We start from the raw sequence: 72,089 nt of genomic DNA on the forward strand, positions 1-72,089 counted from the left end.
TAGAGAAAGAGGGGACTGTTGATAACCGTTTCATTGTTTTCACCCGCTTACTGCTGTTTTGTTTTTCCAGGTTTGGTTCTGGGCACGGAGGGTATCAGCGTGACAGTACGGATTGTAGGACATTCTTTGGTGAAATGGGCTACAAGGGAAGCCAGAGAAAATCTACACATTTATAATCTGGGATTTAGTTCACATATGTTATCTCTGGTATGGCATGGGGAAGAGGGGCATGCTGTGGAGAGAGTGGTTACTTGGTTTGAACACGTTTTGTTTGTGGAAGGCTTGCCCTGGTGTTTTCTTGGTGCATCTAAGGGAAATGATCTAGTAGTCGAGAAGGGGCAGGTGCTGCTCAGAGAGATGAATAAGGATCTCAGGGTAATCAAAGCGCAGTAGTCAGGTTGTTTTGTAGTGTGGACGGAGTTTAGCCCTAGAAGGAGTTGGAGAGGTACTTGCAAGAGGGCAGGTATTGCTAAGGCCAGGAAAAGATTAACAGGGAAATGAGGGGGGTGTGCAGGGATGAAGGAATAGGCCAGGTGGTACATTCAGATTTGTGATACAACACTGTTGAGTTCTTCTGGGACAATGGTGTCCACCTGTCACACTATGGGATGAAGCTTAGTTAGTGTCCCCCCTTTTTCATGACCCACCCACTTCTATTTTATGTAACCCAGGAGGGCTATTTAAACATAGTACTTTTTTCTGGTAAGAGCAGGTAGCTTTGTCTGAGACAACGGCTTAAGGGTAAAGGAACTGTACTGTTGTCGCCTTGAGACAGGTGCAGCATGGTTGGTAGTTGGCCAAGAAGTTTGCTTGGGTTTAGATAATGTTATTGTCATCAGCAAACCAGGCTGAAAGGGAGGGTGTGAACAAGCTCACACTGTAACGATGCAGGAAGTTAAAGGTTACGCCATAGGAAGTTAAGTTTAGTAGATGTTAATAGTTACACTGATAAACAACAGGGGAAGTTTTTAAGAGCACAATTGCAGGAGGGCAGTATGTTATGAGTAAAATGCTTTCTGGTTTGTGTTATGTGGGGGCGGACATTTAGGGGTGTGAGTAGGAAGTTAGGTGACCAAAGCTGTATAGTGAGGTTACAGTGTAAGGCGGAAGGCCTAGGCCTGTTTGTGATGCACACCTTTTTTAATAAAGCAGCCTTTCTTTTCACACACATATGTATCTAGAGCGAGTTGCATATGAGCAGCATTTTTTTTGCCACCCATAGGGAGCTTAGGCAATTCTTACACAGGCCTGCCACTGTAGCCTGAGTGAAATAACATCCACGTTATTTCACAGCCATTTTTCACTGCACATAAATCACTTATAAGTCACCTATATGTCTAACCTTCACTTGGTGAAGGTTGGGTGCCAAGTTACTTAGTGTGTGGGCACCCTGGCACTAGCCAAGGTGCCCCCACATTGTTCAGGAAAATTTCCCCAGACTTTGTGAGTGCGGGGACACCATTACACGCATGCACTATACATAGGTCACTACCTATGTATAGCGTCACAATGGTAACTCCGAACATGACCATGTAACATGTCTAAGATCACAATTCCATGATCCCCCGGGTCTCTAGCACAGAACCCGGGTACTGCCAAACTGCCTTTCCGGGGTTTCTACTGCAGCTGCTGCCAACCCCTCAGACAGGATTCTGCCCTCCTGGGGTCTGGGCAGCCCCAGCCCAGGAAGGCAGAACAAAGGATTTCCTCTGAGAGAGGGTGTTACACCCTCTCCCTTTGGAAATAGGTGTGAAGGGCTGGGGAGGAGTAGCCTCCCCCAGCCTCTGGAAATGCTTTGATGGGCACAGATGGTGCCCATCTCTGCATAAGCCTGTCTACACCGGTTCAGGGATCCCCCAGCCCTGCTCTGGGGCGAAGCTGGACAAAGGAAAGGGGATTGACCACTCCCCTGACCAGTACCTCCCAGGGGAGGTTCCCAGAGCTCCTCCAGTGTGTCCCAGACTTCTGCCATCTTGGATTCAGAGGTGTTGGGGACACACTGGACTGCTCTGAGTGGCCAGTGCCAGCAGGTGACGTCAGAGACCCCCTCTGATAGGGTCTTACTTCTCTTGGTAGCCAATCCTCCTTTCTTGGTAGCCAAACCTCCTTTTCTGGCTATTTAGGGTCTCTCATCTGGGGTATTCTTCAGATAACGAATGCAAGAGCTCACCAGAGTTCCTCTGCACTTCCCTCTTCGACTTCTGCCAAGGATCGACCACTGACTGCTCCAGGACGCCTGCAAAACTGCAACAAAGTAGCAAGACGACTACCAGCAACAATGTAGCGCCTCATCCTGCCAGCTTTCTTGACTGTTTCCTGGTGGAACTGGTCACCCTGCACTGGAAGCCAAGAAGAAATCTCCAGCGGGTCGACGGAATCTTCCCCCTGCTAAAGCAGGCACCAAATGACTGCATCACCGGTCCTCTGGGTCCCCTCTCATCTCGATGAGCTTGGTCCCTGGAACACAGGAACTATATCCAAGTGACCCCCACAGCCCAGTAATCTTTCAGTCCAAGTTTGGTGGAGGTAAGTCCTTGCCTCCCCAAGCTAGACTGCAAACCTGTGTACTGCGTGATTTGCAGCTGCTCCGGCTTCTGTGCAATTCTCCAAGTATTCCTTTGTGCACAGCCTAGCCTGGGTCCCCAGCACTCCGTCCTGCAGTGCTCAACCCTCTGAGTTGGACTCTGACGTCGTGGGACCCTCCTTTGTGACTCTGAGTGGACTCCCGTTCACAAATCTTCTAAGTGCCTGCTCCAGTACTTCTGCGGGTGCTTGCTGCTTCTATGGGGGCTCTCTGAGTTGCTGAGTGCCCCCTCTGTCTCCTCCTCCAAGGGGCAACATCCTGGTCCTTCCTGGTCCCCAGCAGCATCCAAAAACCTCTACCACAACTCTTGCAGCTAGCAAGGCTTGTTTGTGGTATTTCTGTGTGGAAACACTTCTGCAACATCCAGCACGCCGTGCGTCATCTTCCATCCAAAGGAAAAGTTCCTAGCCCTTTTTGTTGTTGCAGAATCCTTGGCTTCTTCCACCCAGAGGCAGCCTTCTTGCACCTTCATCCGGGGTTTCCTGGGCTCCTGCCCCCCCTGGACACTATTGCAACTCTTGGACTTGGTCCCCTTGCCTTGCAGGTCCTCAGGTCCAGGAATCCGTCTTCAGTGCTTTGCTGGTGTTTGTGGTTCTTGCAGAATCCCCCTATCACGACTATTGTGTCCTATTGGGGTAGTAGGGGTACTTTACTCCTACTTTTCAGGGTCTTGGGGAGGGGTATCTTGGACACCCTGACTGTTTTCTTACAGTCCCAGCGACCCTCTACAAGCTCCCATAGGTCTGGGGTCCATTTGTGATTCGCATTCCACTTTTGGAGTATATGGTTTGTGTTGCCCCTAGACCTATGTTCACCTATTGCATCCTATTGTAATCCTACACTGTTTGGATTACTTTTCTTACTATTACTTACCTGTTTTGGGTTTGTGTACATATAACTTGTGTATATTACTTACCTCCTAACTGAGGGTACTCACTGAGATACTTGTGGCATATTGTCATAAAAATAAAGTACCTTTATTTTTAGTAACTCTGAGTATTGTGTTTTCTTCTGATATTGTGCTATATGATATAAGTGGTATAGTAGGAGCTTTGCATGTCTCCTAGTTCAGCCTAAGCTGCTTTGCCATAGCTACCTCTATCAGCCTAAGCTGCTAGAAACACCTCTATTCTACTAATAAAGGATAACTGGACTTGTCACAGGGTGTAAGTACCACAGGGTACCCACTATAAACCAGGCCAACCTCCTACAAGAATGGGATGCCTGGCACAATAATGGAAGGGGTCTGGACTGGCACGTCTCACCGTACCATATCAGGTTGAGGACTATTCTGAAAATGATGTGTTCTGTTTTGCTCTGCTCTTAGGACATAAAAGCCATTGCTCATCCACATTATCGAGCCCCACAAAGACAGATTGTGGAATACCCACATTGAGCCAGCTTTCTGCAGCACCTAACGTTACAGCTGCTACAAGCTGAACAGTGTTGTTCCCCTCTTCCTCTTTGCTGATAAGCTGCACACTACTACTGGTCCAGGTGCTGATGTCAGCTTTTTGTGCGGTTCTCAAGGTCTGCCAAGATTGCCCCACAACAGGACCCCTGTTAATCTAGAAAATAAAGTTAGCTGGGCACATGGACAGCAAGGGAAGGGGGAGGGTTTGTGACACATCATTTAGACCATTTGCGATCTGAACCTTATTACTGCCTAAATGCGCTTCAAAGTACAGCATGTTCCTATTACCAAGAACTTTCTGGGGACAGCATCCAAGCTCCTATTAAAAGTTCTTTAAACTAGAAGCTGGTCACACCAATTTCTGATAAATACTTGGAGGTGTTATCCCCTAACCCAGATTAAAGCGGTCTTTAAGCTAATTAATTTTCCTGTGTGCACTATAAAATGTACCACTTCACACAACATTTCTAAAAAACGAATGTAAGGGAGAATCCAAACCCATGCATAATAATAGGGCTACCAGGTGACTCTTGTCATGAATGACACAATCTATCTTGAGTGAAACTTGCAGAGAAAAATATTGAAAATGTATTGAAATAGCACGGTAGAAATGTGTATGCATGGAGAATAAAGGAATATTTATGTTTTATCATAATATGAATAATTGGAAAATTAAGAAGTGTAATAAACACCAAAGGACCTAAGGTCTCAGCTTGATTTGGAAAATAATTACCCCCACACCTCTCCCCATCAAGGAGCCTTATGTATCTCAGGCCTGCTAACTTTGCTTGCTCACTGAATCTCAGGACCATTTTAATGCCCCACCACTTTGTAATTCCACTGGCAGCCACTGATGAGATCTGAGCTCTGCTTGTGCACACAGCCCCTGTTCCTGCAGTGGTTTCACCAGGTGGTGACCCACACTTGCTGAAATGGGACCTCTGTCTCCTGGCGCAGAAATATTGTGCCCAGAGACAGTCACCCACCTGTAAAGATCGTGATATCCCACCAAACGTTAATTCTCCTGGTGGGATACCACAACCTGTAATCAGGTCCTTAGTGGCATTCAGTTCAAAGACATGTTTTACTGAATGTATGTAATAAAGCTGACCTTTATAACTTCAACTACATAAAAGTCAGGTTGAAGATGTTGAGTTAATAATGTGGTATCCTTCATTATCACCTATGGCAATCTTAAAAATGACAAATTCATTTTCCATCTCTTTTGTGCTTCTCTTGCCTAATTGGTCTCCTATAGTCTTCTTTAAAGTGGGGTGGGGGAACCCAACTTTCTGGCCCTACTGAGTAGCTTAAGGTGATTCGTTTTTCTTTCAGGAGCCAGTGGAGGGTAGTTAGTGCTGGGAAATATGTTCTTGGCCTGGGAGGTTGAGGACAAGTCTGGCAGCGGCGTTCTGGATGAGTTGCAGCTTTTTGACATTTCTCGTTATGGTGCCGGCGTAGAGAGCATTGACGTAGTCAAGCTTGCTTGTGACTAAGGTGTGGGTTACTGTCCTGCGGCAGTCTGCTGGGATCCATTTGAAAGTTTTCCGGAGATTGCAGAGGGTGTTCCAGCAGGAGGAGGTGACTGAGTTTACCTGACGGGTCATAGATATGGAGGAGTCGAGGATGAGGCCTAGGTTGCTCAGTCAGTGAAGATGGGGAGCTGAGAAATGTGGGCCACCAGGAGTCATCCCATGCTGAGGTGGCGTTTTCGAAGATGATGAGCTCTGCCTTGTCAGAGTTGAGCTTGAGGCAGCTTTCTCTCATCCAGGTGACGATGGCTTCCATTCCCAAGTGGAAATTCCTTTTGGCCTTGTCCGGGTCTTCGGTGGGGGAAAGGATGAGTTGTGTGTCATCGGCATATGACACGATGTTCATTCCATTGCTTCTGACGATGGCTGCGAGTTGGGTCATGTATATGTTGAAAAGAGTTGGACTCTGATAGAATCTTTGGAGAACTCCGCAGCTGACTCCGGTGGGTTTAGATGTGTAGGGAGGGAGCCTGACCCTCTGGATTCTTCCGGAGAGGAAGGAGTGGATCCATTTCAACAGAGTCCTACATCGTGGAGTCTGGTGCATAGTGTGCTGAGGGAGACCATGTGGAAGGCGACTGAGAGGTCGAGGAGTATGAGTGCTGCGGTGTAGCTGCTGTTTAGCAGTGATCGGATGTCGTTGCTGGCTGCAAAAAGAGCTGTCTCTGTGCTGTGTTTGCTGCGTAATCCGGACTGTGAACTATCCAGAGAGTTGTTGACCTCGATGAAATTTCGTAGTTGTGTGTTGATGGCTTTTTCCAGTACTTTGGCTGGGTAGGGTAGCAGTGAGATGGTCCGGAATCTCTTTAATTCTGATGGGTCGGCTGAGGGTTTCTTCAGGAGAGGGCGTACTTCAGCATGTTTCCAGTCCTCAGGGAAGGTGCCCATGTTGATGGAGTGGTTTATTGTGTTCTGGAGCTCGGGAGCGATGGATGTGCTGGCTCTGACGTAGATGTGGTGTGGGAAAAGGTCCATAGGGGCTCCGGAGTGGGAGCTGTTCATGATGCTTTCTGTTTCCTCTGTGGTGAGCGTGGACCAGGTGTGGATGGTCTGGGTGGGTTCTGGGGAGGGTTGGTCGTAGGTTTTGGTGTTGGGTTGGTTTTCCGGGAGGAAGCTGTTGTAGATGTCTTGGATCCTGCAGTGGAAGAAGGTGGCGAGTTTGTCGAGAGGTCTTGCGACGGGGGGATACTGGTGGCTTTGGAGGAGGGATTTGTGAACTCGTTGATGACTGAGAAAAGTTCCTTAGAGTTGTGTGTGGAGGAGTTGATGCGTTCCAGGAGTCTGCTCTTTCTTGGGTTCTTTATGTGTCAGTGGTGGATGGTGTTTGCGGCTCTGAAGGAGGTGATGTTTTTGTTGTTTTTGCTATTCCTCCATTTGTTTTCTAAGCCCCTGCCAGTGTGTTTGGATTCTTGGAGTTCGGTGGTGAACCAGCTGGCTTTCTTTGGTATGCGCTTCGCTGATGTCAGAAAGAGGGGGACTAAAGTGTCAGCACATTCGGTGATCCATGCGTTGAGATTGCGCGCTGTGGTGTTGGGGTCATCGGAGGGAGGCCGGAGGGATTTGGTGAGAGTTGCGGTGAATTGCTTGTTGGTTAGTTTGTTCCATTTCCTACAGGGGGTCCTGGGGCCACGGATGCTGCTACCTGGTGCGGTGATGGTGAAGTGTAGGCAGCGGTGGTTGATCCAGTCTGGGGTGGAGATGGTCTTGATGGTAATCTGGTTGCTTGAGGTGAAGATGGGGTTCAGTGTGTGTCCTGCGATGTGCGTAGGCGCGGTGATCAGCTGTCGGAGGCTGAGCGTGGCGAGGTTGTCGAGTAGAGTGGTGGTGTTTGGATCATTGAGGTCCTCAAGGTGGAAATTGAGGTCGCCGAGGAAGAGGTAGTCGTCGGACACAAGGACCTGGGGGGGTGGTGATGTCTACAAAGTTGGCTGGACTGGGGCCGGGTTGTCTGTGGACCAGGGAGCCGCATATGGAGGAGTTGTGATCGGTGTGGACCAGGAAGTGAAGGTGTTCCATGGTGGTGCACTGTTCTTTTGAGTTGGCCTTGGCACGTAGTGAGGACTTGTGTACGATAGCAAGTCCTCCGCCCGGTCAGGAGGGCCGGTCCCTCCATAGGATGCTGTATCCGTCCGGGATGGTGATGGTGATGTCCGGTCCCGAGGTGGGGTGGTCCAGGTCTTGGTAAGGAAGGAGATGTCCGGTCGGGTGGTGTCGATCAAATCCTAGATTTCAGTGGCGTGCTTGTGGAGGAAGTGGATGTTCAGGTGGAGGCAGTTAATGGGGCTGTGGTGGGTGTTGCTGTTTCCGGGTGTGGGGAGTATATTCTGCTTGTTGTGGCTGGAACTGAAGTTGCAGTTCCTGAACGAAAAAGGTCCGTGGGTGTCCTTGGAGGATATGGTGCAGCAGTTGCTTAGATATCCAGTGTTGAAGCAGCAGAAGGTCACGGCGTCGTAATGGATGCTGGCCAGGCGATGGCTTGACAGAGATCCAGGGTTTCTGGCACTGGGCGCGGTCCAGGCACAAACGGGCTTGCCTTTTCTCGTACCAGCTGCGTGCCCGCTGTGCGCATCCGCCACTAAGAAGGGGAGGGGATGGGGGGGTCCGGTCAGCTGGGAGGCAGGAGGGTGGGAAAGGCACTTTGCGAGGGGGTGGGAGGGTGGTGAGGCCACAGGGGCAGGAGCAGCCCGGGGGGGAGAGGGACAGAAAAGTATGGAAAAAAAGGCAGAAGTATAGAAGAAGGAGTAAAGGAGAGATAGAGAGAAATACTTACTTGTTGATGGTCACTAGACCTCCAGGGTTAAGGCGCAGACAGGAGTCTGCGGGTGGAGGAGGGCCTCGAACTCGAAGTGGGAGTCAGGTAGACTTTCAGTTCATCCCAGGCAAGTCAGAGGAAGCAGCAGCCAGAAGAGCTGGGGAGGGCAACAGACGATGCCCAGGAGCTCAGGGTAGTTGCCCTCTCACTGCGCTGCTGCTGCCATTAAGAATGGTAGGGGGGTCCGGTCAGCTGGGAGGCAGGCGGGCAGGAGCGTCGCAAGAGGGACAGAAAAGGACAGAAAAAAAACAGAAGTAGAAAACAACTGAAAGAAAAAAAGGCAAAAGTATAGAGAGTAAAGGAGAGACAGAGACAGATACTTACTTGTTGGTGGGCACTAGATCACCAGGGATGAGGCACAGGCAGGAGCCTGTGAGTGAAGAAGGGCCTCAAACTCGAACTGAAAGTCAAGCAGACGCTCAGTTTGTCTCAGGCAAGGCAGAGGCAGCAGCCAGTGTAGCTAGGAAGGGCAGCAGATGCTGACCAGGAGGTCAGTGTAGTTGAAATCCTACTCAAGCAGCAACCACAATCCTTGTCAGGGTGAAGTCACAAGCAAACCATAAATTATCTGTGCTCAACTCTTGGATAGCTTGGCACAGAGCATTCAGGCTTAAATCAGAGGCAATATGTAAAGTATTTATGCAACACTTCATACAGTAATAATGTGAAAACAATACGCAAGAAGAATCCCACACCAAATTAGAACAATAGAGTCATTTTCAATGAAGACAATAAGACTAAAATGACAATCATCTAATCAGTAGAACCATAAATATACAGACTTAAATATTTCAGTGAAAATAGCACCAAAAATCACATAGCACCATCTGTAAATATCTGGTCGAACTAGACCAGGACAAAGTCACAAGGTCAGGCCAACTGTGATGAAATATGGGCTGGCTACAGGCACGCTGAAAAGAATACCCTATATCCTTGTTGAGATCCATTGTGAGGTCCCACATCGAGGATGTGTCTCGCAGCCGAGGTGATTTGAGGTCTGCCTCGGAGATGTGTTCTGCAGCGGCTGGTTCTGAGGAGCTGTGGGGCTGCAATGTGTGGTCCTGTGTTGCTGTCAAGGAAGCCATCAATGAGGGGAGCTTGCGATGTGAAGTCCGGCATCAAGAATGATTGTGCACAGACTAGTCCCAAAAGAGCTAGGTGGCTGGCAATTCGAAGCCTTGCGCCGTCATCATGGCTGCCGTTGACAGGGGGATTGGGGACTTACGATGCAAGGGCCTGCTACAAGGTTGCGTTACGCAGCAACAGTTCTGATGAGGCTGCATGGTTGAGATGGAGTCCTTGTGCTGGAAGAATCCGCAGCAGAGACGATGGGTAAGTTCAGCTCAGGTTTGCACCACGCAGTAGAGGAGATGCTGGCAGAGCACCTTCAGGCCCATTCCATGGGTCCAGGACTGAGGTGGCACTACTTGGCAGGGTAGAACTCACAGTGGCAGAGTTACTTTGGTGGTCCTGGGTACAGGTCCAGCCCTTCTCACCAAGACAAGTGGACAGCAGGTCAGCATGACAGGCAGCAGTCCTTCAAAGAAGAGGTTCAACAGAGTGACAGTCCTTTCAGCAGCACAGCAGTCCTTCTTCCTCGCATAGTCTTTCACAGGTCCAGAAGTGTACTGAAGAGGTGGTGTCCGAGGTCCAATATTTATATCCTTCTTTAAAGTGGGAGAAACTTCTAGAGGATTCCCTTTGAAATGCCCAGGTTTTCTGGCTCACCTGCTCTGGATCCAGACTAATAGGTGGTATGCAATCCTTTGTGTGAAAGCAGGACACAGCCTATTCAGGTCTAAGTGGGGCTGTGCCTCTGCCCTCCCATCCTGCCATCCAGGCACACTTAAGCTCTCTATTGTGTGTGACTGTCTATCAGGAATGCAAAAAAATAACTTCTACAATTTCTAAAAGTGGCATTTTCAAAATTGTAATTGAAAATCTGACTTCAACATAAAAGAGGATTTTGAATTTAAATTCCAAAAGACACCGAACATGAACCGTTTACCTTCTTCCAATTGGAATATATCATTATTAAGTGTAATAATGTAACTCCAATGTTATCCTATGGGTGGAGGTACGCCTTGCAATAGTGAAAAACAAATTAAAGAGTTTTTCACTATCAGGACAAATTAAATTTAAAATGGCATGTCCTACTTTTTGAATACATTGCATTCTGCCCTGTGCAGTGTTTGGAGCCTACCCAGGGGTGACCTACCGGTATTGAAAAGGAAGGTTTGGACCTGGCTAAAGGTTTAGTTTGCAAGGTTGAACTGTCACTTTAAAACAGCACACACAGGCTGCAATGGCAGGCCTGAGACATGCTTCAAGAGCTACTTAATTGGATGGCACAAGCGGTGCTGCAGTCCCACCAGTAGCATTTAATTTACAGGCACTGGGTACAGGTAGTACCACTTTACTAGGGGACTTATAAGTAAATTAAATGTGTACAATGTTACCATGTTTTAAGGAGAGTGCATGTGCATTTTAGCACTGGTTAGCAGTGGTAAATGCACAGAGTCCTAAAAACTAGATAACAAAAATATGGAGGAGTACAGCATTAAGTTTGGGCAGACCATAAAAGGCTGACAGGTCTAGCACTTACCTAGTTTGTACTTGAATACTATGTTTCTGACTCAGGCTATACCCCCCACACAACACAAATTGATCACTGTTGTCCTTTATTGCCTCTAGATAAACTACTCTTGATATAGACCATGATTCTATATCTTACTGGATTTCACAAATAGGTGACCTATTAGTGGGTAAATTATTACTATAATGAGATCTACCACTAAGTTACCATAATGGGTATGTACCTGTTGATACCATTACATGACACTTGATCAGTGGCTTTAGTACTATGGTATCTAGCCGCTAAAACCTATTAAGTGTTAATTTTATAGCATATGCTTAGATTTATTTTTCCATACATACTATTTAAGCAGTTACATTTCCTACTTTAAATACATGATGCTCATGGTATTCTAGTTTCATTCAGACTTTGCAAAAAAGCTCTATCTTGTGCTAGATCCATGGTCAGCATAATACCTACTTGGGAGTGTACTTATTCTAGTGAAGGCAACATCTTAAAAACGTAAATGTAAACTTTGCACTTGTATAGCGGACTACTCACCTGTTAGGGTCTCAAGGCGCTGTACACATACTGCTGTGGAACCCCTCCTGGCTTCTCCCTGTGAGGCACCCACTCCTGGGCAACCCCCAGGGTGAAGCTAGGCATCCAAGCACTGTCAGGGCTGTTGTGGAGGTTAACCAAGCTATTGCCCAGAGTTGTACCCATTAATTAGATGAGGCACCAAGGTGAGAAGTATCTGGTCCAAGGGAATTGAGCCCAAGACCTGCCGAGGCAAAAATTGAACCCTGGTCCCGGGCCTGATCTCCGCATTAGGGTCTGCCGCTCTAACCATTGTGCCACACTTCTCCACTTATAGTAGCACTGCAATGCTGTTCTTTGACTCGGGGATACCTTCTGGCATTCCCGCTTAGAAAAATAATGGTTACATCTTTTTCCACAGTGTTCCTGTCTTTCAAACTATAATTGAGTGTTGTTAAGCATTTGCTTTTGAGACCACAAACTAGTTTTGAGGGGAATCCCAAAACACTTACCTGATACTCACACTCAGGGGGGACCTTAGAAGTAAAAGGTGGTCATTGTCAGGGCTGGACAACCAAACCCCTGTGATACTATTCTAGTCATGGCGTCATGCAAATGTGGGGCGGGTTGAATATTTTTTGTCAGGGTGATTATTTATATATTTGTATTTATAAAGCATAAACCTAGTTAGGAATCATCAGAGTGGTGTATGTTACATGGGTGGAGGGGATGGGACACGATCTACAAGATAGTGTGTAAAAGCCCAAAAAAATGTACATAGAAACTTGAAACATTGCCCAAGCATTTAGCAATTAAATGTTCAGTCTTGCTTCTAGAATGATTTCTGCAACATGCTCATGTTCCTAAAAAGTGACCATTTGAGATAAACGTAAGGTTTTTCATTTCTTGCTTTTTAATTATAAAAAGGTGTGGTGCAGAAGCCACTTTATCTCAGCTATATCCAATATTAGGCCTTTAACCTTTCTGGAACTGAGAGAAATAATTTGTGATTTGGCAATGGAATTCCTCACAAAACGTTTGACTACAAAATAGTGCTCTTAAGTTAGATAAAGGTGGTCGGTGCTTGAAAATGATACCTTGTACAAAGTGTAACCAGGACACTGGACTGACTGGCCTTAGAGGGCAGGGGCCGGTGTTTAAGCGGCAGGGGACAGTTTTGTTACTGGGGGCCAGTTTTGCAGCAGCGTGTCAATATCACCCCCCCCCACCACCAGGGGATGGTGTGACAGTATTGCCAGGGCTGCTTTGGGTTCCCATACCGATCGATCCTGCCGGTAAATGCCCTTTAGGGGAGGTTAGGCAGCTTACACCAGGAATGCTATCTTGCCTCAAATGAAGGCCTTGCAACCGAGATAAGGGACGAGCACAGGCCCTTGAGATGTCTTTTAGATGAATTACTCTACTGATAAACTTAACTTTCCTTTAGAGTATAACTACCGTTTCTTTGAAGTATACATCCTGCAGCAGCACGATAATGATGGATTAGCATTTGTAAAGGAAACCGCTGAGTGCTTAAATCTATAAAAGGTGCATCCCAACTCAAGAAGAATGAAACACACCCACAGTTCGTTACTGTGTGGTTTCTGCCCTGGGCTTAAGCAAAGAAAATACCCTTTGCTTCTTTTTAATCACCATGACTGCGTATTGACTTAATTTTTTTCAGATATTTGTCTTTTACAAGTGTATGTAAGAAAGTAAGTTATTAGTTGAAGGGAGTGAAAACCCACTTCAAATAATAATCACAATCCTTGTTAAGGTGAACCACTGCAGCCACTAAATAAAAACTTGTGCCTAACCCTCTGGTAGCTTGGCTTAACTTAGAGGCAACGTGTAAAGTATTTATGCAGCACTCAAAACAGTTATAATGTGAAAACATAACATAAGAAAAAGCCCAAACCAATTCAGAAACCAAACCAATTCAGAAAAATAGAATAAATTGTAATAAATACAATTACACCAAAACAAAAAAATCTAATAAGTAGAAACAGAAATATATATTTTTTTAAGTCTGAATTAAAAATAACACCAAAAAGCACAAACTGCCAACCATGGTTGTCTAGTTGCCCCAGGCTGGATCAAAGTCAAAGGTTAAGGCTGCCTGTGATGTAGCGCAAGTCAGATACAGGGACCACGTTTGTTCTAATGGAAAGTTTCTCTTCTGACTTAGAAACTTGTATAGAGGAAAACTAGTCGTTGACAAGTCATTGGCGGGGCAAGCTGCAAGGGGTATCCTTAGCGGGTCTCGATGATGACAGCTTGTTGAAAAGCAGGGTCGTGGTGCGGTTGTCGATGAAGGCAGTTAAGCTCTGAGCTGGTGAAATACAAAGTCTTTGCCCGGAAGTCCTTTACATCGATAGATTGCTCTTCATTGCCTGCCTTCTTAGTTTGGACTTTAAAACATTTCTAGGAGTCAGATCTCCTTCAGCAAGGGAAAACAGCAAGCCAAGGCTAACCTGTGATTCAAAGTCGATGACTGCGACTTCATCAGCATTCCCAGTCCCTGTCGGTTCTCCAGACAGAAAGTTGACAAATAGTTTCAAAGTCCCACTTTTTACAGGTTTGGGGTCAGAAACAGTACACTTTAACACCAGCTAACAGTCGAGGAACTGAGGGCACCACTTGGGGGTTGGGACTCATGCCAACAGAGGCAAGTCACATCTGGGATCCTGATGTCAAGGTAAGCAGGTCCAGTGTTCCTTCAGTAGTCAGATAAAATGACAGCCCTCCTCCTGATTCTTCACAGGTCAAAGAGTGTTTTGATGAGAGGATCAGGGGCTGCCACTTTTATACTCAGTGCCACCATGTGGTGTAGAGCAGTCCCTTGTCCTCCCCCCTAAACCAGTTCTGAAAGGCATCCTTTGAAGCTCTGGAACGGGCTGAGCACAGCCCCAGGACATCCTGTCACAGGAGGAGATTACTTTCCATGACAGGATGTCCTGTCTGGTAGCAGTACACATCTCACCACATGTACTGCCATTTGTTAAATTTTGTTTTGACCAATGACTTTGTGTTTCACCACTGCGCATATTAGTTGCTCAATGTTCACCAGTAGCACATGGTATGTTTTGTTCAGTTTAGCCGCCTATGGGCTTTGACATGGCATTAGCCATTACTTTCTGTATTCAGTTTAGCCGCCTATGGGCTTTGACATTGCATTAGTCATTACATTCTGTATTCTGCCTATTGGCTTTGACATGGCATTAGCCATTACTTTCTGTATTCAGTTGAGCCGCCTATGGGCTTTGACATTGCATTAGCCATTACATTCTGTATTCTGCCTATTGGCTTTGACATGCTGTATCCAGTCTAGCCGCCTATTGGCTTTGACATTGCATTCCTATTGGCTTTGACATGATGTATTCAGTTTAGCTGCCTATTGACTTTGACATGCTATTAGATATTCTGCCTATTGGCTTTGACATGATATTATATATTGCATTTTATATTCAGCTCAGCTGCCTATTGGCTTTGACATGATATTATACATTGCATTTTATATTCAGCTCATCTGCCTATGGGCTTTGACATGATATTATACATTGCATTTTGTATTCAGCTCAGCTGCTTATTGGCTTTGACATGACACTAGACATTGCATTTGATATTTAGGTTAGCTGCCCATTGCCTTTAACGTGGAGTTAGACATTGCAGTTGAGAATTCAAGCTGTATTTTTCCAAGCTGTGTTTTTGCACAAGAGAACCAAGATGTTTTTCTCACAGTAGACTAGACATGATAAGAGAGAGTACATGGGTGTTGTTCTCTCTGCTTGAGCTTGGGAACAGGAGTAGTCTTGGAGACCTGGCCAGTCTCCAAAAGGCTTGCTCAGTTTCCCAGGTCTGAGAGGAGGGGGCACACCTTTGTAACGAATGTAACAGGCTGCAGAGAGTCAGATTCGAATCTGCCGGACCTCGTGCTGGAGCTTGGCGCAGGCTGCCAGCAATCCCGTGTGGGTAGATGAATCTCTCTTTCTCGCGGCTGACAGGGGTCATCAGCTTGCAGACCTTAGAAAGATGAAGCTGTAGATAGTTCCCACACGGTGAAGTATTTGTTTTGCTTTGCATTCAATATCTTATAAATATAACCTGCTGTGTATATTGCAAACTGATATATTTTGTTTGATTAACGCGGACTTGAAAGCTACTAATTCGTCATTCATAAATATTGTGGTTGGGGAAGAATTAACAACAATAAAAGTCTTCTTTGACCTCAGAAGTGCATTTCTGTTGTGTTATGTTAGTGCTTAGAAAATAGATAAGAGGAAAGCACTACAATTGGTACCAGAAGTGGGGTCGGTCATTAAGAGGTGATTAAGAGGGTGTTGACGAGTTGGTAGATTTCTAAGTGCACACTTTAAAAGTGTAATTGTTTTTTTGTTGTTTGGAGAATTACAGAAATTGTTTTCTGTTTGGGGAATCACAGTAGCACGGCAGACCATGTCTGAGAATACATGTGTTGATAAACTGCCTGATGGTGCTAAGAAAAACTGTGAATTGTTTTCTGTTTGGGGAATTACAGAAGAAAATGCATGTGTAGCTAAAATGCCTGATAATGTTTTGAGAAATAATTACGTGTCTTTTGGAAGTAATGATGACAGAAAGGTTTGGATACCTTTATCTGCTTACAGAGAAATGCAGGAGAAATGTAGGAAGTTGGAACATGAAAATAGGAATTTACGTGAGCAAATTAGCCCGACTGAAAGTTATAAAAGGGCTGTTTTTGAAGAATCTTTCTTGTCCCATTCCAGTAATGAGGGGGTTAAGACAGCTCCGAGCTGCACTGAGTTTTCGTGTGAGCCAGGGTTTTTGGCAGACAAAATGCATTCCTTAACTGATAACACGGACGAGAGAGCTCAGAATGTGATTTACGAGTTACCGTTGCAAAATGCACAAGTAAAACGAAGGATTTTAGAGCAAGACACCCCGAGTTTCATTAGCTTGTTTGATTTTTGGAAAAAGAATAGCCCTCATTTGAGTGAAATCCTAACACTTTTGTATATGGTCACTGTGAAAAATTATATGCAGCTGTGCGCTTGTGATTTGGCAAATGAAATAATGCAGACTTTAGGTTTCTGCGCAGTGCAAGAAGGAAATACTTATGTACATGTAACTCAAGAACGAGGAAAGAAAATAGTGCCCCTAGCTAGAATCATACAATGGATCTGGTATTTGCAAGACAGGGCTAGAGTACCACAGATAAAAGAGTTACCAATGAAATTGTGTGCACCATTTGAATTCGTGTCCACTGAAGATAAAAAGCATGTTTGTTTTACTAATGATTCATTGACTGAAATGTTGTTTTCTGGCACAGGAGAAGGAATGGAGTTGTATAATGTGTGTCAGATTTTAAAGCAAGAGCTACGTGAGATGTGTCATTTTTACGCTGATTTTTGGTTCATTGCTAATGTTTTAGCACCTAACTGGTTCAATTACCTTGCAGATGTTAATGAGAAAAATTCAGAGAGAGAAGTGTTCACCCAGAATTCTGCCTTAGTGGGGATGGCTAAGTGGGTGCCCCAGAAATGTGAACAGCTGAGAGAAAAAGCCACTTACAGGTGGGCAGAGATGAGAGAGATGCACATTCCCCTAGATTTGATAAAAACTGTGCAGCACGCACAAAAGCAATCTGTCATGCAAGCAGTCACAGAGCAGTTGGGGAGAGGAAAGTTACCAGGACAGGAATGGCAAATTGACCAGGTTTTAGGGAGAGTGATTGCTGCAAATTACCAAGGAAAAATCGAAATTATGCTGATACCTAGAAAAGAATCTGATTCATTCATACAAATTGGAGACAGAATGGCCCAAATTGACAAAAATGCAGTGAATGGAGGTTTGTTAAAGAAGGAGTCTGCCCCAGCCCTTCTGACAGTGCAAGAAAAGGGAAGCTGTGGTGCAGCAGATAAAAACCTCAGTGCTGATGTGTGGGCTGAAGCCCTAAGTGACCCTCCAGAACCTGCAGTGAATATAACAAAGGGCCCCAAAAACGTCCTGCTGATTATAAAACAGGGAAAGAAAGAGGAAGGGTGCAGTTTAAATGAAAAATGTTATTTGCAAGAAAAGTCATACTTGTTTCTTTTGCAGATCCTACCACGTTTCGCCACTGTCCCTGAGTGTGCTGTGTGGTCCCCCTTCCGGTGTGTGCGTGTGGGGTCGGGGAAGGGACCGAATCCCCAACCTGAACCTGGCTGAGTAAAGTGCCAGCACCATGGATCCATTTTGCGCAAACTGCGCCTTCAGTTCAAGTTCAACTTGTTTGATTGCATTCTTCCACTGGAACTAAGCTGTGTTTTTTTTTTTCTTTCCCTCTCGTATGGAACTCTGACTTTTGCTTATCTTCCAGAAAACCTTTCAGGTGGACCGTGCACCTTTACATGAGTAGAACTCATGCCACATCAAATTGCTAACACTGTTGAATTAGAGACTCATTCAGAGTATAAAAATTGCCCAGTCTTTTCTGTATAGATGTATCTGATGTGAAAGGTTATGAAATCAATGTGTTAATTCACTTCTATTGCTTTACAGGGATTGCTTTGATCATTCAAATTTTTTTTTTTTTTGTTTGAAACAAGAGATATGTGAAACAAAAATTCATTGGTCAAAGGGCGGAATGTACTGCCATTTGTTAAATTTTGTTTTGACCAATGACTTTGTGTTTCACCACTGCGCATATTAGTTGCTCAATGTTCACCAGTAGCACATGGTATGTTTTGTTCAGTTTAGCCGCCTATGGGCTTTGACATGGCATTAGCCATTACTTTCTGTATTCAGTTTAGCCGCCTATGGGCTTTGACATTGCATTAGTCATTACATTCTGTATTCTGCCTATTGGCTTTGACATGGCATTAGCCATTACTTTCTGTATTCAGTTGAGCCGCCTATGGGCTTTGACATTGCATTAGCCATTACATTCTGTATTCTGCCTATTGGCTTTGACATGCTGTATCCAGTCTAGCCGCCTATTGGCTTTGACATTGCATTCCTATTGGCTTTGACATGATGTATTCAGTTTAGCTGCCTATTGACTTTGACATGCTATTAGATATTCTGCCTATTGGCTTTGACATGATATTATATATTGCATTTTATATTCAGCTCAGCTGCCTATTGGCTTTGACATGATATTATACATTGCATTTTATATTCAGCTCATCTGCCTATGGGCTTTGACATGATATTATACATTGCATTTTGTATTCAGCTCAGCTGCTTATTGGCTTTGACATGACACTAGACATTGCATTTGATATTTAGGTTAGCTGCCCATTGCCTTTAACGTGGAGTTAGACATTGCAGTTGAGAATTCAAGCTGTATTTTTCCAAGCTGTGTTTTTGCACAAGAGAACCAAGATGTTTTTCTCACAGTAGACTAGACATGATAAGAGAGAGTACATGGGTGTTGTTCTCTCTGCTTGAGCTTGGGAACAGGAGTAGTCTTGGAGACCTGGCCAGTCTCCAAAAGGCTTGCTCAGTTTCCCAGGTCTGAGAGGAGGGGGCACACCTTTGTAACGAATGTAACAGGCTGCAGAGAGTCAGATTCGAATCTGCCGGACCTCGTGCTGGAGCTTGGCGCAGGCTGCCAGCAATCCCGTGTGGGTAGATGAATCTCTCTTTCTCGCGGCTGACAGGGGTCATCAGCTTGCAGACCTTAGAAAGATGAAGCTGTAGATAGTTCCCACACGGTGAAGTATTTGTTTTGCTTTGCATTCAATATCTTATAAATATAACCTGCTGTGTATATTGCAAACTGATATATTTTGTTTGATTAACGCGGACTTGAAAGCTACTAATTCGTCATTCATAAATATTGTGGTTGGGGAAGAATTAACAACAATAAAAGTCTTCTTTGACCTCAGAAGTGCATTTCTGTTGTGTTATGTTAGTGCTTAGAAACTAGATAAGAGGAAAGCACTACACCACAGGAGAGGCATCAGGATCAAGTGACATGTGGACACAGGAAGGAAAGACTTCTATTTAGGCAGGAAAACTGCAACTTTCTAAAAATGTAATTTCCAAAATAGAAAATTAAAATCCAAGGCCCATTACGTTGGATTTTAAAAATGAGTCTTTAAAACATGAAAACTCAATTTAGCACTTATTAAAGCTAATAGTGTAAACCAGCATTAGCTTATAGGAGAGCCAGCTTTGCTGTAGGGAAAACTTACTTTGGAGGTTTTCATCTGCCAGGACATATAAAACCTGAAATACCCTACTTTCTAATTGACATGTCTTTTGCACATTTAGGGCCTGCCTTTGGGGTGACTTATAATAATTAAGAAGGAAGGTTTAGGCCAGGCAAAAGGTGTATAATGCCAGGTCGAAACAGTAGCTTAATCTGCCGCCTAGGCTGCAGTGGCAGGCCTGGGTATGTTTTATACTGCTGCAGCAGTGGGTGGCACAGTGAGTGCTGCAGCCCACTAGCATTTAATTTACAGACCCTGGGTACATGTAGTACCATATACTGGGGACTTACAAGTAAATTAAATTTGCCAATCAGGTGTATACTAATTTTACCATGTTTGAAAAGGACAGCACGAGCACTTCACCACTGGTTAGCTGGAATAAAGCGTGCAGTCATGCGGCCAGCAAAAACAGCTTCAGCAAAAAAAGGCAGAAATCTGGGGAAACAACACACAAAAGATGGTCTTTTCCAACAGCAATATAAGCAGAATATATTCCTGTACACAATAAAATATATTCACATTCTTCTGAGTGATCCCAGTCAAGGTGTGCTGCCCTGCCTGTTTCTGGCCAGGCCACAAATGTATGTAGAGTCTGGCTGGTGTCTAACTTAAGAAGAGCCTCAGGACGCCTAGCCAATTTTTCAAACCTCCATGGCCCTTATTAGTGAATAAACACACTGATCGTGCTGTTACCAAAATGTTATTGATTTTAATGTAAGTTTATTTGACTCCTCATAGAGAACTGGAAGAATTTCTAAAAACATATAGAACTTTCAAATTATATTCTTTGATACAATAGATCTATATCATAACAATATTTTTACTTGAGGATTAGGTGTCCTGAAAGTATTTTGGGCCTTGCAGGTTCTTCGAAATGGGGACCATCCTGTGAATAAATAAGCAAATTGTTTCCACATTTCCAACAGTGTACATCAAGTGGGGAGTACACAAATATATTTCATTTCACATTCATTTATTTTTAGGCACAGGCCGATTAAGTGATTTTCGCAGAATCCCACGATGTTTAGACAAGCACGAAGGATGGGATTTGAACCTGGGTCCCTAGGTTCAAAAGGGAGCAACTCTAGTCAAGAGGCGACATCTCTGATTCAGCCCTGCCTGCTGTTGCCACATACAGTCTCCTAGTTCACAACTGTGCCACATTACCAAATATAGAAGCTAATCAGATGCAAATGACATTACATTGTTGGACAATTGCCAGAGCCTTTGTGATTTGTAAACATCTCTTTCCTGGTGCCATAGTGTATTTAGGTTTACATTTTTGGGATTAAATATTGTCGCTGAATAATAATTTTTGAAATTAATCTAGTATGTCAATGATAAATTAGCATGATTATAGAGGAAATGATTTTAAAATAATGACTAGAGGTATGTTTATTATTGTATTTTAGTTAGGCCACATTTTGTTGAAAGCTCCATTTTATTTTTCAGGGCTGCTGTCTGCTGCTCACTGCTGTCTCTTCCCCTCCCCATCTTGTTTCATGCACATCTTCTCTCCCCGCAAGCTCTGCAGAGGAACTCACACCTAAAATATAAGTAAACAGAACAGAAGTTTAAGTTTATTGACACAGTTAATTAAAACCATCGCAATTCCGACATACATATTAATATAAATACTTTGCCTACTCATTATATTAGTAGAGACCCATAATAAAAACATATAAAGCTTATTTGAAACTAAAAACATATCATGGTAAAGAGTTGTGCGTAGCCAAAATGTTCTCCACTAATTCCAACCTTGGTCTTGAACTTAACTTTAGGACTTTCTTGCTCCCTTACGAACACTATAATTGTGGATGAGTGAAGCTCAGTGAGAATCCTAAGTTGTACCCAAGGCTGATTCCTGGCTGGAACCAAACTTTCAGAGCTTTACTAATCATAAAATGATGGCCCATGCACACTCGGGTTCAACTTTATACACTAATTCTTTCTGGGCCTGTACCATAAATTTGGTCCCTCGACAAGAAAACAGAATTGAAAGTCCGCTAAGCCAGCTAATAATGGCCAGCCTGCTTGAGCGTATGTTCAGTGTCTTAAAAATGTTTTTCAGATATAATGTCCAGTAATCTAGCAAAGCCGGGCACACACAAAAAATGTGTTCTAATGACTCTTGTCTGTACCCACAGAGTCAACAGGAAGGTATCAGATCCTGCTGTCTCCATGAAGGGACCATGGGCCAGATGTAGCAAAACTTGGTTTTGCGACTCCGAAATTGCGACTCCGAGCGACTCGCAATTTCCGAGTCGCAAAACCATATGCAGAACGGTGTCTCAGACACTGTCTGCGAGTCGCTATGGGGTCGCAAAGACCCGCCTCATTAATATTAATGAGGTGGGTCGCAAATTGCGGCCCCATAGCGACTATGGGCACTCACTAACATGGAGGCCTGCTGTAGTCAGCAGACCTCCATGTCCGTGACTGCTTGTCAATAAAGCATTTTTTTTTTTTTAAGTGTAGCCCGTTTTCCTTAAAGGAAAACGAGCTGCACTTAAAAAAAATCCGAAACCTTTTATTTCTGAATTCTTTCAGGGCAGGTAGTGGTCCTTTGGACCACTACCTGCCCTGAAAAAATATTTTGGGGTCCATTCACAAAGGGGAAGGGGTCCCATGGGGACCCCTTCCAATTTGCGAGTGGGTTACCATCCACTTCAAGTGGATGGTAACTGCGACTCCATTTGCGACCGCGTATGTGGTCGCAAATGGAATTGCATCCCACTGCGAGTCGCAAATAGGGAGGGAACACCCCTTCCTATTTGCGAGTCGGAAATGCATTTTGCGAGTTGGTTCCGACTCGCAAAATGCATTTCTGCATAGGAAACTCCGGTTTGCGACTCGCAAACGGCAATTTTTGCCTTTTGCGAGTCGCAAACTGTTTCCTACATCTGGCCCCATATCCTTTGTTTCCATCAACCCAAAGCGGAAAAGCATGAACCGATGTTTCAGCGACTGGTTGAAGGTTGCTGCTAGATATTCCTGTGCCCGTAAAGTTTTGTATGATGTTATTACAGTCCAGGCGTGCTGTCTGCTTGCCAGTTTTTGTTTGTCAGAATTTAAAGATTTAATTTTAGTGACAGCATTTGCCTTTCGAAAAAACTCCTTTTTGTCTGGGTTCCGGTCCCAGGCTTCTAGCAAACCTGGCACTTTAATGCAGTTATTTAAGTGATGACCCCATGTGCCTTTATCGTTGTGATGCTGTTGCTCCTCAATTTCCATCCAACATAGGTTGTTTAGAGTACCAATCTCAGCTGCACGCATCCTCCAGCCTAATTTAATGAAGGCACATCTACTCTGAAATTCATAGTTTTTCAGATCCAATTCTAAACGAACTTGAGCTGGAGATGCTGGTCGTGGTATCCGAAAAACAGTTTTGTAGGCCTTCGTCTGGACTTGATTGAAAAAAACTGCCTCCTTCCCCAGCATGATTTCGCCGCCATAAGTGACAGTGGGCATTAGCCGCGCTGCCATGACAGAAAGCAGGCGAGTGTGTGATGGGCAGCTCAGTTTTTGTTTTAGAACTTTAAAACCATAGGTCAATGAGTGGGCTGTTGCTTGAGCAACAGTAAGCTAAGCTGCCGCTTGAAAGTCAAGAGGCGGTCCATAGTGAATCTCAAATACTTATATGTGGGTGCAACATCCACCCGGGCTCCATTTATGAACCATGAAGCAGATTTAAACTTCCTATCAACTAGGCGGACAATCTTAGTTTTACTCAAATTCAATTCTAGGCCTTGCATTGTTATGTATGTATAAAATGCATCAATGCTATGCTGTAGCCCAACAGGTGTTTGGCTGAGTAAAACTATGTTGTCTGCATACTGTAGCCATGCAATTCCTTTCTTGGCCAATACTTGCGGGTGGCTATTTACGGAAGCAAGAGCCTCGGCTAGGTCAGCAAGATATAAGTTGAACAGCGTGGGAGCTAATACACACCCTTGTGTTAGGCCTTTTGCTGTTAGTATTCTGTTAGTGAGGTGGCTGTCCTCTCCGATTTTTACTTGCGCCCAAGTGCCTGTGTACAAGTCCATCAGTGCGCTAAGAAGGCTGCATGGTAAGCCCCAACCTTTCAGTTTCTCCCATAGGCAGGTTCTTGGTACGCAATCAAAAGCTGCCTTTCGGTCAATAAAGCATACAAATAGCCTTTTCATCTTGAGCATGGCTTTATTTCCCAGCAAGGCCAGGGTTGCCAGGTTAGTGGAGACACCCATACCAGCTCTGAAACTGTCTGGCAATGTGGAATTAGTTGTCTAGCATGAATCCATTCTGCTAGCTGTTGCAGTAGACAGGATGCGTAGAGTTTTGCTTCCATGTCTTTCAATGCTATTAGCCTGTAGTTTGAACGGTTTGCAGGGTTGCCTGCTTTGTATATAGGGTGAATAACGCTGGCTTTCCATGCATCTGGGAGATCCGTAGTGCCTCGGAGATCGTTAAAAAGCAGTGCCAAACAATGCGCCCAGAATGAAGGGTCTCCTCTAAACAAGGCGTTCAGTATTCCATTCTGACAAGCTGCCACTTCCATTTTTAGTTTCTTGACAAGGCTTATCAGCAATTCTATGTTGATGGTCATTAGTGTGTGCTTTCCTTCATTTTCTTTTAGAGGTATGTCTGTTTGCATTGCCACTCTGAAGCCAAAATTAGTCTTGCTTAAGTCATTGGCTATCTGTGTGGCCTCCTCCTTCACATGGTGCTCTAGGAGTGAGAACATTGTCTGTACGTGGGCTTCCCATGTGGCTGCATCGATACCTGCGTTCGTGTGTCAATTTTTTCCCTGAGTTAGTCCGTGTATTAGTTCCCACAACCTTTTGTTATTTTTCTGTTTGTTGGACATAAGCAGCTTGGTCCACAGATCCTCGTGATAACTCTGTTTTGCCATCCAGCAGTTTTTCTTATATTTGGCTCTTAATTCAGAAAGCCTTGTGTCATCAGATTTCCTGCCCCAGTGTATGTCCTTTAGGACTTTTTTAATTCTCTAGAGACTTGATTTTTCTGATTACGCAATGTTCTGTTGAACCATGGCTTTTCTCCTTTGCAACTCTTAACTTTGTTTTTTGACTCTGTGACCGAAATTGGAAGATGTTTTTGATGGAAAATGTATTTATTAAGGAACCACACAAGTACCTCCAAGCGATTACTCGTTCTACTTGGGTGTGGTCTTCTTGTTCCTGCGTTCTAATGTTTCTTTGAGCTCTTTGGTTGTGCCTGCACTGCGGTACACTTCTTCCATTACTTTATCGAGGCCCGGCCCCTTCCATAAAAAAATTTTTGTATCATAAGTCACTGGGGCTGAAGTGATGATATTGGCAGTGGGGAGCCGATTCCATTCATTCCGGATCTTGATAAGTTGTGGAAAGTGGTTGCTCTTTGTTGGATCCTATATGCTGAGACCAGTGGCAATGCGATTTCATTTATTAATGTAAAGTCGATGTTGGATTTTTTTGTGCCACTTGAAAAGGTTACTTGTGCAGATGAGGCGTCCTCAGGAAAAGGTGTCACGCAGAGCAAACCCAGGGTTTCAAAATTTATATATGCGCATGTTCTGTTTGGGCGTTTTTTGCTGGCCTTTCTCAAATCAAGGTTGAAATTGCCAGACAAAATGAGGATTGCGTCCTTGTTTTGCTTCTGCAGCATTTTTAGAATACTGGTCAATGTTTCAATGTTTTGCGTTTTATTGGGTGTATGTATACGTTGATAAATAGTAAAGTTCTGTTGTTGCCTGATGCGCCCGATGTTTCAATTTTAGTGGTAGCAGACAGTCGATTCTCAGGTCGATCTGTTTGATCACCCAGTTGATTTTTGTGGAGCAGTACGTTGAGAGGACCCCCTTGGGGTGTCTATGTTTTTGGGGTGGTTTTGCAGAGACGTCTATCCCAGAATATCCCGAAATTTGTATCAGCTCCATGCACTATGTTTCCTGCAACATGACGATTTCAAACTGCTGAAGGAAACTCAGAGCCGCCCTATCGGTAACCAGATTTTTTAGACCCTGAGTGTTCCAGGAGCAAGTATGGATATATTCTGGGTTTTCATCAGGACCATTTGTGATTGCTGTCATTTAAATTTTGCCTTCCAGCCTGTTTGACTGTTGAGGGTGTACCAATGAAGATCTGTTGGTGCATGCCAGGATGGAGCGTGCTTTGGTGCTTTACAATTGTTATGTGGTCCCAACTGCTTGAGGAGGTTTCTATTCCCACAGCCCCTTTTAAAATTAAGCCGCCCTTCTTTTGTTGCGGTACCAGAAGGTTAGGGCATCTGGGCGGTTCTAGTTTTTGCAGGACGATGCCCCATGCGCTAAACGTATCTTGATGTACTAAAATGTGATCAATAATGGGGGACGTGGCCCACAATGTCAGCGTTGCCTCTTTGTCTTTTTTGATTGGATGTGGAGTCAACTCCACGGTCATCAATTCTGTTGTTGAAATGGGAGCCAGGGGCAAAATCGCATTTATTAACTTCAGTATGGTGCCTCTATTTAGTATGTCAAAAGCCCCCTTCGAATTATAGCAAGGGATGAAAAGTAATTTATTATCCTGTGAGGCCACCTTGCCCTGCGTTATCTGGTGTCCTGGGATTCTTTTTTGTGCCGCGCTGTTTGTGCAATCATCTGACCAAGGGTGGTAACCATAATCTGTTTTTGTTGCCTGCAGGTTGATTTGTTACGGTCATGTTGTGTGCGGAGCTTGTGCGTTGAGGGTTATATTCCCAGGGTTTGCCAATTTCCTGCCTGTCAGTAACCTGCTGAGTTCCCTGTTCTGGGCACTGCCGGATGATTGTTCTGTTTCCCTGGAATTCTCTTAAGGCCATCTCTCCATGCAAAAGGCTGCTATCCTGCTTGTTGCTGGAACGGGGTTTTTTCGGAGACTGTTGCTATGATGTTAATTGATTAACTAGAGCACTTGGTTCGCCCGTGGAATTGCCCTCGCTAGCTGGCCGTTCTGCCCTGATCTGTCTAAAATGGCAGATCTTGTTTCTGTTTTCTGTGCTTTCTGATTCCTTGGACTGTGTGCCGTTGATTTAGCAAATTATTTCCATATACTGCTTTGCAGGACCCCCTTAGGTTTTTTCCGTGCCTTCCTTTTTCATTTCTTTTCCCGTTTCGTGAGGGAAGATTCCTCCACTATTTAATTGTTGGGAATTAGTTCCTTCGATTCCCCCGTGGAGGGTCCCATTTCTTCAAATGCTCTTCAGTTCTAAGGGTCTGGATTTTTACCTCTTTCAAGATGTCGTTTAGGATATCCAGGGTTCTTTGTGAGTCATCGCCTGCGCTGGAGCACTGACAATGTCACCTGCTGGATGTATGAGTGGGTTTGAGCCCTCGTTATCAGATCGTTCAAGGATTGTAGCTTGTTGTCGATTCCTCAATTCTGATGCAGTCTGTGTCGTTCTCTACTTGCGAGGGATGTGTGGAAAAAGGAGTGCAGCACAGACTTTCACCACAGTTGTTCGAATTACTGACGTTTAAAGTGGAAAAAGTATAATTTAAATAACATCTGTGAATTTCTGCATTGATCGTTAAGCCGGTTTTATTTGGCTGGGGAATTGGTGTGCTGATTTTTCCCTGGTCCGCACAGGTCCTTTCAATTTCCTGCGCAGTCTTCACGTAAACTGCGCTTGTTGTCTCGGAGTCGTTGGCAAGAGCTAAACCTATTTAGGCGCTGGTGGAGTTCGATTCCTTCTTAGTGAGCAAGAAGTCTGTGATTTTGTATCCTGCTTTTTTCCCCTTGCTTGGAGATTTGCAAGGCAATTTCTTTGTTTGTGCAGGGTTTAGGGGTATTTTCCTTTCTGTAGATTCATTTTTTGGCTCGTGCTGGCCTTCCCCTGGGGAGCCTTGCCTTTGCCTCTTTGTTGCTTTTTTCCTCCCACGTGTTAATGTCATCCTTGCTGCCACCCCTGGGTTGACAGGCAATATCTGAGTGCTTCGACTGGTGGTTGATTTTAATTTGTGTGTGTGCTAATCACGATGGTCTATTTGCTGGCTGCTTCAGTGTTGGAATGGCAGCGTGCAGCCAAGTGCTTTGGGTGATTCGTGATCACTGGCTTGCCACTAGTGTGCCAGTTCCCACACAGTCACTGAGTTTCACTGTTTGTTGTGTGTTCTTTGTCCCAGGGATTCTGGGCTCAGCAGTCTGAGGGTGCGTGGAAGTCTGGGAACTGGATGTGCCTTGCCTTGCGCACCTCTATGAAGTCTGAAGGGGCTCTCTGGGCTCTTTCCCTCTCTTCTCTGGCCAGGGTGCCGTTCCTGGCACCAGTATATGTGGTTGCAGTGGAGCAGAGCAGGGGGGCAGGCGGGCAGGTGGGCAGGGGCGGGTTGTTCAGCAGGGATCCAAGTGCACAGCAAGGATTTTGTGGCACGGGGGAAGACACGGCAGGGAGAGCTAGGACAATGCTCCCCTTGCCCCACCTCTCTCCTTGTCACCTAGCCCCGCTTACCGGTTATTGGCACTTCACTGGCTCCACCACCAGTTCCTTTCCTCCTCTCCTTCCTTCCCTGCCACCAGTTGCCTGCCTGCCGCTGCTGCAGCCACTATGCTGGCATCCTGCCACATCTCGGGTGTCGCAGCTCGCTTCCTGCCGCCTACTGCTGCTGCGTCCTGCTGCGTCCTCCGGGAGTCACGTCCTCACCTCTTCGCCGTTACTTGCTTGTAACTGGGCTCTTTTGAGATCTCTTTATTTCGCCATGCACAAATAACGTCACCCTCTAGTCTGTCTTCTGTTAGCCTGGTATCATGACCAAAAACACATCCAAGAAAATGAATTCCTTAGCATGCTCCAATTCGTCTTTTCCTCCCCGGGGCTCGCTCTTCAGGCTCTACTTCCCATGGACTCGGGATCCAGACTCTGCTATCCTCCCCTGCTTTCGTTCTTCCTTCTTCTTGGCGGGCGACACAGGAAGCAGCACTGCTGGAGTTTGTCAAGTATCGTACACTGCTTCTCCACCTATGAATGCATGCTGCAGATCACTGTGGAACCCTGGATGCGACACTGGCACAACAGGGGTACGGATGCAGCCCTGCATAAAGTGACTCGACCAACAGCAAAGGACTTCAGCAGTGGTTCCGTTGCTGGCATTCTTCCACTGGTGTATATAGTCCACTGCTTGGAAATGGTTTATCTTAGTTGAACTTGCTATGACAACGTGATGTAGAAAATCTTCATTGCTTTCTTAAAAATAGGATAATGTTATAGATTTTTGTGTGATGTGCCACAACAAAACTCCAGTTTTCTCTCATTTTTTATGAAAGAATTGTGTATTAGAACCCCTTGATTTTGGCGGTAAGAAGACAGAAGACTTTCCCATTCCCCTAGAAATGCTGACAGAGATGTTTTCCTGAACTTCTTACAGCTAGTGATGCTGTCCAATTTCTTTGATTTTGCTGTTCAGGTGGGACTATTTCTGCTTTCTAACTATGTACTTGGCATTTGGGCCTTTATGGCATTTATTCTGTACTGCTTATTTTTGAGAATTTGTAATACAATCCTCTAATTTTACCCTGATCTAGAACGTTATTGTGTAGTCCCAGTCACTTATTTACTACTCTGCTAAAATAGTGTTGGGTCTTTTGATGTGGAGGGTGCCTTTCAACACAAGCTCAAACCCAGAGCGAATTGTGTGACGTAAACTTGGGGTGATTACATTTTGTGGTGTACAGAATCTTTGGGGAACAGCGTTCCACTCTCACACCTGTCTCAACTGAAAATTAGAGGCACTTTGCAGTTGTCACATTGAATTTTTGGGTAGCTTCAAAATGTTTGCCCCCAAATATATGTAGTGTAAAACATGTTGAATGTTTGGGTTTACGCAGTCTAATCAAACAAGAGCGCCTCGGCCATTTGAAATCTGCATTTTACGAGCAGTCTGCAAAGCTTTTCACCCACAAACTTCATGTCAGTTCTGTGAATACTCATTTTTACCCATAGTTTTTCAACTTTCTGCATGTCGATTTTTCATGTTAATATCGAGCCTTTCACGCCCCTTTTCAGTTCTTTTTGAGGCAAAAGTCACCAACAAACACACGATTTCAAGGTTGTGAGTAAAGCAGTTTTAAAGATATCTTGAGAGAAAATGGTAAATGCAACAAAAATTGAGATATTCTCAGTTTTTGGAGTAAAAGTGTGCCAGGTGGGCCAGTAACAAGGATCTACACAAGCCGCCATTCATCTAATAAAAACTTTACATGCCTGGCGTTCTACAAATACAATGAACCCCAATGGAAATTTTCGGTACTCACTTCTGCGAAAATCAACGAACTTTGGAAGGATACTTTTTCCAAACTCCAGAATAGTTTGTTCCACAACCTCTCGATGTCTCTTTTGATCCACAACAAACATCATTTGTTTTAGCAGAAGGACATGGGATACGTTCTAGATATGGGGACCACAATCCAGAGAGTTTATCTTTGGATGGGTGAACGTCTGTAGCAATTGAAAAGGGGACAAAAAAGTGGTATATTGCAAAGTAGTCATCACAACACTCTGCAATACGAATTAATCCATAAGTGTTTCATCTACAGCAATTTTTACAGAAGAAAGCACACTGTGTATAGTTGCCTATCTCAGTGGTTCCCAAACTTTTTTGACCCGCGGCTCCCCTGACCTATTGGCCACTGGCCATGGCACCCCATCATGTTACTTTTTTTTGGCGGGTGGGGGGATGTAAGCCCGGCCTCTGGAGTAGTTCAATATTTCTCTCTAAAACATAATTGATATGGAGCCGATGAAGTTACCATATTCATAAATATAACAAAATAAAAATTTAACAATTGTTTAATAAAAAAAAATAAAACTTTAGTTTGTAAAGTCAGAAACAATACTCTTCAGCACTTGGGTGTACATTTGGATTTTTTAAAAACAATAGACCCAAACTGAGTTGAGAAAAGCGGATTGTTACCCACGCGCAGGAATGGGTTTGCTCAATGAAATACATAAAGGTGTTTACACAGAACCAGTGGGAAAATCTATGTAAGCAGTTTCCCCCTCAACCGGCAGGTTGCCCACATGCTGAACATTGGAATAACCAAGTTCGTTGGGTAATAAATAACCATGCTATGTATATCATACAGAAATAAATGAAGCAGTTTAACATGAAAATATTCAATCCCTTTCCAGTAGGTGGTGTCCGAGCCTGTGAAAAGCTGTCTATGTAACTAGGGTAGTCCTCGATGAAAATGCCAAATTAGGGCTTTGGTATCTGTTTGTATATTGGAATTATGTTACTGTTGTGCAATTTAACAAACTCCAGTAACAAAGGATTGAACAAAAAAAAACGATTATTATATCAATTTACAGTTTTAAAATTTGATTTCCTATTAGTCAGAAGATTCATTTGCACCATCAGCACATAATTGTTTCATTAAATGCATCTTTTCATGGCACCCCTGGCTAGCTTTAATGGCGCACCGGGGAGCGGCGGCACACAGTTTGGGAACCTCTGACCTGGTGTAATGATTTGTTTTGATTATAAACTATTTGTTTCAACGCACTTCAGAAATAACAAAAATTGTGCTTCATTTTTGTTCCTAATTTTGATATATTCTAAAATACATATAAAGTTCCTTTAAATGTTATGTACTAGAAAAAACCTCTTTCCTACCCTCAGAATCCAGCAAGATTGTCACATAAATCCTCTCACTTTGAAATCAGAAAAGAAAAGCAAACAAGTGCCCTCAGAAGACAGTGTCTCGGTCTTCGAATGCACAGGCAATGTGACAAGAACAAGATTTAAAAGCCTGCATACAGAAAGGGAGTTTGTGGAAGAATACAGTAAAAACGATTTAGGCAAAGTGAGGGACAAACTGAACCCGGAGAGCCTAAAGCAAATAAAGCCAGCAAATAGAAAGCCAGAAATGTGATAAACCACAAAGCCAATGGTAATGAATGGACGGAATGCATTCCTAGGTCAACTTTCTCAAAGTCCTCAAGATGTCTTTAGACAAACTAGACAGCTGCCCTGTCTAGTAGGCTGCAACCTAAAAACAAGCATTTCCAATGCAATAGGTCACACATTTAATTGATTAGGAGCTATTAGCATTGTACATTTATAACTGGACTTCTATTGACATATTAATTGGTCAACCTGACCACATAATTTGGTCCTTTCTGTCACATAATTCCAGTGGCCCTGCATAAAACTAAAGGGCTTGTAGGCCTACTAGAATATTTTTTCCCAACAAGGCCCTTAAAACACAAACTACTCCCAGGTGCACAACAAAAGTTCCAGCCATAAAACAGCTCACGACTACACTGAATGGTGGGATGTGTTATTATTTTGGGGTACCCACTAACCTAGTGTGGGGACCCAGAGATAATTTAGACAGAAAGAGCACCTTGTGGTAAACACATTTTGAAGGTGGCCCCATTGTCCTGGGACCATCATAGGCTGAGCAAAAATGTTTTGTAAACGGAATGCCCTGCAAAGCACTGTAACAATATTACAAACTAGACCCTAAAAACACAAACTACTCTCACATGTAAAACAAAAGTGCCAGCTACAAGAGAGCTTAAAAAGACACTCAATGGTGGGAAGGGTTATTTTTTGGGGGGACCCCACTAACCTAGCGGGGGGACCCATAGATGACATAGACAGAAAAGAGTGTGTTGAGCTGAACGTTTTGGTGGTGATCCCATTATCCTATGACCACCACAGGCTGAGTTATGGGCAAAACTGTGTTGTAAAAGAATGCTCGCAAAGCATTATGGGACAAGTTTCCTGAGGGCAGTGAATATTGCACTATTGGCTCTCCCACTGTGTTGGGAGAGCCGCTTTGAGGATTTCTGTGTTTTTTACGTAAACCATTTATCAGTTACAAGTGTTTTTGTGAAAGCTATGGAGTGTGAAGGGGAGAGCCAAAAGAAATTACCCTGATTAGGTAACAGTGTGAACAATGTGACCAGCGCTTCAATACCACCGATGGAATTTGCGGTGCAGTACTGCTATGTGAGTGCAATGGAGCGCAAAGGGGAGAGACAAAAGAAAAATAATACTTCGCCCACACTGAAGTATATTGGCAATCGTGCAATAATCCATGAAACAGGGTCAGACTGCAAGGCTTTAACAAAATCGCCTCAAGGTGGGACAAACGTAAAGCATTTACCAATGACAAGGGATTTTTTAAAGTCAAGCCCACAAACGAGTGAAAGTGATGGGCATGAGATGGATGTGGTTAAAAACCCACATATTACATACAACAGGTAAAAAAGCGCTTGCACACTCAACCTAATGATGTAATGTTATTGGTGCTCACATAAAGCGCTCCAATACCTTTGGGTTGTCTTAAAAAAAAAGTTCTACCTAACACTGTATAAGAAAGCAGGGGATCCCTTTGTACATCTTTGAAGTGGCCAATTTAGGAGAAATTTTAGAAAACTCTAACCAATTAACATATTTGTATTTATGTGAACTGCAGGAAAGTTTGCACATAGAAGTAAATCAACCTCTCAAGTGGCCTTCATGTTCATAGAGCAAACCATCAAGCACTGTGGAATTAGAGGTCATATCCAAGCACCCACCTACCTTCAGGGGAAGAGCTGCCACTCCCTCCTTGTTACTTTCTGCTAAATGCTTCCATTGCCACCTGTGGCCCCTCGCACAAAGAGATCATGACGACAGCAGGTGCATCGTGTATTCATGTCGTGGAAGTGATTGTAGGTGCACTGAAATCCATTTGCTTTCACTATGTTTGTGAGCAGGTCGTCTCAAGAGGGAGATTTGCTTGCCTCTCATCTGCAGGCAAATACTAGGTAAAACTGAGGCTTTTTGGCAGATGACCCCTCCACTATAATTGACAGTGCTTGAAATGGAAATATAGAAGTGTAGGTACTCACTGTTTAGAGTGCCTGTTTGCTCGGCCTGCCCTGTTAATTTGTTGGCTCACCCACTCCAAGGGAAATGCTCGGTGCAAAAGCACACAGAGGACAGGTCCGCGCGGAGCCAAACTGATGAACTATGGAGATACTATCACCCATCCCGAAAATAACCCACTCTGGTGGCTACTGTACCCATAAGATAAAATCGCTTGTATTATAAAGTATTTTCTACGGCAGCACACTGTGTCAGACTGTGGATGCAGTTATGTACAATAGGACTGACCCTACTTCCAACTATTAAAATCCAGTGTGGCCCTATCCGTTCACAGACAACCACATACCTCACACCGCAACCATCATCAGAACATAGACTCTGACATCCTTTGTTGTAGTGTAAAAGGCCATTTATTAGGACAGGCTTGCTTAATCATAATACACAACGTATAGCCGTAACTTGAAGGATAACTTTATCTCAAAACTTGTAAATCCCCTTCTTACATCCTCACTTCAACTTACCACGTATCCTTTTCTCACCCAATTTTACCCTTTCATTCCCACACATTCCTTTTTCCTTCGTATCCCCTGCCTGACTCGGGCCTCCCCCCAGTCTGTCATCCTTCACCTGCTTCCTTTTCCCCCTGGAAGGGTGGACAAGCCCACATCTGACTCTCCACCCTCCCCCATCTACTATCCTCACCAAGCAACCTGCCCTAAAACTGGCATAAACCCCCCCACCCTTGACAAACTGCTTCCAACCACATCCTTCACATCTTCCCTGTAGGGCGGGTGGGTTTGCGGGTGGGTTTCCAATGTTCGCGCAGCGTGACCACAGGCGACGAAGAGGCCGATGGTCCCACCCCCTTAAATACCACTCCCTTAAGACCCTCCCCTGCCCTGCCCTGCCCCCAGCCAATCCTAATTCGGGCCGTCCTCTTCCCACGAGAGCTCCAGCGGAAAGACTGGACTGCGTCCAGCTCTCCGCAGGGCCCCTATCGGGACATAGACTCTGACACCCTTTGTTGTAGTGTAAAAGGCCATTTATTAGGACAGGCCTGCTTAATCATAATACACAACGTATAACAGTAACTTGAATGATAACTTTATCTTAAAACTTGTAAATCCCCTTCTTACATCCTCACTTCAACTCACCACGTATCCTTTGCTCACCCAATTTTACCCTTTCATTCCCACACATCCCCTTTTCCTTCGTATCCCCTGCCTGACTCAGGCCTCCCCCCAGTCTGTCATCCTTCCCCTGCTTCTTTTTCCCCCCTGGAAGGGTGGACAAGCCCACATTTGACTCTCCGCCCTCCCCCATCTACTGCCACCCAGCACAAAACCCAATTGGCATTTTTCTGCCCCACCAGCGAATCCACTGCAACTCATCATGCCTTTTCATCCTTTTCACAGCCCCAGAATCTTTCTCCCCACAAGTTGGTCAGCATGGAGCACAATTCCATCAGGTAATGTGCATTCCCCATGTCCGAGAGATACACACCGTCGTTCCTGAAAAGCACCTGCTCCTTCTCTTTTATCCCCTTGTGCGTCAGCACCTTAATATCCTGCGCCCAGCAGAATACCCTCATAGCCCTAATGACTTTCTCCGAGCCCTCTCAATAGCCCCATGTTTCTGTGCTCCGCGCCATTTCCTTTGTGGCACAAATTCTGTCCATACTATGCAAGTCCCATGCATGTTGCACTTCATCAATACCAAGGCACGTTGCATGTGTTGCAGTAGGGTGAGCCCAGAGAGGTGCACCAGGTCATTCTCACCCAGATGTAAAACCAATACATCAGGACATCCCCACGTTGGCCAAATCGATGTGATAAAAGGAAGCAAATTTCCCCACCCCATGCTGCTCTTTCCCCACCACAGCACTTCATGCCTGCTACTCGGGAGTCCCAAAGATCGTCCATAGATCTGTTTCTCAGTGATTGAAAGAGTGTCTGACCAACCATGTGATCACCTTATGTTTCTCAGGGCCACTCACGCAACCTGGAAAGAGTAACAAATGTCAGAAAGAAAAACACAACCCACCCCCCCCAGTGTACGTTGTCACCCTCAGATAATCATTCTCCATCCACCCAACATTCCGGTACCCGTCCCTCAACCATTCAAGACCTAACATATCCCTCACAGCATCTGGAACGCCACCGACCAATGCGCCTAATCCTATCCCAATCCCACCCCAACTTAGCAGCCTCTGTTGCCGCACCAATCCTAAAGGAATGAGTACCAAAATTACCCACCTGTCTACCCAGTAGTCTCAACCCCATTCTCAGAACAGACAAAAGCTGAAAAGCTGTAACCTTAGTGCCATTCTCCTGAATAAATACACCGTCCCTTGGACTCAACCTGCTCTCCCTGAACTTGTCCCATTCCCTTACAGGGCATGCTTCTGCCACTCCCCCCTGCTCCAACCATATCCACTTACCCTTGCCCAATTGATCCGTCTTAGAGCGCCGCAACCATATCCCCAACCGCCCGCTTTGATGATGAACCTCACTCATTTTCAAATCGCCTTCCCCAAACCCAACAATTCGGACACCCGAAATGCACCAAAAAACATCCATATCATGCATAAACCGAACAGAGCAACCTTATTGGCATTGAAACAGCAAACTGGCAAAACATGTAGTATCTCCAAAAGTAACTCAAATGTAATAGCCTCCCGCACAGAAGTTGCTCCTGCGTAGATTCTATCCGAACCCTTCAATATCTTTCCTAGACTATCATTCCTCGCCGGGTCTCATCCAAAAAACAGCCTGCCATAAAAAGACACTCCTGCCAACTTGCCCCCGATTGTGGCGGGCAATAACACCTTCCGAATCAAAAACACCACAAAACACATCACCCTGGCCTCTAGCATACCCTGGTCCTGTCCCCCAAAACTCCCCATGTAAGATTCAAAATCCTGAAATTCCAACCATGCCAGGTGATAGCTCCTGAGGGTTGATTCCGCTAGCGACCTCTCCACCAGTCTCATGACCATCACGCGCCCCACTCCCAAATGTCCACCAGGACCACTGTCTTGTGTCCCTCTGCGCCTTGTGCCAACGGCTGGAAACGCTGCCACTGCGAACGAGACAGGGAATCTGCAATGGAATTGTTGACCCCAGGGATATGCGCAGCGCAATGCAACATAAACCTCCTGAGCAATCTCAGTACCCTCAGATCCCTAGCTCTCTGTCGGTTCACCAGTTGAACCACCAGTTCCCCCATACCGACAATGCCAGCAGCAGAGGAAAGAACTCCAAAAATGCAATGCTCCTCCCTTGTCTCAACCATTGTGAAGGCCATGTCTCTGCACCACCAACGACCATCCCAAAATAGTCCAAAACCTGCTGCTCCTGCCAAGTCTGAAAAAATCTGCACCTGCCAAACAGTGTCCTCTTCCCGAAAAGACATGGAAACACCGTTGAACTGTGTCAGAAACAGGTCCCATATCTTAATGTCTTCTTGCAGACCAATGGTCAACCTAATCCTGTGATGTGGTAGGGATGCGCCTACATTGCCAAACCCATATGCCTACAAAAAGTCCTGCCGCCCCTGACCACTCTGCATGCAAATTTCAGAAGACCAAGCATTTGCTGCGCTACATGCAACTTGATTTTATGCTTCATCCTGATCTCCCTCAAAAATAGCAGAATCTCTTCTACCTTTGCCGCCGGCAGGCGCGCTATGAGCTGTCTTTTGTCCAGTTCAATGCCCAAAAACGTCAAAACGCAACTAGGGCCTTCCATTTTTTCTGGGGCTAGAGGTACCCCAAATTCATTCGCCAACCGCTCAAACTGTTGCAGAGCCCTGCCACACGCACCAGCTCCTATAAAAAGAAAAATCATCTAAATAGTGCGACACCGCCCGGTGCCCACTGACCTGAACAAAAACCCACTGCAAAAAGTTGCTAAAAGCCTCAAACAACGCACAAGAAATCGCACATCCCATGGGAAGTACCCTGTCCACGTAAATAGCCCCCCCCCCACAGCTGCATTTCCAACAATGAAAAATCTTCTGGGTGAATTGGGAGCAGCCGAAAAGCTGCTTTGATGTCGCACTTAGCGAGTTCTGCACTTTCCCCACAACCTCGGATGAGCCGTATGGCGTCATACACCGTGGCGTATACCACCTTAGTATCTTCCGGCGCAATTAAATCATTCATAGATGCCCCCTCAGGCCACGACAAATGATGAATCAACCTATAATCCCCCTTTGTCTTTTTTGGTACTGCCCCCAAAGGCGAGATCATCAAGTTCTCCATAGGCCAGTCATGGAATGGGCCCAAGATTCTACCCTCTGCCACCTCCTTGCTCAATTTAGCCGCCACCACCTCTGGCATGGTTTTTGCTGACTGTAAATTTTCTGCCCATCTCCTTTGTCTTGGTCCTTGATATCCCACCCGGAAACCTTCCTTGAAACCCCATTCCAACTTTAATGCAGTGTCCGTATCCAGGTACACCCGCAACCAAAGAAGTAACCTCTCCAACTTAATTGGAGTAGGTGCCCTTTGGCCCAGTAGGTCCCTGTGCCCCCCCTGCCCCTAGTAGACCTCCACTGCTCCGCCAGGCTGGTGAGAGAAAAACATTGCATGACTGAGTGTCGTTTCCACATTTAGAACACTCATGTTTAAACTTGCAGGGGTGCCTGGAACAAAATCCTTTGTTAAAATTCCAACAGGCTCCTGAAGTGGACACCTGTGCCCTCTGAGGTATACCCGCCCCTTCCTGAGCGGGACGCTGCTGAAACGGCTTATAGACTACTGGGAGACCACTAGCTGTGTGTGTGGAAGCCGCAGAATGTGTGGATGCCATCCATCGCATCCACAACTCCGAATCTACATCCCCCCAAGGCTTCTCAGGATTTATGCTAACCCGGGCCCTAAACTCCTCATCATAATTTAACCATGTGAACACCCCGAAGTGTAGCTGGGCCTTCTGAATGATGTCCATGTATTTAAACATGGTAATGGCCCAGTCCAGATGCTTCACGCAGTATATACTGGCGTAAATCAAAAAGTCAGAGGTCCAGTTGTCCATAGTTATTGGAACACGAGGCCTCCTTGCTAATTCCCACTCCTCTTCCTTGGACCCTTCCTTTGCCTGGATATCCCTATGCAGTAATTTGAAAACATCCACATATTCATGTTTCCATATGTTAGCCTTGATCTTGTCAGCGACATGTGAGCCCAAGGGCATCTCGAGTCCCATGTATGGGAGCCTCTTCTTATGCCCCGCCCCACCTTTATCGTCGTCTGACTTTTCCCCACTAACACCTGCATCTCCTTCTTTGCTTCGTACCAACGTCCCTCCAGTTCCCATTTGATCTTTTTTCGCCTGCCTCTACCGCACCTGTAGCAGGCCGCACATGTACTGAATCATCCCCCACACCTACAGATTTGTACTGTCCCCCCCCGGCCTTGCCCTTACGTTCACCCCATGGCGCCCACCAGTCTCCCTTACCTTGAAACTCACGGCCAGTCGTCGCGGCCTCCAGCCTTGGTCTACGCTTGCCACCATCTTTACAGGAGACCTCCTGCCTGTGCAGGTCTCCCCTGCCGGCTTTGCCTAAAATGCGGAGCGCGGCATGCACTGCCTCCAAATCCTGCCCCGGGGAAACGCCCTGAATGCCAACTCTGGAACAACGAAGTCGTGGGCAACGAAAGAGGAACAACGCTTTCGTTAACCACGACTTCGTTGTTTTGTGCCTTAACCACGCATGTGCTGAACAACGCACATGCATGGTTAAGGCACAAAACAAGGGAGTCGGCTGAGGAGGACGATGCGACGAGTCAGGTAAGTGGGGTGGGGGTGGGGGTTGGGGTATTAGTTTTAGTGGAGGGGGCGTCGGGTGGTTTAGGGGCGGAGGAGGGAGGGGCATTTTTAGTTTTAGGGGCAGGGGTGTGGGGGGTTGAGGTTTTAGGGGCGGGGTGAGGGGTCGTGGTTTTAGTTTTAGTGGAGGGGGCGTCAGGCGGTTTAGGGGCGGAGGAGGGAGGGGTATTTTTAGTTTTAGGGGCAGGAGTGGGTGGTCGGGGTTTTCGTTTTAGGGGCGGGGGTGGGGGTTTGGGGGGTTTTAGTTTTAGGGGCGGGGTGGGGGGTTGGGGTTTTAGCTTTAGGGGAGGGGGTGTCGGGCGGTTTCGGGCGTGGGAGGGAGGGGAGTGGTATTTTTAGTTTTAGGGGTAGGGGTTCGGGCGGTTTAGGTTTGGGGAGGGGTATTTTTAGTTTTAGGGGCAGGGTGGGGGTTGGGTATTTTTAGTATTTGGGGTGGGGGGTCGGGGTGGTTTCGTTTTTTAGGGGTGGGGTGGGGGATTGGGGTGGCTTAGGTTTTAGGGGTGGGGGTTGGGGTGGTTTTAGGGGCGGGGTGAGGGGTTGCAGTAATTTTAGGGGTGGGGGTTGGGGTGGTTTTAGGTTTTAGGGGTGGGTTGGGGGGTCAGGTAATTTTAGGGGTGGGGTTGGGGGGTGTTAGGTTTTAGGGGTGGGGTGGGGGGGCTCGGGTAGTTTTAGGAGCAGAGGTGTTGGGGTGGTTTTAGGTTTTTGGGGTGGGGGTTGGGGTAGTTTAGGTTTTAGGGATGGGGTGGCGGTTGGGGTTGTTTTAGGGGTGGTTTTAGGTTTTAGGGGTGGGGGTTGGGGTACTTTAGGTTTCAGGGATGGGGTGGGGGTTGGGGTTGTTTTAGGTTTTGGGGGGTAGGGTGGGGGTTGCAGTAATTTTAGGGACGAGGTGGGGGTTTGGGTAGTTTTAGGGGCAAGGGTGGGGGGTTGGCGTGGTTTTAGGGGAGGGGTGGGGGGTCATGGTAATTTTTAGGGGTGGGGGTGGGGGGACAGCGGGGACGCATGCTGGAACCATGCATGCCTATCACTAATGCCTTTACCAGCAATGCCTTTACAACGAAAAATCGTTGTTAAGGCATTTGTGGTAAAGGGATTAGTGGTAACAACGCGTCGTTGTTCCGACCTCGTTGTTCAGGCATGCCTTGTTCCAGTATGCGTTGTTCCGACATACATTCCCTGCCCGTGGCCATAATCACTACCGCAAAATCTATATTTGCAATGGAAACAAAAAACCCCTACCGATCGACCTCCAACCTTCGGACGAAGAGGTCGATCGTCCCACCCCCAACCCCTTAAATACCACTCCCTTAAGACCCTCCCCTGCCCTGCCCCCAGCCAATCCTAATTTGAGCCGTCCACTTCTGCCCAAGAGCTCCCGCGGAAAGACTAGGCTGCCTCCAGCTCTCCACGGGGCCGCTATTACGAGGATGCTTCCCAACCGAGCATGGCCGCCGCAGCAGCAGCAACTACACCTGTCCCGAGGTTGGGGAAACACCGTCGAGACCGTTAGTGCTGATCCTCAGGAACTGGACGGGACTGCTTCAGTGCTTAATTTGTAAATAAAAAGGTGCCGGTGCCCATAGCCCTCCTCTTAAACACACGGCTGCTGCAATTAAATGTGCGAACACGGAATACTGAGGCAGCGTAATCCCGAAGCCATCTCGGGCCTCTACAATTCATTTAAAACCACTCCCTGCCCCTTCAGCTCACAGCTGCTATTTTCTGCTTTCTCTCATTGCAACGCTTTTTCTTTTTTCTTTTCCTCCGTCTTTCCCAAATGTGTCTTTTGCTCTCAGTAAATGTTTGAGGCAGAAGACTAAGCGCTGGCCCACAAAAATAAGTGCCGGTGCTCATCACCGGAAATAACAAGCACAAATTAAGCATTGGACTGCTTACACTGCGGGAGGCCCGATGAGAAGAAAACTGGACAAACTGCTACAGGAAGCACTTTCCCCAACACAGCCCTGTCAGGTTACTCAGGTCCATGCGTGATATGGTGCTCCCGCCCTTCCAGTGTGTTTTCTTTGAATTTTGGGAGTTCTAGTCATGTTCATTCTTTTATCAAATAGGACCGCGAGTCGCTGAATTCAAAGAAAAAACTGCACTGGAACAGCCTAAAATGAACAGACCTGGGAAACCTGGCAGCTGTGGTTACCATGCCGCCAGAGAGGAAAGGAGGTAGCCCAAACGCCGGCCGACAGGCAAGTTACCAAAAGGAAATGCAATGTCAGAATTACAGAAACAGATGCTCATACTATGCCCAGGTGGGCAAGCTCACCTCCTGACGTACTAGGATCCGATGCTGCTACCTCGCTGCACAGGAAAGGCGAATGAGGAAGACCCAGGAAGTTTGAAGGCCTCCAGCCCAGGAAGTGGCTTACTGCAAAGGGGGGGGAGGTTGTCCATCCTGCCTCCCTAGGAATAGGATTGTCACCTAGCTGGTTTTTCAACCGGCATGACCAGTATTTTAGTGTCCCTGCAGGTTTGGACGGGCCTATGGGGTAATCAGGCAGTGACTGCTCAGTGTGTGCAGGATGTTTTTTAAAGGGTTGTGAGACTGACTTATGGTCTGGATGACCGGTTTTTATTGTGGATTTCCTTGAAATAACCACAAGCATTGCTTATATAGTAAATACACATGCATGCAGTCTCCCATACCTTGCAAAACAGCAATACACTTTGTCTTTGTGAGTTCATAACTGCCCATGTTCCCTGCCTGATAAGGTAAACAAATACAGAAAGGCCATGTTACATGCATACAGGCGATTTCATATAAAATGACACTTATGAATCATGTTCAGGCCTTTGTAGAATCAAAACAAGTGAAAAGAAAACCGTTAGTTTTTGTGGGAAAGGTGCAGACCGTACCCAGATGTGAGCCCTCCGGGGACAAAAGCAGGGGGAGAACGGGCGTGCAGCTTGGCAGGGAAATGCTACATAAGCTGCGGCCTGCTTATGGTGCGGCCTTGCAGGCAATCATATTTCCCCTCGTACATGGAATCTAACCGGAAATTGTGCGCCCTCCTCAGCTCACAGTTCACTCAACAACCAAATGCACAGATAAACACATTTCTAACACACAACATGACGCCAGTCTAACCAATGACCTATTTTATTTAGAAATATGTAAATATAATGTCACTTTGTATATTTTAACAATCATAAAAAAACAATACTTTAAGGATGTTTACGCTTATGCATCCTAAAGTTTAGAAATTAACAAACTGGGAAAAACAATCCTAACCAACACGTGACACGAAATTCTAGAACTCTGCAGAGCCCAATCTGGGTGTATATTAAAAGATTGCTAAAGATTCTTGTATAAAAGGTTGATTAATAATTAGATCGGATTAGGGCAAGGGGGCCTTTATGTGACCTGGTGTGGAGAAAACATTATGAAAGGGGGAAGGGTCCAACTGGAGAAGGCGTGGAGAGAAAGCTGTGAGCGAGACAGCATCGCAACAGTGCGGGGAGCTGTTTAATATCATACATACGACTTCATGCCGCCTGGTTTCGTGTAGATATCTTGCAGTGTCCTACTCAAAATACATTAAATTCTTAGCACACATATTAGTAGAAAGTAATATTTCAATCATCCCTTCCTGTGAAAATACATTGTGTCAAAACAAAAAAAATAAAAAAAACTATTTTCAGCGCTCCACGTAAAATAGTTTTTGGCTGCAATCTTTCTGAATCCTTTTTAGAATTGTGACATTATCTCAACACAGCACTCTAACTTGCTTCATTATCTGGAATTATGGAAGTGCCAGTCCTGCAAATCCACAGAAATATGTACAGTGGTGCACCTTTATGTATTTCTTTAAACATATTCCATAAATATTTAAATAGACGAGCTACTGATGGAAACACATCCAATGGCATATAATCATGTCACTTTCCCCCTGCACAGTGCAAATCATGCAGACAATAGAACTGTGAGCAGTGGTTTGATTAAATAATATCCCACTCTGTGGGAGCATCCAGCTGCTGTGGCCATCAGCCACACCAGAAATAGAGGGTATACGATCTGTGCCTCCAAAAATACATAGCATATCAGCAGATGACACAAAGACCCAGATTCAAGAGGAAGCAATGATCCTGATGTACTGCTCTGGGGAAGGAGGTGTGTGGGCGGAAGGTGTAGCACAGACCACTGACACCAGGTTTGTGTGAAAAAGGCCACTTTATTGAAACCTGTGCACATCACATAATCAGCCCAGGGCCTTTCGCCTTACAGTACTGAAACCTCACTATACAAAATTGGTCACCTATGTTAAGTAACCTCCACACCTAAATGTCCCTCCCACAAAAACGTAATTCAGTAAGTCTCTACTTCCTCCTGTGTCCTGTGCTGATCCTCTGCAACTGAGACCTTTCAACTCTCCCCATCTTTATTGCAACTGTTAACCTCTTACTAAATTAACTTCCCAATGAACCTTTAACTTCCTGGCTCGTTCAGGAGTGAACTTGTACACCCGTTCCCTTTCAGCCTGGGTTGCCACTGTCAACAACAACAAACTTCAGTAAACCATGCCAACTTCTCAGCCAACCGCTCCTGCACCAAAGCGACAACCATACATGATTAACTCCCCACTGTGCACCTGCTCAGTCAAAGCCTGCTCCACAATAAAAAACAACTGCAAAATATCCAGACCCTAGAACCAGTAACTCAGGGGATGGGAGGGCGGGTAAAAATGCTAAGATCTCCTAATACCACCGACCGTGTCACCAAGACAAAAAGTGGCTGGTCCAAGAAAATGTCTGGTTTTATAGTATGGCTACTTAATAGCCCAATCCAGCCCAAACTACCAGCAGTCGGTGGACTGCTCCAATTCCCCAATAGTCCCCAAAGCCTTATTGAGCTTGCTCACTTGCTGGGCACAGGAGCATGATGAACTGAGATTCCCTAAGTGGAAGTGGGCCCCAGGCCCAAACAGATTACTGCTTCGGTGAAACAAGACATCAGCAATTACCAGTGGTTTCTGAAGGAACTGTGAGCCCTTGCCTCCAGCAACCCCAGCAGCCCACCTGGATGAACAGCTACATCTAGAGTGGTGGTTCGGTTCATTCAAGACCAGAGAGAGGGCACAGGTTCACAAATGAAGAAACTTTACATGAAGAATTTGAGAGTCAGCAGTCAGGTGGGACCCTACTTCCTCACTAGTGGCCTTTCCCTTTGTTACCCTCCACATCTACCTGGGAACTGTGCAGCGACCAGCAAGAGCCTCCTGAATAGGGACCTGCATCCACCAGCCCCAGATTGCACTGGCTACTCCTTCTTAGTGGACCTCTAATGACCTGGCTCAATGTTGCAGTCCTGCCATGGCGAGGATGCCCAGGACAGAACCATTACAGTGGTGGTGAACTTCGTGGGCCTGGGGCACAATCTTCTCAAACCCCAGGGGTGTAACTATCAGTAGTGCAGCACATGTATGGCACCGGGGGACATAGTTAAGAGGGAACCACTTCACTCCAACTAGTCTGTTTTTCATTGCAAAACTAGGTGAAGTAGGTTCAATTTCCTAGCTTGCTCTGGGGCCCATAGAGCCCTGCTACACTAGTGCCTAGACCTGCCTTTCCTCAGAAAGTTTCCCATTAAAACTGAGTAGGGACACATAGGCCCTCATTACGGACCTGGCAGTCTGATGACCGCCAGGATCGCAGTGGCGGGCCGACCGCCGCCAATGCAGCTGTCCGAGTGCCATGTTACGACTGCGGCAGTAGGGCCGCGGTCGGACTGCCAGCAGCACCAGGATTAGTCATCATGGTGGTCCTAATCCGCCTGGGCAGCGCAGGATTAAAACTTTGTTCTCCTCCAGCGATTTCATGATGGTAGCACCGCCATGAAAAGGCTGGCGGAGAACGGGTGCAGGGGGCCCCAGGGGGTCCTTGCACTTGGCATGGGTAGGGCAGAGGCCATCCTGGCCAGCACCATTGGAATGCTCACTGTCTGCTTTGCAGGCAGTGAAGATTGCGAGGGTGCTGGTGCACCCTGCACACTAGGGCATTGCCGCCGGCTCTATTACGAGCCGGAGATAATACTGTAGGCTGTTTCCCACTGGGCCAGCGGGCAGAAACTGAGGTTTCAGCCCGCTGACCTAGTGGGAAACTCGTAATGGGTCCGGCGGGGAGGCAGACACAATGGCAGCAACCTCCCCATCGGAATTTCGGCAGACGGGCTATAGGAACTGAGAAAAGACTCTGAAAGGGCAATTGCATATCTTCTCTTTAAGAGCATGCTTACTTCAATTTTGTGTCTGAGAACAATGCTTTCTGGCCTTTGTTGGTCTGCTCCCAGGCCCGGTTTAGTTGCGTTCCATCCCTTCATCACCCAGCCTCTTTACTTTTAGCTCATCAAGGCACCCACATACCCCAATTCTCTTTGCAAACACATTTATCGTTTGGTCCTAGTGTCTTCAAAGTGTTAAACCCACTTAATCTCACAAAATATACCTCGAAAAAAATTTAACTCTTAAATCTTTAGAGAGTTAGCAGAAAAACTCATTGTTGATCAATAACACTGTGGTCAGAAGTTAACATTAAAACCAATTTAACTTATTCGCTCAATGTCACTTCCATTTGGATTGTCACATTTCTGAAGGATTTCAATGTCTCCTTAGACACTAAAATTCCTCACGGGCTCAAATTAAGTGTCTCATTCTCATACCCTATTAAAGGGAATCGCTTAAGGTCCATTTTCAGCAATGGCTTAATTATGATCCAAACTGCTGATGATAGTGTCACTTTAACTGGACTTTAGTTCAAAACTCTTCTTCATTCCAAGAAGTCACAGACCCTCTCTTCCAAACACCTTCTGCTCCTTCACCTCTCTGTGTCTGTCCTCACCCAAATTCTCCCCACACTTCCCACTTACCTCCTTCTTTGCCTGTCACGTTTACTCAACATCCAGCTCTTATGATCACCTTCCTTTTCCACTCAACCTCTCTCCCCGCATTCCGCCGCTGTCTCTTCAAGGCCCCACCCCCTGTTCCCCACCCTACTTCCATCTAACCATTAGACTAGTTCATCTCTTCTCAAACCTCTGCTCTTTCCTCATCCTTAACCCCTGCTAGCCCATCTTTATATCCACCCTTCCAATAAGAGTTGCTACCTAAGCATTCCTTGTACAAACGTAAGGGTGAAACTCTCTTTCCTTCCAATAAATCCACATTGATTTCATGACAGCCTGAACTTTTGCACCAACAACTACTGTAGTGAATCCTAGTTTGTTTTAACGGCATAACAGGAGTTAGCTTAGCCGTAGGCTTGTAAACTCGTGCCCCCGTCACCCAGTGACTTTTAACCTACTTAGCTTGCTCTGTCTTAGTCCATTTAATTATTTATTTCCTTTAAGATGGTGGCCTTGTTTATAGTTAGGCCACTTGTTATGGGTTCTATTATCAGTGTCACTGCGCCAAGGCGTCAAGATCAAGCACGAAAGACAAACATACAGTAGGTATTCACACTTAGGGATTTTCCCTCTCTATACTTTCGAGGGACTGTTGATATTAATTGCCGTCCCAAGCATGCCTGTTATCTATTGTTATGAATAACACTTATGTCAGGGGACCTTGTAGATCTGTATAAATACAACACACTTTAGACAGATAATCAGAGGGATTCCAACCAGAGGGCATCGCCACCATCGCTGATACCGATGCTGCAGTCGTCTTGACGCTGACCCAGTCTTCGTGTCCCTACGGAGTCTTAGATAGAGACCTCATTCCAAGGTAACGAGGTTGGGGGCTCCTCTCATGTACATGGCTTTGGCAGATTAGGTTTAGCAAACCCAGCTCTCTTTTAGGTAGGAGGTTAGACCTATTCTTCTTAGGGTATTAGGGCATATTCCATCTTATACATATACATATATTTCTTTTATATATTGCACAATGGTGGGGTTCTTTATAACAATGACTCTCTTCTTCACAATACTGTTGCTTGGTATATTCATTATCCTAATCATTGCAGTTCATGCAACTTATCACAAATTGCACTTATGTTGAATAAAAACTATTATAATTTCACTGCATCTGTGTTATTGCCTTTGTTTGTATGAGACATAATAAATCTGTGAGAAAAGGGTAATTTCCGTTTAACCACGACAACCCTGAGAGATCTTACTTTGAGTCCATGCGTAAGTGACTGCTACAAATCACCTTTTACTATTGTGTTTCTGGTGAGGTACTGCTAGTAAGCCGGTAAGGTTTGGACAACAGTTACAACTAGTTGTAGGAAGAGACTAAGGGGGTCATTCCAAGTTCGGCGGGCGGCGGTTGCCGCCCGCCAAACTTACCCCATCAAATGACCGCTCCGCGGTCAGAAGACAGCGGGGGCCATTCAGACTTTCCCGCTGGGCCGGCGGGCGCCCACCAAGGGAGCGCCCGCCGGCCCAGCGGGAAAGGCCCTGCAACACAGAAGCCGGCTCCGAATGGAGCCGGCGGTGTTGCAGGGGTGCGACGAGTGCAGTTGCACCCGTCGCGATTTTCACTGTCTGCTATGCAGACAGTGAAAATCATGCTGGTGCCCTGTTAGGGGGCCCCATGACACCCATTCCCGCCATCCTGTTCCTGGCGGTAAAAACCGCCAGAAACAGGCTGGCGGGAAGGGGGTCGGAATCCCAAGCAGCGCCGCCATGGAGGATTCTCCCAGCCGGGGGACCGCGGCTGTCGGAATCCCAAATGAAGCACCGCCAGCCTGTTGGCGGTGCTTCCGTGGTCATCCACCCTGGCGGTCGATGACCGCCAGGGTTGGAATGACCCCCTTAGTCACCTACAAACAAAAGCACTGTCATCCTGAGACCAGCTGTCATGCTCAGAGCAAGAGTCCAAACTACGACATAGCGCCACCAACAATGGTATTTAGGCACTAATTTACGGTTACCCTGACTATCACTGTCTCACAGACAACAGCTACCCTCAGTACCATTATACGGAGACGTCCGTGGTCTTTGGGAGAATCCTCCTCAGCCAAACAGGTAACGCCTAATTAGGCTGTAGATTGTTCGAGCTCGAACTCACAAAAGGAAAAACTTCCCCTATTTTGGTGTTCCATTTCTCTAAACAACTATGGTTAATACCATAGACATTCCTGCAAATGCTAGACATGCACTTACACAACATTTATTAGCGCATGGCCTTACAGAAGAGGGCGGGGATGTTACTCTGATTATAGAAGCGACTGAAGCTTACCAGACAGAAACGTTTTACTGTTGGGTTGCCTTTCCTGAGGCTGACCAACGAACGCACACATTTCACACTTATGACATTGCGAACGTACCCGTAAGATACGAAGCATACCAGTATCATGAAATATCGCTCACATATCAAGAGCATCAGAACTGGTTTGAAGGCGCCCTACTGCATGTACTACGACGGGTGAGGCTAGGTCCTTTAAGTAATGAAAGGCCTACATGGCCCATGTTTGCCACATATACACCTCACCCAGGCATACAGACTATGCCGATCGCAGATTTACGAATATTATATAATTAATTAGTGGCATTATATAGACGATTGGTTCAGTTCGTAATGCGAACATTGAACACTACACCAGCGCGTCCAGCACCACCAGTACCTGGTGGATATCAATTGGCTACTGGGATTAATCCACAAACAGTGCATACTATTATGGGTAAAGTGCCCACGGAACGGGAAAAAATACAGTTCTGGATTGCTCAGAAAACAAATCAGCTGGAAGGTGTGTTCCCCCATACGGGGCCACAGGAGAAACATAGATTGCTCACTATGTGCTTGCCGTTCGGGTTGGTTCCCTCGGTGGATGAATGTGCCACTTGGGGTACAGTCTTCGCTGCCGTTTATACTACCACACATGGTACCCCTACACTTGCCAATTTACCGTAAGTGTTAAAACAAATACAAAATGAGCATGGGGCTGCACCGGCCCTGGATCTGGGGATGAAATTGATGCGTAAATTTGACGCCGTCTCCTCGATAATACTAAGTAATATTAAAGGGGAAGCGGTGGCACTGGCAATACGCCAGCGTCTCCGGGAAACTCCAGATATGGAACAAGAGAGACAGCTACCGAAAATAATCTCCAATACCTATACTAGTATAGGACGGGATGGTTTGGGAGCCAAACCTAAAAAATTGGACATACCGAGTACCGCCCATAAGGAAGGTTCAAAACCAGCACAAGAGGGCTCTAAAAAGCGCTGGGACAAACAAAAAGATTTCAAAGACAGGAGACATAAAAGAGCTGATTCTCCACATCCGGAGTACTCCGAAAGGAGGTATAATCTCAGGAATAGGGATAACGTTAGAACTCCAGACAGATATACTGATTCACGTCCTTCTCGTTCCTATCAGGACGCACCGGATAAACGTAGCGATAGAGGGGGCCGTCAAGATCGACGTCCGGAATACGTGAAAGAAAAGAAAGACTCGACACAGTCTACCATTAAAAAAGAAGAAAAGACTCCTCAGTAAAAGCCACAATTTAAAAAGAAGAAAGTGGCAGCGCTGACCGTTAAAAATGCCAGTAGTATTGAGAACACTGTTGAGGAACAAGAGGTGGGCAGTGACTCTGTTGGACAGCGCGGCAGAGGTCACGATATGTCGCCAGAGTCTGACAGATCATCTGGATGCGACAGCAACTAGCGATTACATCGCGGTTGAGACGGCGGATGGCTGCGTTCTCCAACCCGATTGGGTTTAGTATTTAACAATTCAGATAGAGGGAGACGTGGAACGCATTATTAGTGTAATATTTTGGGATGAACTTACTAGTGATATCCTGTTGGCCGAGAGAGACTGGCCACCTGAACATGTCCGCAAGCTCCCACATGGGGAAGATGTCATTTTGCCTTCTGTCTCCGATCTTGTTCCGGAGGCAGACAAAAGAGCCTATGCTGCTGAATGGGCTTTAGCGCAGGCACCTGCATTATACCGTAATCATGTAGGTTGGGACAAGGACTCTCCTTGTCATGTTATTCCCGTTAGGTCTACTCCCCACCCGCAGCCACAATACCCTGTTAAGCATGGAGCAAAAGCTCCGGTGACGGAGATCCTGTCACAACTTGAATATCAGGGAGTGATTGAGCCTTGTACATCGGCCATGAATAATCCATTATTACCCGTTGCGAAACCAGATCATTCATATAGAATAGTGGTTGATTATAGACATTTAAATAGTCATACTCGCACATATGCTATACAAAATTCACACAGCACAGCACTGATAAACAATATAGTGCGTAAAAAATATAAAACTACATTGGATATATCTAATGGTTTTTTCTGCCAGAATTTAGCACATGAAAGTCGGGACCTAAGTGCATTTTCATTTGGCTCTCAGAAACGCTTTTGTCGTTTACCCCAAGGCTATAAAAATAGCCCAGGACTGTTTTCAGCCCGTGTGACATCGATTTTGCACGAGCTTGATTCCGATGCATTGTCCTATGTGGATGATATCTATCTCACTGACGACGCCTTCGACATTCATCTTGCGAGGGTCGATCGGATCATTTTGGGATTTGCAGAATTAGGTTATACATTTTATTTTAAGAAAAGCAAGATAGCCTTTCTTATTGTATTGTTCCTGGGATATGAGCTATCGAACGAGGGGAAGAGCCTGGCCCCGCACTTCCTAGAAAAATGTGCTCAGTTACAGCCTCCGAACACACTTAAGAAATTACAGTCATTACTGGGTTTCTTTAATTTTGGCAGAACATACATTCCAGATTATGCAGAACGCATCAAACCACTTTATGACTTAATTCAGCCCAACTTTTCCAGAAGACGATGGACGATTGAACACACACACATCCTTAGGGACATACAACGGGACATGCTAGAAGCTAGACACTTATACACACAGGACAATAAAACAAATTTGGTCATCAGAATAATTGCTGGAGCCCTTGGGTTTACCTATGTCACCTTTAATGAGGGTGACACGGTGCCGATAGCATACAAATCACACTTATACTCCAATGCTGAGAAACGTTTTGCACCTACAGAAAAGATTCTGACAGCAGTTCAGATGGACGTCATAAAGGAGAGGCCACTTGCCCAGGGGAAACAAATTATTATTGTCTCCCCGGTGCCGGCCCTAGAGGCTGTCACTAAAGCGAGCGTTCCAAACGCTAAGGCATTACATCCACGTTGGATTCAATGGGCAACGTCTCTGACAGTCACTGATGTTGATTATGTGTTTGACCCAAGACTTCAGACACAAGAATTTCTCCAGTACGAACAGGAGTACCCCGCTCCTCTACATATCTTGCCAATAGACAGTTATAATACCATCATTTATACTGACGGGTCGGCACAACCGGCTGTAGGTACTAAACATCAATACTCGGCGGCTTGCGCAGCCATGTGCGGGACGATGGAAGACGGAGTTCTCCATCCTCACAATACCTACACGCAGACCTTAGGGGACTGCACAGCCCAGTTGGCCGAACTTAAGGCTCTTCTTCTAGCGCTCGAACATACTGAGCCAGGAACCCAGACTTTGATAGTCTGTGATTCATATTACTGCGTCCAGTCATACAATGATTATCTCAATCATTGGAAACTGAACGGGTTTAGAGATTCTAAAGGGAACACCATTAAACACAAAATGTTGTGGGGAAGGGTGGCTGATCTTAAGGAGAAGCTACCATGTGTCCATGTAGTTCATACATTAGGACACCAACGTGTAGGAATACACGTTGCCGGCAATACATTGGCTGATGAAGCGGCCAAAGCATCAGTAGCTACGGCTTCTGTGGCTGCAGTGACTCGTTCTCGGACGAGGTTGGATAATGAAATACTGATTGCCGTTAAAGCTTCGGCTGCAGGCAAGACCCTTCCGAAAGGATACCCTACGAACTATACTTATCATATCAGTGCACAGAATGTTGCTTTTGCAACAATTCGTGAGGTAGGTGATCTAGTGATCCCCAATGAAGACCAAAGATTAGAGCTGATAACAGCTGCACATGAGGGTGTCGCTTCTGCACATGCTGGTATACAGGCCACTATCACCATTCTACAACAACGGTACTGGTGGCCTGGTCTATGCAGACGGACTAAACAGTATGTCCTTTGCTGTGACATTTGTCAGCAGATTAAGGGCTCAAATATCAAACGCCCTCCGCAGACATCTCTCTTAGTGTCAGACAAGCCACTCCATTGTGTGTACCTGGACCATTGTGGTCCCTTGCAGCCTGATGGTGCATATAAATACATTTTAGTGGCTGTAGATTACTGTTCTAGATTCCTGTGGGTATGGCCACAGCGGTCGGCTGACGCCCGGACTGTTATAAAAGATTTGCGTATCTTTATCGGTACATATGCGGTTGCAGCATTCCATTCGGACCAGGGCCCTGCATTTGCCTCTAAAGCTTTCAGGGACACCATGAGAACGATGGGTGTTGAACTCCATTACTCATCACCATACCATCCCGAGGGAAATTCGGTCGTGGAGAGGCGGAATTGTGTTCTAAAGTAGTCCTTAACAGCTCGAGTATTAGGTTCAGGCCGCAGTTGGTTACATCACCTATATGGGGTCCAGAGAGCACTGAATAATCTGCCAAGACGGTCCTTGGGGGGAAGGTCTCCATATGAGGTACTCTTTGGGACACCTATGTATGTCCCTGATCTTGATGCCCCTGGTATGGTGGCAGCAGAAACACCATTTGACATAAAAGAACGTCTCACTGTTTTACAGGAGCTTCAACAATTTCGTGATGATAAATCATCTGCAAGTGCTGCCACCTTAGGAATAAGGGAATTGCCGAAAACTTTGACTGGCTGGATTCCTAACGTTGGGGATCTGGTTTGTGAGAAGATCGCTGTGAAAAAAGAGTTCGGTCCATCATACAGAGCACCTGTACCGGTCTTGGGAATAAAAGGCACCAGGACTGTCATTTTCCACCATTGTCTGGTTCTAAATCGAATAGATTCATCTCCATTGATGACATCAAATTACACCATGTGGCCGATTCTTCACAGTAGACCAGGAGGTCCCTTGGGTGGTTCCCGATCCCCTCTCACTACCCAACAGGACATCCATCCACATAGTAGGATGAATATCACTACTACTGACTATGCAACTATGTCAACTGCTGTTCAGAACACTTCCTCGACCATGGGGAGGGCGGAAAATGAACTTTTGTTGGTTCCAGTAACAACTTCGGAGACCACCCCGCTTCAGGATTTGGCTGTGTTGTACACGAACACTTCCACGGCGAATGACGTTGTCTATCAAGAACTTCCACGAGCAATGGATGAGAATTCGACGGGTCCTGTGTTTGCAGAGACTTCCTCTGGCTATTTTGTAGACATTGATGATTTTTCTTCGGATTCATCCTCAACTGAGTCTGACAAACTTTCGAGAAGTAGCAAATTCTATCAATGGCTTAAGGAGAACTATTTGATATATCCATGGAACTATCTCTGGTTCTGTTTGACATTCATTGCATTATTTTTATGGATTGGTTTTGTGACTGTTTTCTTTTTACTAATTAATGGTCACTATATCGCTGATCGCTCCTCTGTGGAGCCTGTTGATGAAATTTTAACACCACATCATTCTTCACATAAGGTCCGACGTGATTTGTCCCCTGTCAATATTACAGCTATACCAATTACTGATGGGATTGTGTGGGACAAAGTTCCGTTCGATATATATGGGCCTACAGAGATTATTCAAATACCGTATGTGTTCAAAATTTCAATGTCTGATGTTATTACACCTAATGTTGTCTCTGATGATAGGGATGTCCAAACAGTTGATTCAATGCTGACTGAAATGAAGGACTATTCCACTTTTGGAAGTGATGATGTATATGATTATACAATGAATTATGGGGAAATGTTCTGCTATAACAATTGGGGACATCACTACCTACACCGTGCAACTAGATATAGGCCTCTCTTGAATTATACACAATGGGAACATTGTTCGACACCACAGGTGGGGAGTCTGAAGTATTACAGCGAAAAATTTACATACTTTTCTGGGCATGATACAAAAAAAGCAGAGTCGTATTATTTCAAAGTACCTCCGGCACAAATTAGAAAACTACTGCTAACAGATACAAAACTGATTTATTCAGATCCCTTTGTTTCCCGGCTCTCGATTGAGGGTTGCGAATATTGGAAAGATACAATTGATTTGAAAAGTGTATGGGGGACACAAGATTGGCAGATACAGGGTAGGGAGGCTTTGTTTCGAGCTTGCCTGATTCCTGTGCAAATGATTTTCTTAAATGACACTATTGAGCAGACGTCATGTCTGGGGCTAGCGAAAATCAAAGACCTGAACACGCCCAGTATCCCTACTCCGACAAAATTTAAAGATTGGCAACACTTTCTCAATGTCTCAGAAGACAGGCTAGATGCAATGGTTAAGGCTGGTGCCTATAATTCTTCACTTTCCCGTCCCGGCGGGTGGTTGGTTTGGCCCTCCGACACTGATGAGTGTCAAAAGCGTTTCTTAAATTCTTCAGGGGTTTTTTCCATTCACAGGCCTGACCCTCGCTTTATATCAGGTCAACATACAGGTATAATTACAACATACAGTGTGGGTAAGCTGTGCCAGCAATGGGTGCAGACGAACACGTTAATAGCAGTTAAGCAACACCTGAACACTCTTTCTGACAGTGTAGACTTGCAGGATTTCCTGTTAGGTCCTAGGAAACAACGCTCAAAACGTTTTTTATATGCTATGTATAATGAAATTTGGAAACTTTCCCAAATTGAGGCTGCTGCACGTTTAAGGCAACTAGATAAGGAGAATTTGGAAAAAAACATTAGCTGTTGTCGACAATGGCATGAACACGCTGTCCAACAGGATTTATTCACTATCAAACATAGTGTCGTCTGCTATTGATATCACTCAGACTGACTTGTCCCGGTTATATCATGGGCAAACGCAGCTACGTTCCATCATACAGCTGGGTTGGACATTACAGACACTGAAAAGTGGCCACATTCCATGGAAGTACATTAATGGGAGTGAACTATTCGCTGCTTTTAATTTTTCCAGGGAACAAGAGACAATGGCTAAAAGGGAGGCTCGTTTCACCCTGCTTCAAGTGGAGAAATTAGATAAGTTGCCCTTCACGTTAGCAGAGAGTCCTTCAACTATCTGGCTCTTGCACGGCATTATTAATTTACCGATTTCAATCTTTCGTTTCTCGAGCTGCCTGAAACATCTTGAGATGGGACGATATGAGCAGCTAGGAGATAGCTTTATTAAGGAAGAGTGGGAGTTGCCCTTTGACTACAAATGTCTGAACGGTGAACAGGAGGTCTTTCTTAGCGGAAGTGAATGTGAGACTGCTGTTCGTCATTCTATGATATGCAAACAGGTGTCCCTTCACGGTCTTTGCAATGCGGGGATCGCAAATTTGTCCTGTTTTCTGAAGGGTACTCCCGTCCCCTTGATTCGTCCAGTGTTTCATGTACTTTCCAATGGAAGTTATGTTCTACTGAACGATGAAAGCTGTTGCGGCTTGCGACCTGGAATTGCCTATGCAATTTCAGTCACGAAGGTCGTTACGTGTTGTGGACATGTTTTGTTTCCCCCCACACGAGAGATACAAGTATCTGAAATGTGGCCCCACATAGATACTATTAATATGAACTATGACAAGTTGAGTAGACTTTTCAGAAACAGGTCGCCTTGACATCCGCAAGAGAGACGTATGCTCTCCAGATTGCGAGATCATCAGCCCAGATACAATCCCTTTTAAATACCGATTTCCCCAAACACTTTGGAGAGCTGGTATCCAGAATATTCAATGCTTCAAGCACAACTGGGATTGTTCATTTCTTTAAGGCTGTCTGGTCTGGTTTTGTGTCCATCTTCCAGACTGTCTTCGGAGTCATCCCATCAGCCATCCATTCTCTCTTTTCCAGTGTGTTTGGTGGCTTTCCAATTATTTTGGCTTTAATTGGTGGACTACTACTGCTATTTCTTCTGATTCGCTGTGGTTGTTTCTTTCCAACAACACAGAGCAATGGAGCCGCTCCCGTCAACCCCACTGTGCCGTGAACGCATGGTTCGGATCTTCGGTACACCTTTGCTGGTGGAACTGGAGTTTGACTGGTCGTTGTCATTCCGGCCGCTACTCTGGTTGTACAGCCGGTCTTCCGCTGCATATGGTGCCTCTTTGAACATCTGCCTATGGTCTGTCTTGCTGTTGCTCCGACATCTCCTGTGGACCATGAACTGCTGATGTCCCCGATGAGGGTTCATTCACGGTCATGCCCCTTGAGACTGAGGTTGCTTCGCGAGGCCACCTATGAACTTTCTGTTATAAGATCTGATATGGATGAGGGCGCTGCAGCGAGTGTCGATACACCGATGAATGTGGCTCACTTCTGCTCTGTGGATCCATTTGTCCGTCCAGCTCTCGATTTCACTTCAGACGATGTTGACTCGTTTTTAAGATCCTTGAATGGTGACTTTGATGACATTCTTCAAGATCATGCATATAACACATGATTGGATGAATTTGCTTACCAGTTCCCGGTTCTAAAATAAGCGATTATACTAAAAGTTTGCTATACTTGTCATGGTTGATATTACCATCTCTGTATGTTTTTTTAAACGAATTTTAACACACAGCAATTATTTTGTCATTAAGTACATTTTTTAGCTTGAGTTTTCGTTTTAGTTTTTTGGCTTTTTGTTCAGTAGCAGCTTTTTTAGCGTTTGTATTGCTTTACCTTCATCATACCTGTTACGGCAATGGGGAGGGTGTAGTGAATCCTAGTTTGTTTTAACGGGATAACAGGAGTTAGCTTAGCCGTAGGCTTGTAAACTCGTGCCCCCGTCACCCAGTGACTTTTAACCTACTTAGCTTGCTCTGTCTTAGTCCATTTAATTATTTATTTCCTTTAAGATGGCGGCCTTGTTTATAGTTAGGCCACTTGTTATGGGTTCTATTATCAGTGTCACTGCGCCAAGGCGTCAAGATCAAGCACGAAAGACAAACATACAGTAGGTATTCACACTTAGGGATTTTCCCTCTCTATACTTTCGAGGGACTGTTGATATTAATTGCCGTCCCAAGCATGCCTGTTATCTATTGTTATGAATAACACTTATGTCAGGGGACCTTGTAGATCTGTATAAATACAACACACTTTAGACAGATAATCAGAGGGATTCCGACCAGAGGGCATCGCCACCATCGCTGATACCGATGCTGCAGTCGTCTTGACGCTGACCAAGTCTTCGTGTCCCTATGGAGTCTGAGATAGAGACCTCATTCCAAGGTAACGAGGGTTGGGGGCTCCTCTCATGGACACGGCTTTGGCAGATTAGGTTTAGCAAACCCAGCTCTCTTTTAGGTAGGAGGTTAGACCTATTCTCCTTAGGGTATTAGGGCATATTCCATCTTATACATATACATATATTTCTTTTATATATTGCACAATGGTGGGGGTCGTTATAACAATGACTCTCTTCTTCACAATACTGTTGCTTGGTATATTCATTATCCTAATCATTGCAGTTCATGCAACTTATCACAAATTGCAGTTATGTTGAATAAAAACTATTATAATTTCTCTGCATCTGTGTTATTGCCTTTGTTTGTATGAGACATAATAAATCTGTGAGAAAAGGGTAATTTCCGTTTAACCACGACAACCCTGAGAGATCTTACTTTGAGTCCATGCGTAAGTGACTGCTACAAATCACCTTTTACTATTGTGTTTCTGGTGAGGTACTGCTAGTAAGCTGGTAAGGTTTGGACAACAGTTACAACTAGTTGTAGGAAGAGACTTAGTCACCTACAAACGAAAGTACTGTCATCCTGAGACCAGCAGTCTTGCTCAGAGCAAGAGTCCAAACTACGACACTACGTATCATACCCCCTCCTTTTAGTTTCTGTCCTCTGCTCTCTTCATGCTCCCAAAATCACACCGTCTAACCAACTTTACTGTTTTTACGCCCACTCTATTGTCCCTGGAAAATTCATAATTTCAGTCTTGTGAAGTATAATGAGCGATTTGCACAAAAAATGAGTTTTTAATATTAGAACACATAAATATTGGGAAAAGAATTACAAAATAGAAAAATATTGTGATGCAGAAATATTGTTGTCAAGAACATAGTTTTTTTCAGATAAGAAATATAATTATTAAGAAGACTGTTGTTGTTAACGTTTTCAATAACATAGTTGTAAAGATTATAATTTTTTTATTTGAATGTGTTTTAGTTCATATATTAATTTTATGTTTTTTGTTTGTAATTATTACTTTTTTACAAATAGTTTGTAAGTTTAAGTAGGGCTCCTGGTTTTGCTGGGAGAAGGGAAGGACATTGTGCCAATTCATTCTAATACTGGTACTACCCTGGACTCTTTTTTGGTGGAGCTGTCAGTGTAGTATTAAAGGAAATCAAACTGGTGGAAAGGTGGCTGTCACTTTACCTGCGGAATAATGAAAATCCCAGTCACCTCATGGTCTAGCCCTGCACAATTTGACCCTGCTGACACAGTTCTAGGAACACTACAAATATATCGCTTGTTGAGGACTGTGTTAGTGGGGCCGAGGGAAGGAGGTCCCGTACTTGGTCTTTTGATAATTACATCTGTCTCTGGCCTTAATAACAGTTTGTGTGAGCCCTTGGCAAAAAATAAAAGGAAAATGAAACTAGGCCCAGCCTCAGACAAATCTAGGACAGAACTAATACAGAACCTTTTACCCAGCCGGTCTCTGCTCCTGCTTTGAACAAAGATTTATGTCTAGGGGAGACAAATTTATTCAGAGAAGGTTTAGTGGACAAAGTCAAGGCCATTCTTGTTCCAACTATTGCTTCTGTTTTGGAAAGGTTAAATGCTTTGGAAGGGGTAATCAATGAACTTGCTTCTCAACATAAATCTGTTTTAGCCTCCCCAGTCCCTATGTCTCCCCATGAGCCAGAACCAGCAACCATTCTTAGTGGCTCTAGTACTAGTAGGGGCACCGGAAAGTAAGTTCAGAAATTAATGAGGCCAGCAGGCTCCAGTAAATAATCCTGGTTCTGCCACAAGGAAGAGACGTGTCAACCCGACAATTCTCAAATGTCAGCTGGACTCAGCACTGACAGTTCATCCGATCCTCCAGTCACCACCGCAATACCTCTCAGCCGAGGCCTTCTCATGCACAACAGTCCTTACACTTGCCGCCTGGATGTTACCCTTATGTGGCAGTGCTGGTGGGGGTACCTCTAGTTCCATCTTACATAACAAGAATTATATAGCCTTTAAAAACAAAGAATGTCATTGGCTTGCCAGGAACTCAGACTTTACTTTTTGGGAGTTCAATGATATCTCCATGGTGAGGAGAGTTGGATGGATTGGACCTTCGCCAAAAATCATAGAAGGGGGCTATATTGTTGTTAGCTGCAGGTACCCAGAGATAGTGCATCGACTGATAAAATCTGGTCAAAGGAGCTGGGTTAAGGGAACGCCTAATCGGTTGTCTGTAGTTCTGTTGGGTTATTTTTATTGTCCATTGGCTCCTAGTGGGCAGGGGGAAAGGGCAGGTTTTTGGCCAGACATCTATGCACATTCATGGGGAGTTCCTGGGATCCCGACTCCTAACCGATTTCAGATCTTCTTGCAGTTGGACACCAGTGATTACTTGATTGGCATGTTGTTCACCCCAAGGGGCACATTTTCCAAAAAGGAGAGTTTGCTGGATCTGTGTTTATCTCCCTTACCCCCGAAGGGCAGATTGTCACTCGAGTGAGGAAGGTGTGACTTCTGACCAGATAACATCTGATCCCATAATCAGATCATGGTGTACTTAACCTCTGGAGAAACAGGCCTGTTTAACCCAGGCCCCCTGCATTGTAGTCCTAATTTTTTTAAGTGTTGGATAGCAATATTAGGGTTGGCAGGATACGGGCATCACAGGAAGGGTTGTCAGTCCCAGTAACGCAGAAGCGGCAGAAGAGACATTGGCATTTACTCCCAGCCCAAAAGATCTAAGTTTGACCCAGAAACAACCCCTACCAATTAAGGATAGCTCTCCCATGCAGAGCATAAAGGGTTTACGGTTCCTTTCTAGGAATGTGGCAGGAATGCATTCTGAATGATATAATAAGGAATGGTTGAGTTCTATTGAACCTTTTGATAATATCTGCTGCAGGAGACATGGGTTTATGACCATATCTCAATTAATGAATTCAGGTTTTTCTGTTGCCCCACAGTACCTTCCACTGCTGGTTGGGGGGACTTTTAGTCCTGGTGTTAACAGCGGCTGGGGATGTGCACATCAAAGAACAGTTTTTTAAGCCCTATTATCAGTTATTATAGTTATCACACCCTAAAGAGTTTAACATAATTTTATAAATTTTCTATTATAATTTTTATGTGAGTCAACCAGTGGTGGATTACTGATGAGTTGGAACGCACTCTCTCAGATCTAATAGATAAAGAGCCTAATGGTGTTTCTCTTTTATGGTTGGGTTATTTTAACATAACTAAATGTAGCTTCAGCGGGAGTTACGTTTGTGGAATCATTAGTGGGCAGGGAGACCCTGCTGACCTTTTTTCACATTCTCCATTCGGATAAGCACTCCGAAAATTAATATTAACCAATGATCTGTCCTTTTCGATGGACGTAAAGGCTGATAATCCCAAGGTCATTCCAACTTTTGTGGGGAGAGGCAAAGGTAGTATTAGTGATCATATTTTAGTGTTAGATGATTTGGTCCTGTTGTTCAAAAATCACAAGGTCTGTCCCTCCCCTTGGAGTGATCATTATCCTCTTACTGTCACTTTTGCCCATGTACATCTTGCCCCTCCTACTCTCAGTAAGACCCAGCCCCTAACCTATACTTCCAATAAAGGGATAAGCAGGAAATGGCAACATGTTGATCCTAGTAAATGTTTTATAGAAGTGGTCAGTAATGATCTCGCAGAAATTGTAAGTTGTCTCAGAGAAAATAGTGATCCAGTTAGTATTCATGACAACTTTACTAAGATTTGTAAATCAGTCTCTGATATGTCACTGATTGATAATTTTCGGACAGCTTGTCCTGCTCGTGCATGATTAAATCAGAATGCACAAAAACCCTCAAAGCTTTAAAATATGTTACTAAGATTCAGAAGAGGTGAGAGTAGCTAGAAGAAATTCTAAATTAGCCATTGAAAAAAGAAAGGCTGAAATAAGAGCTAATGCTTGGGACGACTTGGAACGTGCTGCCTCCCTGAAAGATAATAGGGCCTTCTGGAAAATCGAGAATAGATCCTTTTGTGCCAAAAAAAACTTCCTCAGGGATAGACTGTCACTTAATGGAGCCCGAATGGGTTTCCCATTTTACCAAAGTATTTAATCCAGAGACTTCTGAAATAACGCTAGCTTACTCCGCTGCTATACCTTTGGCCCTAGTTGAATTTAGCAAGACCATTTCAGTGAGGGGAAGTGTGATCAGGTATTTTGCGATCCGCAACAGGAAAGGCATCAGACCCAGATTGGGTTCCAGGGGAGATTTTCAATTATAACCTTGAATTCTGGGCCCCATTGCTTACAAATGTTTTCAGAGCCATAATAGTTGGGGGTGTCACTGGAGTCGTGGAGAAAGTCAGTTACAGTCCTTAAACATAAGAAAAGAGACAAAAATGCCCCCTCAAATTACAGGCCTATTTCATTGCACGATTTGACTGTTAACATTTTTGGCTGGGTCTTTAAGGGAAATTGGCAGCCTGGTGGAAGAAAAATCATTTTTCACAGCAGTGCAATATGTGTTTTGCCCAGGCTTGGGTACTACCGAGGAAACTTTAAATATTTCTCTGATTTTAGGCAAATATGTGAAGGCCAGGAAAGATGCTATACTTATGACTTTTATGAGCCTCTCTTGTGCCTTTGACCTAGTGGATAGAGATACATTTTGGGAGATTATGGGCCAGGCAGGCGTCAATCCTCCTTTTTTGTATGTTTTAAAAGGTCTCCACCAAGACAGCATCATGGGACTGTGCTATTCCCCGTTAGGAGATCAGACACCCCCTATTCAAGTTACCCTTAGGGTGAGATAGGGTTACATTCTGGCCCCTTTTTTTATTTTTATTTTATATCAATGATCTAGATTCTTTTTTAGGAACTTGTACCTCTGATGTCCCCAAAATTGGTTTGCGTACAGTTCACGTAATGCTGTAGCTCATACAGCAAATGGCTTGCAATCACTTTTAGATAGGTTTTACACTCCTATGCAGGGGCTGAAGCTCAAGGTTAATAATAATAAATCTTATATTCTAACTTGTGGTCCAAAGAATACTTGCTCAAAAAAGTGTTTTATTGGAGAAACACACATAATGAAAACAATGAATTTTAGCTATTTGGGTATTTTATTTAATGTCAATTTGAGTTGGGACGATTAATAATTCAAAGGTCACAAACAATGAAGGTGGGGTGTGAAACACTTTTTCGGTTTGCAAAGACATTGGGACATAAGCCCCCTAGAGAATTGACTATGCTATATAAAAGCAAATGCCTCTTTGTGGGAACATATGGAGCTGGTGTGTCGGGCATACATCTGTAAAGTTCCCTCAGGCAGTTGAGAATAGTTTTTTAAATAGGCTTTTAGGACTTTCAAGATCTACATTGAGTTTTATCTTTCATCACAAAGTGGGGTTAGGCTTTTTGGAAGATAGGGTGAGCCTGGCGCCCATTTTATTATGGGTTAAAATCTGGTCTACGCCAGATCTGAATTTTACACGTAGAATTGTAGAGGATTGTCTAAAACAAAGTAACATGTTAGCTATTCCTTGGATTTATTATGTAAAAAGTACTTTTCAAGACCTAGGAATGAGCAATCTTTTTGAGACTCCAGATAAGGTCAGCTCACATACCAAGGCCCTGGTAAAGGAAATGTATGCTGTTCATAGAGAAGTTGATATTTATGAAAGCTTTTGACATCGTCACAGTCCAATTGTATATATCATTCTCAACCGGTAAGGAGCCCTATATAAGGTGGTTTAAGGCTCCAGAACATAGGTTTTATTTAATCCGGCCTACAGTCAACATGATTAGTTTTTTAGGGACTTTTCCTTTCACTGGCTACTGGTTTGCTTTATTACCATGTTGCCCATGTGATGGTGTTTCTAGCCAGTCAACTAAGCACTTTATGTTATTTTGTACTTTGTATTCTACTTTTAGGATTAGTTTTTTACACCCCATCTTAAGTAAAAAAACTTTCATCACACACCAAGAGGGTTTTTTGGTCTTGCAGCGCCTTAAGTCTCCAGCTTTTTGTTATGCCGTTTTGAATTTTATTATCCAGGCGCTGAAGTTAAGCAAAAAATATGGCACATGATGTAACGTTTGTTAGACCAGCGATGTAGAAGTTTTCTCTTTTTAAAAGAAGTTTTATGATAATGATTTGTTGTGATTTTTACATGTTATTAAATATGTGCTTTAAAAGTCATATATTTGACCGAATAAAGATTTATTTGACTTTGACTTTGAAATATGTGAATTAATTTATCAATAATTATGTGAATTCTGTGATTAATAATTACGTGAGTTGTATAATAATTATATACATCAGTTATATTTTAGGTGTAGGCTCCTGGGTTGTAGGGAAGTCAATTATTTAATTATTAGTTAATAACTGTTAGCTGTTTATTTGATGACCAGTTATGTAAAATGTATTATACTTATTTACCTTAGTTGTGTTGCTTGGCTTGTAGGGGTATAGGATTGCAGGTTAATTAAGTAATAATTAAATATTACTTTTAAATTGAAAAAGAACGATTAGCTTATGAATTTTGTAAATTGGTTATTTTTATTGTTCTTTATTATTATTATTATGTATATAATGTTAAGTAATAATGTTTATATTAAGAGTTTTATATTTTTTCTAAATTAATACAATTATGCAAATATGTAATGCGTCATGTGTTTGAAGTGAAGTAGTTTACCTACTGTTGCTTAGAATGGAGTGGGAATAGTAACTTTTACCCCTCAGAAGTCTAGAGGTTTCTCTACTGTTGCTTAGAATGGAGTAAGAATAGTAAATCATACCCATCTGAAGTCCAGTGCTTTCCCTACTGTTGTTTATACTTGAGTGGTGATAGTAATTTGAACCCCTTCGAAGTCCAGACCTTTCCTTACTGTTGCACAGACTTGAGTAAGAATAATAAATCTTACCCCTCTGAAGTCCAACCCTTTCCCTACTGTTGCTTAGACTTGAGTAGGAATAGTAAATATTACCCCTCCAAAGTCCAACACTTTCTCTACTCTTGCACAGACTGAAGTGGGAATAGCAAAGTTAACCCCTTCAGAATCCAATACTTTCCCTACTGTTGCACAGACTGGTGTGGCAATAGTAAATTTAACCCCTCCGAAGGCCAACGCTTTCCCTACAGTTGCAAAGACTGGAGTGGAAATGGTAAATTTAACTCCTTCAGCGTCCAACACTTTCCTTACTGTTACACAGATTGATGTGGGAATAGTAAATCTTAACTCTCCGAAGTACAAGCTTTCCCTACTGTTGCTTAGACTGGAGTGGCGATAGCAATTTTAACCCCTCCGAAGTGCAGTGCTTTCCCTCCTGTTGCACAGACTGCAGTTTGAATATTGATTTTATCCCCTCTGAAGTCTGATGCTTTCCCTACTGTTGCACTGTTTGGAGTGGGAATAATATTTTTAACCCCAATGAAGTTCTACACTTATCTACTGCTGCATAAACTGGATTGGGAATAATGTATGTATTATATGTATTATTCCCAGACTTGAATACATTTCCTTATATTGTTTAAATATATTCATTATTAATATTTGTCTATAATTTCAGTTTTATAGTATTTGTTAATATGTTTATTTGTTTCTAAATCTTAAGGATAGGTTTTTAAATGTCTTCATGTAAAATACACACACAGACATACACACACACACACACACACACATATATATATATATACCTCTCCTACCTCCAGTTACTCCCAAACTTGATGTCAATGCCTACATTTCAAATTATAAGACATGCATCTTTGATATCATAATGAGGTAGCTCTACCCAATTTTAACTGAAAGAGATCCATTCCCCTTTTCCTCTAGTTTTTCAAAGAACTCTATGATGAAAGGAAAACTCCCATTTGCAGGAGAAAAGTTGGAAACACTCTCCTTCTGCCTCCAACCTAATTGAATTTAAATGTACCAGAAAACAATACAAAAATCATATTATTGAGACAAATGCACAACATGTCCAATCTCCTATACGTTCTGTTAAAAATCTGCCAAAACATTCTTTGAAATAGTCAAAGCTGTTAACAAACCTTCTAGTTCTTAGACCTTCGAAGACTCTTTACCATGCCCAACTGAAAGTAACATCTTATCTATATCAACAAAGTCAATTTGGCTTCAACTTGATGTGAGCTCAGATGTGAACTCAGATGTGATAGTATTTAAGAGAGAAAACTCTCTTAAATACTATTTCTAACGTGAACCTCCTCAAACATCATACTGATCTGAAAGAGCTTGCTACTCATCTTCTACCGTATTAGATGATCCCTATCCATGGCTCAAAGAGGTCTTGAGCATTATCTCAAAGTAGGCCAGAACAAGCCTGTTATGAAGAAACCATTTGCCGACTCAGGTTCGTCAAAAACTGTCAGACTCTTTCAGTGATTCCTTCCTTGTTAAGATTATTTAAAGTTGAGTTTCCACAATACTCTCTTAACATTATAAACCAAATGACTTACAATCCAGTTTAAGACAAGGCTGCAAGATTGAAACAGTCTTGTTTCAGGTCGTAGATGAGACTTTCCAAATCCTTGATGTTAGCACCTTGTCTCTATGTATCTGCTGCCTTCTATACTGTAAACCATGTTTCTCATATTACCATTCCCATTCACCGAAAATGTATGGGCATCTGAGGCACTGTTCTAAGCTAGTTCATTTATTTTCTGATCAACTAATCCCAACAAGTAAAATTTGACAACTGTATCTTATGCTGAACTGTCTTGCCACAAGGTGTTCATCAGGGTTCAGTTTTGGCTTCACCTCTTTTCAGCCTTTACTTAGGAATAATTTACCATCAGTGGTCCAGAGGATAGGAGAGCCTCCAAGAATAACCTCCGAGAATTATGATGCATCCAAAATTCAACAATCTTAAGGCAGACATGAACATTTTGTATTAGAGATCTAAGATCATCTTAAAAGGAGACATTGACTTGGGCATAGGTCATAAACAGGGCCACTGGAATTATGCAGCAGGGTTGAGTAAATTATGCAGCAAGAAAACACAAATTATGAAGCATAATGTGGCACATTTCGTAATAATATTACTTCATTATTTCATAATTTTTAAACCTGGCGATACTGCTTGGGCATTGGTTGCACCTCGTTAGTACCAGATTAACGCCAAAGTATAGCATTAAGCAACAGAAAGGTGACCAGGTGCAAAGGGCCTTCCAGCGCACTGCAACACGTGTCACTGGATTTTTAGTAACTTTTAAAACTTTTGCGTTAGAAACATTTTTTGGGTAAAATATGCAGATTATGCAGCAGATGATGGATTATTTGATAAATGCGGAAAATCTATAATTATGCAAAAGACACTGCAGCCACACAATCGTATCATTCCAGTGGCCCTGGCGAAAAGCTGACGTTTTGAATTAGGGAGACAAGTTTGGAAACATAAAGATTGAAAAGGGAAGGGCTAAAACAGGAACCTAGTGGAACACTACAGCTTAGATGTTTGTCTTCTACACAAAAGGAGGAGACAGTCAGCTTGATTCACATTAGAAAGGAAGAATTCGATCCAATTGAAAGCAGACCCCCTGAAACCTAAGGAGTATAATCTGGAAAGTAATGTAGCATGGCATTCCAACTAATGTGGCACTGAGGTCTAGGAGAATCAAGGCTGCTCTTCCATCTTGGTTGAGGATCAGACAAATGTCATCAATGATGTTGAGAAGAGAGATTTCGGAACCAGGAAGAGGATGGAAGACAAGTTTTTTTCCAAAAAAGAAGAAGAATGCTGCCTTCAGTGGAAAGATAACAGAGAGAAGTCAGTACATGGTCAATGACAGAACTGGCTTTAGTCATATTGAAGACTGGACAAACATTAAGTGGAGATCCAAATTTAACAGAAAGAAGAAGCAAAAGAATCTTGTTGAGGGTGAGGCTCAAAATCATTCAGCCAATCAGTGTCAGGAACTTCAACACAGAATGGTTATTTGTGGTCAGAGCTGGAAAGGTTTGATAACGTGGGGGTCACTCAAGGTAGATGGACATAGGCATGCAGTACATTCATGGTTCCTTATGAGTAATCATTCAAAACATATGTATATCTTGACTACTGATTTGATATAATTATTATAGAATATTTTTAAAATTGAAGACAAAATTGTGAGTGTTTGGTATATCTTTCGAAACCAAGGTGGCTTCCACATAGTGAGTCACATTTCAAATAGGAAGAAACATGAACTAGAATGTGGCAGCCATCTTTGAACTCTAGTATCTAGGCGCTTATCCTGGTGAACCTTGCTTGCCAATGGTGATTTTTGTCTGCTTGTATTTCACTCAGTTTGAAGGCTGAATTTTGCTTTGATCATCTCTGGAAAATACTCTTTGTGGTATCAGCTGAATGTCTTCAGTAGAAATGATTGTTGTTGGAATGCCACCATCTGTGTTTGTATAGCTATGGACATTTCTTCAAAGGCTGCATTATTTAATGACTGATTCTATTGAACTAAAGGCTCGTTTTGTCTGCAGAATAACAATCTTCTATTTCTTTAAAAGGTTTTGAATCATACTTGATTTGTTTTTCTGAACACACTATAAACTGCATTCTTTATTATTCAATGTATGTAAGGGAATAGAGTCTGCAATCATATATCATCATACCTCAGAAGAGTTTGATTTCAGACTTAACAATTCATATGTTGCAGGTGATGGTTTATGTTCACACACACATATATAGCTGCAGAGTGTTACCTAACTCTAATAGGTATATTATGCATAGTAGTTAAGAGTGTGAGCTATCTCAGTTCAGAAGACTAGATAGTACTGTTGTTTGCTTACTCTTTTAAGGACACAAATACATGAGACATATCCATACTAGGTGCAAGAGAGGGTGCTACACAGTGACATGTGTCATTCCAAATTCCCTAATGTTCTCAGGAGTGGCTTCTTAGCCTCTTCAGAGTACAAGATGGGTGATACAGCGCAGCATCGAAATCCAGACATCCCTGCAGTGGATACACAAGTTTGACAATGGGTAGGATTGAGGCTCTTGCGTTGGAGTGGTGGTCTTCAAAGGAGGCTCATATGGGGATGAAAATGATTGCTGGATATTAACAAATTTGTGCCCAGAAAAGTCACAGAGTCAATCAGAGATTGGGAGGAGGTAACATGGAGGGAGAGAGCAATGGGAGGTCCTTAGCAGCCTGAAGCAGAAACTTGGTCTGCATGCTGAGAAGATCAGATCAGATATGTATTTAGACCATGCTGAATTTTGTATAGGCTTTGAGAATGTAGCAGTATTTGTACTGTTCAGAGTTACTCTACTAGGCTCTCCGAACATATTCAGCTTTTTTTTGTATGCAATCCTCACAGTGGTGAGGGTGAGTGTAACCAAGGGACACTAGGTTTTCAACAAATGTGCCCCACCTTCTTGATGGAAATCAGCTGAGCAGCAGTGGTACTGAGCCATGAATGGAAAGTGCCTGTGTCCGAAATAGCTAAGCCTGGTAGAGGTACTGAAGTTAAATTAGCAGCTAAAACGGCCTGCCAATCCTCACAAGGTATTTTGTTCCAAGTGTAAGTGGCTGAAGTGCGAGAGGAGGAAGTGAGGAAAGTGATTTTAATACTGAACAGGATGGTGAAATGGTCATTCCATATCACCGGGACAGTGAAGTCAGCAGTGCGAAAATGGCCTGTGCTGCAAATAAAGTCAGTCAAAAGGACCAGAAGTAGACATGCTGGTAAAAGGCAATAGTGGTGAGTGAATTAGCAAGGAAGGCAAAATTGCGGCCTCCACAGCCTCTAGCCATACACTGATGTCTCCTAAAACAAATAAATTGGCCACTTGAAAAGCTACAGGAGAGGTAGTCTCTGCAAGACCAATGCAGAAAACCTTAGTGGGTATCTGAAAGTTGGTAAAAAAGAAGTCCTATGAACGAACAGGTGAGCAAGAGAACAAGATGGAAGAGCTTGAGCTTCTCACGAAGATCTAGAGTATCAGCCAAGACAGAAATTGTGAGAGTTGCAAAAACATAATTGCCAGCACACCGACAGGTTTATTTTTACATTCACACCAGATGATCTTCAAATCCGCTGGAATTACAGCCATGGTGAGGGCCTGAAGGTTCTTTTAGTCAGGTTTCAATAAGGAAGGTAATGTCCAGTTCGGAAGCAGGAATCATATAATGGATTTCAGTGCTATGGCGTGGCAGGGTACACATGTTCAAGAAAATGCAACAGATATTGGAGCAAGGTGTATGTTAAGCTCATAGAGTAGATGTGGAGTGGTCTACATAGGGGAAGAGATTATGAACCTGATATGATGAGAGGTTGCAGTGAGGTATTAGGTGCAAGGAGGGAGTAAACACTTGACTAAAGGAGGGAAGAGATGGGACAATAGTGCATGGATGTAAATAACACTACCTGGAATTTGGTGCTTACAACAAATGTGCAAAGATACAATAAATAAATAAATAAAAAGAACAGGCCCCTCCGCATCTCAGTCTACAACTAGCCAGAAATGTTCTAATGGATGGAATTCACTATTCTGTGTGCAATTCTCCATCTATATTCAGACTTATTAGTTTCCACCTCCTCAAGTGAGAAGAAGGTAGAGACTCCTACAACCGAATTTATGACTGTAAAGTTACTTAGGGCCTGATTTAGATCTCAGGGTATAATTAATCACAAACGTGACGGATATCCCCTCCGCCGTATTAAAATCTCCATAAGATATAGGGCCTCATTCCAACCGAGGCGGGCGGCGGTCGCCGCCCACCTGGCTGGAACCACCAGATGGCCGCCCGCGGTCAAAAGACCGCAGAGGCCATTCTGGCTTTCCCGCTGGGCCGGCGGGAGCCCGCCAAAGGAGCGCCCTCCGGCCCAGCGGGAAAGGCCCTGCAACGAGGAAGCCGGCTCCGAATGGAGCCGGCGGAGTTGCAGGGGTGCGACGGGTGCAGTGGCACTCGTCGTGATTTTCACTGTCTGCAAAGCAGACAGTGAAAATCTTTATGGGGCCCTGTTAGGGGGCCCCTGCACTGCCCATGCCAATGGCATGGGCAGTGCAGGGGCCTCCAGGGGCCCCATGACACCTGTTCCCGCCATCCTGTTTCTGGCGGTGAAAACCGCCAGAAACAGGCTGGCGGGAAGGGGGTCGGAATCCCCATGGCGGCGCTGCAAGCAGCGCCGCCATGGAGGATTCCCCGGGCCAGGGGAAAACCGGCGGGAAACCGCTGGTTCCCCTTTTCTGACCGCGGCTTTACCGCCGCGGTCAGAATGGGCACTGAAGCACCGCCAGCCTGTTGGCGGTGCTTCCGTTGTTCGTGACCCTGGCGGTTTAGGACCGCCAGGGTCAGAATGAGGCCCATAATGAGTTTGTAATACAGAGGACGGGATATCCGTCATGTTTGTGATGGAGTATTCCCCTTTGTCAAGATCTAAATCAGGCCCTTAGTAATTTTCGAGCTGTTTGTAAAGATCTTTGCCATATTTGCATATGGAAAGAATAGAGAAAATGATTAGATGTCATTTCAAATTAAAATAAAATAGTTATTCAGTTTTAAAATACCCTTATCTAATTCTTCCTCACCTAGGACTATCTCACAGTAATAGGAAACAACATACCAACTCAAACAGTTAACATCATTTTTTATTCCATTTTGATTCAATGGTTTATATTTATTTTATATTAATGATAGTGTTAAGGTTACATTATATTTTATGTTACTTTTGAAGATACCATTTAAATTAAACCAAATTAACTTGTAACATAACGCTTAAAAATAAATATGTTGATATATATTAGACAATTATTTTTATTCACACATTGAAAACATTTCAAAATAAATGTAACTGAAAATATTATTTAATTTATTTTACATTTGTTCCTCTATGTTGTTAGTTTTATATTCTGCCTACATTGATTCCTATGGGTGTGCGGTGCTGTACCAGTGGGTGACCATGTACGGTGTGCTTGGCTTTGTTCAAGGCTTGGCTGGAGTACATTTAAGCCTGTTTGTCAGTAGTGTTGCTGCAGTAGATGTAGGTTGTGTTACTCATTTGGGAATGTGTTTTGTATTTGGTGTATTCCTCCCTTTATCTTTGATTTAATTTCCCCATAGCCTACACACTTATTAGTAAGCATTTCCCGCTTTACCACCACACCCCTTTTTCCTCCCACCTTTAAAACGAAAAAGTATAGCAATTAGTACAGATTGAATTAATTTGCCCTCTTTGAACTTTTGGTAACATGGAGTTGCACGAGGCTGATTCACAAAGACATGTAAAGAATTTGCACAGAGTGCAAAGAGTATGCAAAAATTAAAGTGTATTCCTCTAGTACTATGTCACTGTCTGGTACACATAAAATCTTTAATGCATCAGTACCATAGTCCTTCATCTTGGATGTGGAAGTTTATTAGTGGGAGTATAATGCAGTGCTTAATTTGTGCTTGTTGTTCCCGATGCTGCGCACCGGCACTTATTTTTGAGGGAAGACGCTTATTCTTCTGTCCCGAGCATTTGCTGCGAGCAAAAGACACATATGGGAAAGATGGAGGAAGAGAAAAACGAAAAAGCGTCACAAAGGGAGAAAGCAGAAAGCTGCAGAAGTGAGCTGAAGGGGCAGGGAGTGGCTGAAACTGGATTG

General features: G+C 44.4%; 1 long non-coding RNA gene across 1 annotated transcript; it reads right to left on the minus strand.

Moving 5' to 3' along the window:
* Positions 1–20,406: 20,406 nt before the first annotated feature.
* LOC138283169 (uncharacterized) lies at positions 20,407–41,637 on the minus strand. Its single transcript, XR_011201104.1, has 3 exons — positions 41,575–41,637; positions 29,900–30,143; positions 20,407–21,201 (listed from the first exon to the last, which is right to left on the minus strand). It is a non-coding gene; the product is annotated as an uncharacterized lncRNA (long non-coding RNA).
* Between the last annotated feature and the right edge of the window lie 30,452 nt (positions 41,638–72,089).

Source organism: Pleurodeles waltl, chromosome 3_1, assembly GCF_031143425.1.
Source record: "Pleurodeles waltl isolate 20211129_DDA chromosome 3_1, aPleWal1.hap1.20221129, whole genome shotgun sequence".
Taxonomy (NCBI): Eukaryota; Metazoa; Chordata; class Amphibia; order Caudata; family Salamandridae; genus Pleurodeles; species Pleurodeles waltl.